The following is a 72,089-nucleotide window of genomic DNA, read 5'->3' on the forward strand; positions in this document are numbered from 1 at the left end:
AACAGTTGTCTCGAAGGGCGTTCATGTTTTGGTTGATGGGGGAAACCGGAGTACCCGGAGGAAACCCATCCAGACACGGGGAGAAACATGCAAAACTCCACACAGAAAGGCCTGGGCGACCCGGGGATCGAACCAAACCCTCTTGCTGTGAGGCACGAGTGTTGCCACTCAGCCACCGTGCTGCCTACACACAAAAACAACATCATCAACAATTACATGGTAAAAGCCGAAGTTAAATCTGTCAACTGGACAAAAAGTTCGTCCAAGCCACTTCTTTAGTTGAAGAAGTGGCTTGGATGTGCAGTGAATCGTCTTCACTCCTACAACTTTTTGTCCAGTTGACAGATTTAACTTTGGCTTTTTCTATGGATCAGACCTGGATGACTGAGGGATTACACAGACATATACAATTACAATTACGTACTCCTCCTGCTTGAAAAGTTACATGGTGTATCTTTAAATGTCCTGGTTTTCTTCTTTCTTCATCAGATCATTCTGGAGACATTGCATAAATGGACAGTTTCTAGTGTGTCCTTTGTGTCTTTTGACTAATGCACCCTTCACTGTGTTTCACAGTAAAATGTGCACTGGATACAACCAAAACCCACACAGATGATTGAATGCAGATTACAAGTAGATCATTTCAAAAATTATGATGGACCAATCACCAACAGCTCAGCACTACTCTGCAGAATCTGGCACCTACAGCTTTTGCCCACAACTAAATAATATTCATGGATACTATTTTGTTGTGGTAACCATGGATACCAGTAAAGAAGCAAATTCTCCGAACTGTTGTAGAAGCATGTAGAGCTGAAATAAATAAGTCTTAAAATCTTAATCTTAGTACTTACCTGTCACAGCTCACATCTGTTCAAATTTGTCCAAAATCACACGTCATTTTGAACTAAATCACGTGTGATTTTGTGTGACTTTGTTCACATCTGTTCAAAATCACATCATTCTAAACTGATGTGAACAAAGAGAAAATATTAATTAATTAAATGAGATTAATGTGGGTTTAACCATGGATGGTTCCTCAAGTCTTCCAGCGATAGACGAGAATTTGGGTTTGTCACTAGAGATCTCCTCAGTATGTCTTGACAATCTGCAAAAAGACCAAAAAAAAAAAAAAGTTAGAAATGTGCAATGTACATGCTTTATGATGATTTGACCTAGAGTTCTCTGAAATACTAGATTGGATTTGCTTTGCCTGTACTTGATTTTGAACTGGGAATAATAGTTTCAGCTTTAAGCCTTTTTTGCCCCACCCACTTGTTGATTGTCTCATTAAGTTGTTCCCTAATGGTTCTCACCAGTCCCCACCCACTGAAAGTTGTTCTCACCCAGCAACTCTGATTTGACTTTTACAATAATAGGCATGAAATAAAAAGGATTTATCTAAACTAGAATAACTGCATGCCCTTTAATCGTGATGGGCACATTATATATTGGTATCGATATCACTATTAAATGCACTGGTATCAAAAGTACCAACTCTCTGGTATTGATTCATGCATTCACACCTCTTAATCAACCATACTTTTTGCAAGGCAAATCTTTTCAATGATTAAAATGTTTCATCCTAAAATATCATATTCTGGGATGTCACAGCATTATAATTACTAATTGTTGTGTCAAGTTTATATGGTCAAATTTGAACTTTCTACCATCAAAACCTGATTCTTACCTTTTGAAACTGTGCAGGGGATTGGAACATGGTGCATGGATCCGATTGTGCCGCCATTGACCGGGGGCAGTTCTCTGAACAGCATGACAAACAGTGACATGCCCAGCTGCCAAACTGTGGTAGGGCCTGAAGAGTACGGGCTCTTACTGAACGACTCTGGAGAAGCGTAAAACGTAGTACCTACAACACAAACAACCACTAAATATAAGACATGATTCAACTGCGTATCTAATAGACCCCTTAAAATGCATTAGTATAAGGATTTATAACAAAAATCTGTTCAGAATTTCCAGGATAAAAATGCCAGTTAGTTAGCTTCTCTGTTGTATAGGATGTAAAATACTTTTTTCGAGCCTTACATTTGTATTTTGAGTTTCACAAAAACTATATTTTGTGGTGACAGATGTAAAAAAAATCTTTAGATACAAAGAAACATTGTAGTGGGTTGAGCATTTCAAGTTAATGTCTAGTAAAACCTTAAATAGGGCCAATCATATATCTTAATGAATTTACAAATTGTGTAAAATACATTTGGTAATGTCTTCTGGTACCAATTACAAGACAAATCGTGGTTAAGATTTACCAAAGCCACCTTGACTTTTCATACTTTTCATATTTTGATGTTAGTCCCAATTTCTCCATTGAAATTACATTATGTTCCACATTTGCCTCCAGTTGCCTCCACTCCAGAATTTATGATGTATTTGTTTACAAACTTTTAAAGGGTCTATTAGGTTTTTACCAAGGCGTTGCTGTTAGATATATTTCTGTAGGTCCAAACACTTTACCTTGTGGTTCATCAAATGTCTGTCCAGGAGTGCAGGTGGTCCCACAGCCGAAGTCGATGAACCTGGCTCTGGGAACATCTCCTCCAGTCTCGATCAGGATGTTCTCAGGCTTAATGTCTCGGTGGAACACTCCCTTTTCTTCCATTTCGATGGCGGCCTCCACCAACTGACGGAAAATTCCCTAGAACAAGAAAAAAATATTACGGCCCGTCTACCAGAGGTCCATTACCTGTGTTCATATTTTTAAAGTAAACTTAAATCTTTTCAGCTTTAATTCAAACTTTAACCTGCCTATTTTATGTGTATACTACCAGTAAGAAAAATGACCTCTTATTTTAATTGTGAAAAAATAGAATTGAATGAGAATAAACTACAAACCATTTAAACCTGTCACATGTACAAAAGTCATGATGTTACGCGAGTGTAGAACATATTAGCTTCAGCACTTACCTCAGCCACTGTCTCCTCCAGACCTTTTTCCTTTGTGTAATCCAGTAGATCCTCGCAGGGTGTTGGTCTCTCCATGACCAGTACGATGCGTTTGCCCTGGTCATACCAGTCCAGGAGCTGAGGAGCCACACTGGAGGAGGAGGAGTCAGGACCAGCTCCGACTCGCATCAGCAGAGACACCTCCAGGGGTATTGAGCACATCTTTCCATCCACCTCCTGTAAGTAACACACAAATGAACAGACTTCATAACTGATACCTTTCAGCTGAGGACATCAACATTCCCTAGATGGTGAAGCTAACTCGAGGCACTGCTGTGTCTGAATGTTGTTATTGAAGTTAGACTTTAATCTGAGCTTTGTTTTATCACAATCTGCCCAGACAAAACACTGTTTACAAAATCCTGTCATTATTCTGGCATTTAGCAAATAGAATAAAGTTTAGTCTAATTTCATGTCAGACTGTGAGAAAAAAAAGCATATGTGTCTTTTTGTATAGTGTATGTAAACTTTCACTTCCAACTGTATATGTCCTGACAAATTTTTACTTTACTAAGTAGAAAAATTGGGTACAGCTACTTTAAGTGGAATGTGTCCTCAACTTGCCACATATTTTATAAAACCAAGTATTAAATTAAGAAATAAGATGTTTGTGTAATCCCTCAGTCGTCCAGGTATGATTCATAGTAAAAGAAAAATATAAAATCTGTCAACTGGACAAAAAGTTGTAGAAGTGAAGATAATTCACTGCTCATCCAAGCCGCTTCTTCACTTCTGGTCAGATTACTGGTGGACACTGCCTTTTATCGATCTGAAAGGCGGAGCTAACTCCCCTGGAACTAAAAACACTTACTGTTTACAGTTTCTGTTTGGAGACTAGCTCTGCTAATGTCTTCACTCCTACAACTTTTTATCCAGTTGAGTTTATATTTTTCATTTACAGAAATAAGTTATAGCACCCAATCCAACTGGACACCCCATAGCAGCAGTCATTGTAACTCAAGCAACAATGATAACACAAAGAGATAATGATAAATCTCCTTATCATAGTCCTTAAATATACTCACCATTTCAGTGTAAGGCACTATTTTCTTTGGAATTGACTTGAGAACCACCTGTAATCACAGAAAAATCAAAAAACATTAACTTAATTTAAAATACATTCAATTGTGTGGTGTATATTTTGAAAAATTAGAGCAGAACTTACAGGTAAATCGTCTTCAATTCGGACACCTCCAAAAACGGCGCCATATCCTCCACTCACAATATGGTCACCCATCGTATACTTGTCACGCAGTTCTGGAAACAGAAATATCAATATGATAGATTTATACAAACAAAAACATTTTAGACAGTGCAAAAATAATGAAGTATAGAATGTACTTACCATTTGAAAGTCCTCTTGGATTTCTCATCAGGCGGGATACCTGCAAGAGAAGAAGACATGTTTGTTTGCATATTTCTTTTGTTTGAACAGTTAAACAGGGGTTTTTGCACTAAAGGGTATTCTTTTCTAACATATAACATATTTAGATCACCATTTTACCTTTTACTGTTTTGAAAATGCTATATTTGCAGAAAACAACATATAAAAATGTTTAATAAGTTTCAGTTTCGTCCCTACTCAATTTGCCCGCTAATGAAACTACTGCACATCATTTCAGGTTTGTGAAGTTGTAGTGAATTGTTTTGTATCATGCTTTTATATTTATGGAAAATTGCCATGCCATGGAGGCTTGTGGGCTGAGCATTGGGCAGAATCGTAATACTGAAACATGCATGGATGAAATCTAAAACGCCTTTAAGCATGTTTTTGATGATCACTACTCATTTGTACTTACCAGGAGTCACTTTTCTCTTGCTTTTCTGCTTGCTCCGGCTACTTCTCCGGCTTTTTCCTCGTCTGGGACTGTTGGACCTGGATTTTTTTCGAGGCAGCTCCTCCTCCACCTCGTCCACGTCCTCTCGTCCTCTCTTTGAGCTCTGTCTATTGGGCTCTATAGCTTGCTGGGGGATGTTGGAGAGGCCACTGGGTCCAGGGATCGGGTCTGACTCCGTGGAGCAAGTCTCAGGACTCCTCCTGGATCTTGTCTTCAGGAGTTTAGGAGACCAGAGCTTCTCCTGAACCAGGACACTTAAAGTCGAACATGACCTCGAGGCTGAAACATACATAGGTAATGTTTTAAATAAGACATATTGTGCTTGAGCTTGATATACAGTTATATTCTATGACATAGTCCCTACTCAATTTGCCCGCTAATGAAACTACTGCACATCATTTCAGATTTGTGAAGTTGTAGTGAATTGTTTTGTATCATGCTTTTATATTTATGGAAAACTGCCATGCCATGGAGGCTTGTGGGCTGAGCATTGGGCAGAATCGTAATACTGAAACATGCATGGATGAAATCCATGCATGTTTCAGTATTACCTATGTATTATCTTTATCTTCCATGAGTGGAAGATAAAGATAATACAATAGAGTGTAGTAATAGTAGTAGCAGCAACAATAGTAGTAGTTGGCAGTAGCAGTAACAATAGTAGTGGTACCAGCTTTTAAACTGTAAGTTGCTTTGCAGTGGTACCATATCTTGAATATTTCGTGGAAACGGGTAGATGTTCTTGGATATAGGGCCAAATTCAGAAAAAAAATGCTGGCAAGGGGTCGTAGTTGTGCTCCTCAAGAGCTCCTTACACAATATATATGTAAAAGGTTTTCTCCAGTACAGGGGAAAAAATGGGTACAGGGTCTTTAAAAGGGACACTATGCTAGAGAAGAGATTCATTTGTACTTACCAGGAGTCACTTTTCTCTTGCTTTTCTGCTTGCTCCGGCTACTTCTCCGGCTTTTTCCTCGTCTGGGACTGTTGGACCTGGATTTTTTTCGAGGCAGCTCCTCCTCCACCTCGTCCACGTCCTCTCGTCCTCTCTTTGAGCTCTGTCTATTGGGCTCTATAGCTTGCTGGGGGATGTTGGAGAGGCCACTGGGTCCAGGGATCGGGTCTGACTCCGTGGAGCAAGTCTCAGGACTCCTCCTGGATCTTGCCTTCAGGAGTTTAGGAGACCAGAGCTTCTCCTGAACCAGGACACTTAAAGTCGAACATGACCTCGAGGCTGAAACATACATAGGTAATGTTTTAAATAAGACATATTGTGCTTGAGCTTGATATACAGTTATATTCTATGACATAGTCCCTACTCAATTTGCCCGCTAATGAAACTACTGCACATCATTTCAGATTTGTGAAGTTGTAGTGAATTGTTTTGTATCATGCTTTTATATTTATGGAAAACTGCCATGCCATGGAGGCTTGTGGGCTGAGCATTGGGCAGAATCGTAATACTGAAACATGCATGGATGAAATCCATGCATGTTTCAGTATTACCTATGTATTATCTTTATCTTCCATGAGTGGAAGATAAAGATAATACAATAGAGTGTAGTAATAGTAGTAGCAGCAACAATAGTAGTAGTTGGCAGTAGCAGTAACAATAGTAGTGGTACCAGCTTTTAAACTGTAAGTTGCTTTGCAGTGGTACCATATCTTGAATATTTCGTGGAAACGGGTAGATGTTCTTGGATATAGGGCCAAATTCAGAAAAAAAATGCTGGCAAGGGGTCGTAGTTGTGCTCCTCAAGAGCTCCTTACACAATATATATGTAAAAGGTTTTCTCCAGTACAGGGGAAAAAATGGGTACAGGGTCTTTAAAAGGGACACTATGCTAGAGAAGAGATTCATTTGTACTTACCAGGAGTCACTTTTCTCTTGCTTTTCTGCTTGCTCCGGCTACTTCTCCGGCTTTTTCCTCGTCTGGGACTGTTGGACCTGGATTTTTTTCGAGGCAGCTCCTCCTCCACCTCGTCCACGTCCTCTCGTCCTCTCTTTGAGCTCTGTCTATTGGGCTCTATAGCTTGCTGGGGGATGTTGGAGAGGCCACTGGGTCCAGGGATCGGGTCTGACTCCGTGGAGCAAGTCTCAGGACTCCTCCTGGATCTTGCCTTCAGGAGTTTAGGAGACCAGTGCTTCTCCTGAACCAGGACACTTAAAGTCGAACATGACCTCGAGGCTGAAACATACATAGGTAATGTTTTAAATAAGACATATTGTGCTTGAGCTTGATATACAGTTATATTCTATGACATATATGTTAAAATCTGCACATTTTAAATCACAATATTGATCTGAAACACCATAATAAAAGAAACAACTCCACTGACTTCCGCATTAGAAAACTGCGGTGCCCAATGGGAGCTGATGTTGTCAAATCCTACATGTATTGCTGATTACATTTTTTTTACTTAATTGGAGAAAGATTGTGCAAACATGCATAAATCACTCCACAATCAGAAAGCAGAACGATCACTCCCTAAACTCCAACACCTGCAGCCAGTCATTAATCCAATTAATGCTAGTGCAGCCTCTACAGCTCAGAGAGTGAATTCTGGATGTTCTGAGCTTATATACTGAGAAACACTTCTATATGTGCTCAATATTCAGGTTAAACCATTGGCAACCCAGGTAAATATTTGAAGTTTCTAAGCAATAATTTCTCTTACTTTTAATTCTCCGCGCTTTAGGAATGTGTGATGGCCAGGAATTGTACTTCATATTTGAGCTTTTCCTGTGAAGAAAAACAGAAAAAATGTTAACAAAACTGGTTTCAGCTGGTTTCAGCTGCCAGTTTCCAAAAGTTGCAGGCAACACAATTAATAAATAGCAAATAATTACAGCAAATCTTACTAAACTAAATCATAAAAACTTACTAGTAACTGGATTTACCAAAAAAATCTTCTTAATACAAGCAATTTACCAGAAACTTACCTAAAAATGTGTAACTTACTGGAGCAATCTGTAAATCAACCTGTTTTACGTGCAATCTGTAAATCAACCTGTCTGACCTGAGCCTCCAAACTGACTTACCACAGAACACGAGTGATGTCATAAACCCAACGCCATGACGACGATGACAAAGCGATGTCATAAACCCAACGCCATGACGACGATGACAAAGCGATGACATCACGCTTCACATGTAAAAATTTAAAAATAAACAACTGGGTCATAATGTACATAATGCATTTGAATACTATTGATGTTTTTATATAAATTGTATGTATTTAATAAATGTCTTAAAAATGTGAAAAACGACAAGTTCATTTTAAACTGTGCAGCGGTCCAAAATTACAAAATTAACTTTAATTCTGAGCATCCTAATTATTCACTGTAGTGAGTTTATAAGTGCTTTTCACAACTCCAGTGTAGAGTTTTTCCATGACAGTAAAGCTGACAACTAGCATGCTAATCCACACTTCCTGAATATCGGACAATAAAATGCTTTTTAATTAGATGCAGACTGCATGCAGCTTATATCTGAACAGGGGCAAGACAAACTTCACTGAGATACATGGGGAGAAATAGAGCACTGTGCCTTAAGTATAGATCTAAATATAGTCCTAGAATAGGCCGAGTTATTTATATTGGTTTTATATGAGATGGTATTTGTGCCCGTTTTTCCTTTTTGTGATTATTATTATCTATAATTATGATTATAAGTTTGTTTTTGCTAACGTGACATGGTTACTTTTTTGCTTTTTTCCAGAGACTATTCAGACTTGCAAAATCAACTACCCAAACAACCCCTGCACTAGATTGTTCCCATACTTGAGCAAAGTCTGTCTTACCTTCAGTACAGATATATTATATAAGGAGAACTTGAGGTGAAAATATGTCCACTGAGTGTTTGCATCTAATGTCTGCATCTAATTCTAAAGCAGTAAACTGCTTTGGCTAATAGATCAGGTTCAAGATCAGATTTTTTCAGAAGTGGTTTAACTGCATATTTGAAGGACTGGGGGATATAGCCATTTTCTAATGAGGTATTTATTAATTGATGTTTTTGAGGCCATGTTACGGACTAGTCCGTTTGTTTTTGGCCTTGCCTCCCACTTTTCCAGATCCACCCACCGGCTGAGCCGCACCTGGAGCAGGTCAGCAATCAGCGTTGGATATAATGGCCCGGAGCTGCGCACTCCACCAGTGACCAGTGGGTCCTCCGCTGCAGCATTTTTTCTGTGAACCATTTGTGTTTCTTTTGTATTATCTAGTTTTACTTTGTACACCTTTTTGAGCACTTTTGTAAGAATAAATTTATCTTATGATTGTTTTGACCACGTCTCCACGCTCTCACTTTTGTTCTACGCCCGGTTTTAACATCTACTTGTTGCGTGCCACTACCCCTGGACCAACTGGCACGTAACAGGCCATAAAGGCTGAAGTTATCTCCTCTTGGTTGACAGCAGTACACCTGTCTAGTATCACTGGTAAATTTATGTGGGACACTAGTTTTACAGCCTTGCGTTGCTCAGTACTAATTGTAGGAGTCATTTCATTTAAAGTATGTCTAATGGTAGTGATTTTGTTGCTAAAAATATTGAAGAAAGTCGTTGTAGCTGAGTGTAGCAGGGATTGAGGGTTTATCTGCGCTGTGGCAGTTTGTCAGCCTGGCTACAGTGCTGAACACAAACCTGCTGTTGTTTTTGTTTACTTCCATTACAATTGAATAATGCCTGGTTTGGGCCTTCTGCAGAGCCTTCTTGTAAGTCAATAGGCAGATTCTGCACGCCTTTAGGGATTGCTCAGGGTGGGAAAAGTGCCACGGCCTCTCAGATGTTTCTTGCTCCTCATTGTAGGTTCAATAACAATGGCTCCTTAAAATACCCACAATCCAATTCACCATGAAACATTTAAAACAGTCAAATTCATTCAGACTTATTCCCATAAACACAAAGTTTAAAAAATTAATATTTTTTTTTCTAAAAATACTCATAATTCATAATCAATATCCTCTAAAATGGACAATTATCAAGTTCATGAATATTATTATCCTTTAAAATACAAAGACAAGACAGTACAAGACAAATGTCATCAGTCAAATACAACACACCTACATCTGCACGATACAAACTCATCACGGTGAATAATTAGGCAAAGTGTGGAGCCACTGCAAAAACTTTAAGCCTGTGAAAAATCTGGCACAGTGTATTCTTAAAAAAGTTCTACAATTAGGTGTAGAGTTGGTGCGCTGTTTGCATGCTAATTATTGTTAGCATTAATGTAACGATCAGATTTTGCTTATCTGCCTGAAATCTGTGAAACACGCTTATAAAGTTCTTCTTGTGAACTATTAGGAGAGTGAGGAAAAATTGTGTTTAACATTTTAAAGTTTAGGTAAATAGCTAGAGCTAGTCTTTCACGGGTTGAAAGTGTGAAAAAAAACACATCACACAGCTACTTATCGCGGTTATTTTGTGAAGTTACAGGTTTAGCCATTGTTCAAAGTCTCCCTAAATGTACCTGATAAAACTGACCTGTAATTGAACCATTTATACTTTGGTTTTCTTGACCAATGTGTCCTTCACTCTGTTGACTTTCACAATAAAATGTGCCCTGGACTCACACAGATTACTAGAAAATAGAAGTAATACCAGAAGTAATAGGCCTCAATGTGGAAAGATGGCAATTTTCTTATTTTTTTTCCTTTTGTTTTTTGAATGGTGATAATGTGACTTCCTGTTTCATCATTGGTAGTTGAAATTTTGGTGAACCCATGAGACATAAGACGTATTAACGTAACGTATTAACGTTTATTTGGGTCATTAGTGTTTTGTTTATTACTTTGTACTTATTTTATTCACAATGAATATTATTTGTAATATGTTGGATACATTATTTACTTTCTTCATAATAATATTGGTTCCTACTTATTGTTGCGGTACAGTGCATTTGAGGAGCGCACCGATAAAAGTGTGACAAGAGTGAACGTGCACGGGGCGCGCAGGAGATGAGTTAAGTTGTTGAATAAAGACGAGCTGTAACTGTCCTGCTGTGTTGATCTACCGTAAATTTCGGACTATAGAGCACACCTCAATATAAGCCGCACCAGCTAAATTTGAAAAGAAAATCAATTTTGTACATATATGAGCCGCTCCTGAATATAAGCCGCAGGTTTTCATATTGTAACATGAGATATTTACACAGAAAGACGGTGCACCAACACTCTTTTTTAAAACTGTGCCTGAAAATTGGCACCAACACGACATCAACACGGGATGAACACATCTGCAGGTTTAGAAAATAAAGCTGCACCAACACGGAAAATCTGCTTTTATTTCCTCTGAAAACTTTTGTCGTCTTTTTACATTGACCAAGTTGGATTCATTGATGTCGAGCTCACGTGCAGTGGCTCTATTTCAGGGGTCGGCAACCTGCGGCTCCAGAGCCGCATGCGCCTCTTTCAGCCTTATACTGCGGCTCTGCGTGGCTTGGGAAAATACATTTTAAGTATTTAATTGAAGTGTGTTCCAATTACAGGGGGAATCACACTCCTCAGCCTACCCGGTAAGGTCTATTCCAGGGTACTGGAGAGGAGAATCCGACCGATAGTCGAACCTCGGATTCAGGAGGAGCAGTGTGGTTTTCGTCCTGGTCGTGGAACACTGGACCAGCTCTATACTCTTCATCAGATCCTCGAGGGCTCATGGGAGTATGCCCAACCAGTCCACATGTGTTTTGTGGATCTGGAGAAGGCATTCGACCGTGTCCCTCGTGGTGTCCTTTGGGGGGTGCTCTGGGAGTATGGGGTCCGGGGCTCTTTGCTAAGGGCTGTCCGGTCCCTGTATGACCGGAGCAGGAGCTGTGTTCGCATTGCCGGCAGTAAGTCAGACCTGTTCTCGGTGCATGTTGGACTCCGCCAGGGCTGCCCTTTGTCACCGGTTCTGTTCATTATATTTATGGACAGAATTTCTAGGCGCAGCCAGGGGCCGCAGGGGGTCTGGTTTGGGAACCACAGGATTTCATCTCTGCTCTTTGCAGATGATGTTGTCCTGATGGCTTCTTCGAGCCAGGACCTGCAGCAGGCACTGGGGCGGTTTGCAGCCGAGTGTGAAGCGGCTGGGATGAGAATCAGCTCCTCTAAATCTGAGGCCATGGTTCTCGACCAGAAAAAGGTGGTTTGCTCTCTCCGGGTGGGTGGTGAGTCTCTGCCCCAAGTGGAGGAGTTCAAGTATCTCGGGGTCTTGTTCACGAGTGAGGGAAGGATGGAGCGTGAGATTGACAGGCGGATCGGTGCAGCGTCTGCAGTGATGCGGTCGCTGTATCGGTCCGTTGTGGTAAAGAAGGAGCTGAGTCCAAAGGCAAAGCTCTCGATTTACCGGTCAATCTACGTTCCTACCCTCACCTATGGTCATGAGCTCTGGGTAATGACCGAAAGGACAAGATCGCGGATACAAGCGGCTGGAATGGGCTTCCTCCGCAGAGTGGCCGGGCGCACCCTTAGGGATAGGGTGAGGAGCTCGGTCACACGGGAGGAGCTCGGAGTAGAGCCGCTGCTCCTACACGTTGAGAGGAACCAGCTGAGGTGCCTCGGGCATCTGCTCAGGATGCCTCCTGGACGCCTCCCTAGGGAGGTGTTCTGGGCATGTCCCACCGGGAGGAGGCCTCGGGGAAGACCCAGGACACGCTGGAGAGACTATGTCTCTCGGCTGGCCTGGGAACACCTTGGGGTCCCACTGGAGGAGCTGGAGGACGTGTCCGGGGTGAGGGAAGTCTGGGAGTCCCTGCTTAGACTGCTGCCCCCGCGACCTGGCCCCGGATAAGCGGAAGAAAATGGATGGATGGATAGCTCTTTTTTATTGTAGTTTAAATTGGACGATTATTATGATCTATGATCTAAATTATATTTTCTTATTTTTCGTTGCTCAAAATAAGCGTCACACTCGCAGAACAATGTTCAAAACAAACACTGCTCACGTCTCACAGACACTGACACAGCTCACTGTCCTGCGTAAAGAGCCCTGATTTTCAGACGCTGTACGCACAGGGGTCAGGAGCAACTTTCGCCCGTCCCTAATGACACACTAATAAGCTCGTCCGTAGATGTCTCATGAAAATCCTGCTGGAAATCGCCACAGAAATCTATTTGATGTAGTAGCAAATATATTATCTGCTCTTGTCTCCACAACACATCAGACACGTCGCCCAAAAGTAGAGCCACAAACGAGTGAAAATGAGCCAAAACAAAAGTCTTTGGAGAGCTTTTAACAAAGGGGAAAAGGACAACTGAGGAGCCAGAAGAGGAGACTACGATCTCCAAGAAAAAGAAAGATAAATTTAACAGACAATGCCTACTTAAAATCTGGGTATAAAACCTACATTATTCCGTTACATTATTGTTATTATACACAGTGTTATCTTCATTTTAGATGTCAAAAAGTATTTGCGGTTCCCAGTGTTTTATTTTACGTGGAAAGTGGGTCCAAATGGCTCTTTGCGTGTTAAAGGCCGACCCCTGCTCTATTTCCTTCTTTATCTTAAAAACTGCATCATATCCATTTTATGATGCGCAAAATGATCGTTCAAAATCAAAACTAGTGAATTCTTCAGAGCAGAATCTTTCCCCACGTCTGTCTCACTTTTACGTTTACAGCTAGAGAGCGCCCCCCCAGGGGCCGTTATCCAGTAAAATTCTATAAATAAGCCGCACTGCTGTATAGGCCGCAGGGTTCAAAGCGTGGAAAAAAAGTCACTGCTTATAGTCCGAAATTTACGGTATTTAAGCAAGGACGACAGCAAGAAAATACATCAGTGGGCTGGCCTCCTGTGGATCCCCATTCTACTCTCTTCACCACACAGCACTGGACCAAAAGCTCAAATCCAGACACTTGAAAACAGGATCAGAACAATGTTTGCCGGTAAAGGTTTATAAAAGGTTGTTTACGTGCACTAGAATAATCTGATCATGCTATTTAATTTGAATGTTTTAATGTAAATCTCATCCACGTTATCGAGGAAATTGAATTTCTTTTTTTCCCCGTGTAGGCTAATAACGTCAAATTTGTCTTGTCCTTGTACAGATATATTGTATACGTAGCTCCTGAGTCCGTTGTTTACTGCCTACATCTAATTATAATGGCAACCCATTATAATTAGATGCCCCAGATGCTGCACAGAAAACATTCATTGGATATGGTAATATAGCAATACATGAACTATATAAAGAAGACAAACTAAAACATGGACAACAATGAAACAAAATCCATGACATTCAATTCAATTCATTTATTTTTGTAACGCCCAAAATCACAACAACAGTTGTCTCGAAGGGCGTTCATGTTTTGGTTGATGGGGGAAACCGGAGTACCCGGAGGAAACCCATCCAGACACGGGGAGAAACATGCAAAACTCCACACAGAAAGGCCTGGGCGACCCGGGGATCGAACCAAACCCTCTTGCTGTGAGGCATGAGTGTTGCCACTCAGCCACCGTGCTGCCTACACACAAAAACAACATCATCAACAATTACATGGTAAAAGCCGAAGTTAAATCTGTCAACTGGACAAAAAGTTCGTCCAAGCCACTTCTTTAGTTGAAGAAGTGGCTTGGATGTGCAGTGAATCGTCTTCACTCCTACAACTTTTTGTCCAGTTGACAGATTTAACTTTGGCTTTTTCTATGGATCAGACCTGGATGACTGAGGGATTACACAGACATATACAATTACAATTACGTACTCCTCCTGCTTGAAAAGTTACATGGTGTATCTTTAAATGTCCTGGTTTTCTTCTTTCTTCATCAGATCATTCTGGAGACATTGCATAAATGGACAGTTTCTAGTGTGTCCTTTGTGTCTTTTGACTAATGCACCCTTCACTGTGTTTCACAGTAAAATGTGCACTGGATACAACCAAAACCCACACAGATGATTGAATGCAGATTACAAGTAGATCATTTCAAAAATTATGATGGACCAATCACCAACAGCTCAGCACTACTCTGCAGAATCTGGCACCTACAGCTTTTGCCCACAACTAAATAATATTCATGGATACTATTTTGTTGTGGTAACCATGGATACCAGTAAAGAAGCAAATTCTCCGAACTGTTGTAGAAGCATGTAGAGCTGAAATAAATAAGTCTTAAAATCTTAATCTTAGTACTTACCTGTCACAGCTCACATCTGTTCAAATTTGTCCAAAATCACACGTCATTTTGAACTAAATCACGTGTGATTTTGTGTGACTTTGTTCACATCTGTTCAAAATCACATCATTCTAAACTGATGTGAACAAAGAGAAAATATTAATTAATTAAATGAGATTAATGTGGGTTTAACCATGGATGGTTCCTCAAGTCTTCCAGCGATAGACGAGAATTTGGGTTTGTCACTAGAGATCTCCTCAGTATGTCTTGACAATCTGCAAAAAGACCAAAAAAAAAAAAAAAAGTTAGAAATGTGCAATGTACATGCTTTATGATGATTTGACCTAGAGTTCTCTGAAATACTAGATTGGATTTGCTTTGCCTGTACTTGATTTTGAACTGGGAATAATAGTTTCAGCTTTAAGCCTTTTTTGCCCCACCCACTTGTTGATTGTCTCATTAAGTTGTTCCCTAATGGTTCTCACCAGTCCCCACCCACTGAAAGTTGTTCTCACCCAGCAACTCTGATTTGACTTTTACAATAATAGGCATGAAATAAAAAGGATTTATCTAAACTAGAATAACTGCATGCCCTTTAATCGTGATGGGCACATTATATATTGGTATCGATATCACTATTAAATGCACTGGTATCAAAAGTACCAACTCTCTGGTATTGATTCATGCATTCACACCTCTTAATCAACCATACTTTTTGCAAGGCAAATCTTTTCAATGATTAAAATGTTTCATCCTAAAATATCATATTCTGGGATGTCACAGCATTATAATTACTAATTGTTGTGTCAAGTTTATATGGTCAAATTTGAACTTTCTACCATCAAAACCTGATTCTTACCTTTTGAAACTGTGCAGGGGATTGGAACATGGTGCATGGATCCGATTGTGCCGCCATTGACCGGGGGCAGTTCTCTGAACAGCATGACAAACAGTGACATGCCCAGCTGCCAAACTGTGGTAGGGCCTGAAGAGTACGGGCTCTTACTGAACGACTCTGGAGAAGCGTAAAACGTAGTACCTACAACACAAACAACCACTAAATATAAGGCATGATTCAACTACGTATCTAATAGACCCCTTAAAATGCATTAGTATAAGGATTTATAACAAAAATCTGTTCAGAATTTCCAGGATAAAAATGCCAGTTAGTTAGCTTCTCTGTTGTATAGGATGTAAAATACTTTTTTCGAGCCTTACATTTGTATTTTGAGTTTCACAAAAACTATATTTTGTGGTGACAGATGTAAAAAAAATCTTTAGATACAAAGAAACATTGTAGTGGGTTGAGCATTTCAAGTTAATGTCTAGTAAAACCTTAAATAGGGCCAATCATATATCTTAATGAATTTACAAATTGTGTAAAATACATTTGGTAATGTCTTCTGGTACCAATTACAAGACAAATCGTGGTTAAGATTTACCAAAGCCACCTTGACTTTTCATACTTTTCATATTTTGATGTTAGTCCCAATTTCTCCATTGAAATTACATTATGTTCCACATTTGCCTCCAGTTGCCTCCACTCCAGAATTTATGATGTATTTGTTTACAAACTTTTAAAGGGTCTATTAGGTTTTTACCAAGGCGTTGCTGTTAGATATATTTCTGTAGGTCCAAACACTTTACCTTGTGGTTCATCAAATGTCTGTCCAGGAGTGCAGGTGGTCCCACAGCCGAAGTCGATGAACCTGGCTCTGGGAACATCTCCTCCAGTCTCGATCAGGATGTTCTCAGGCTTAATGTCTCGGTGGAACACTCCCTTTTCTTCCATTTCGATGGCGGCCTCCACCAACTGACGGAAAATTCCCTAGAACAAGAAAAAAATATTACGGCCCGTCTACCAGAGGTCCATTACCTGTGTTCATATTTTTAAAGTAAACTTAAATCTTTTCAGCTTTAATTCAAACTTTAACCTGCCTATTTTATGTGTATACTACCAGTAAGAAAAATGACCTCTTATTTTAATTGTGAAAAAATAGAATTGAATGAGAATAAACTACAAACCATTTAAACCTGTCACATGTACAAAAGTCATGATGTTACGCGAGTGTAGAACATATTAGCTTCAGCACTTACCTCAGCCACTGTCTCCTCCAGACCTTTTTCCTTTGTGTAATCCAGTAGATCCTCGCAGGGTGTTGGTCTCTCCATGACCAGTACGATGCGTTTGCCCTGGTCATACCAGTCCAGGAGCTGAGGAGCCACACTGGAGGAGGAGGAGTCAGGACCAGCTCCGACTCGCATCAGCAGAGACACCTCCAGGGGTATTGAGCACATCTTTCCATCCACCTCCTGTAAGTAACACACAAATGAACAGACTTCATAACTGATACCTTTCAGCTGAGGACATCAACATTCCCTAGATGGTGAAGCTAACTCGAGGCACTGCTGTGTCTGAATGTTGTTATTGAAGTTAGACTTTAATCTGAGCTTTGTTTTATCACAATCTGCCCAGACAAAACACTGTTTACAAAATCCTGTCATTATTCTGGCATTTAGCAAATAGAATAAAGTTTAGTCTAATTTCATGTCAGACTGTGAGAAAAAAAAGCATATGTGTCTTTTTGTATAGTGTATGTAAACTTTCACTTCCAACTGTATATGTCCTGACAAATTTTTACTTTACTAAGTAGAAAAATTGGGTACAGCTACTTTAAGTGGAATGTGTCCTCAACTTGCCACATATTTTATAAAACCAAGTATTAAATTAAGAAATAAGATGTTTGTGTAATCCCTCAGTCGTCCAGGTATGATTCATAGTAAAAGAAAAATATAAAATCTGTCAACTGGACAAAAAGTTGTAGAAGTGAAGATAATTCACTGCTCATCCAAGCCGCTTCTTCACTTCTGGTCAGATTACTGGTGGACACTGCCTTTTATCGATCTGAAAGGCGGAGCTAACTCCCCTGGAACTAAAAACACTTACTGTTTACAGTTTCTGTTTGGAGACTAGCTCTGCTAATGTCTTCACTCCTACAACTTTTTATCCAGTTGAGTTTATATTTTTCATTTACAGAAATAAGTTATAGCACCCAATCCAACTGGACACCCCCTAGCAGCAGTCATTGTAACTCAAGCAACAATGATAACACAAAGAGATAATGATAAATCTCCTTATCATAGTCCTTAAATATACTCACCATTTCAGTGTAAGGCACTATTTTCTTTGGAATTGACTTGAGAACCACCTGTAATCACAGAAAAATCAAAAAACATTAACTTAATTTAAAATACATTCAATTGTGTGGTGTATATTTTGAAAAATTAGAGCAGAACTTACAGGTAAATCGTCTTCAATTCGGACACCTCCAAAAACGGCGCCATATCCTCCACTCACAATATGGTCACCCATCGTATACTTGTCACGCAGTTCTGGAAACAGAAATATCAATATGATAGATTTATACAAACAAAAACATTTTAGACAGTGCAAAAATAATGAAGTATAGAATGTACTTACCATTTGAAGTCCTCTTGGATTTCTCATCAGGCGGGATACCTGCAAGAGAAGAAGACATGTTTGTTTGCATATTTCTTTTGTTTGAACAGTTAAACAGGGGTTTTTGCACTAAAGGGTATTCTTTTCTAACATATAACATATTTAGATCACCATTTTACCTTTTACTGTTTTGAAAATGCTATATTTGCAGAAAACAACATATAAAAATGTTTAATAAGTTTCAGTTTCGTCCCTACTCAATTTGCCCGCTAATGAAACTACTGCACATCATTTCAGGTTTGTGAAGTTGTAGTGAATTGTTTTGTATCATGCTTTTATATTTATGGAAAATTGCCATGCCATGGAGGCTTGTGGGCTGAGCATTGGGCAGAATCGTAATACTGAAACATGCATGGATGAAATCTAAAACGCCTTTAAGCATGTTTTTGATGATCACTACTCATTTGTACTTACCAGGAGTCACTTTTCTCTTGCTTTTCTGCTTGCTCCGGCTACTTCTCCGGCTTTTTCCTCGTCTGGGACTGTTGGACCTGGATTTTTTTCGAGGCAGCTCCTCCTCCACCTCGTCCACGTCCTCTCGTCCTCTCTTTGAGCTCTGTCTATTGGGCTCTATAGCTTGCTGGGGGATGTTGGAGAGGCCACTGGGTCCAGGGATCGGGTCTGACTCCATGGAGCAAGTCTCAGGACTCCTCCTGGATCTTGTCTTCAGGAGTTTAGGAGACCAGAGCTTCTCCTGAACCAGGACACTTAAAGTCGAACATGACCTCGAGGCTGAAACATACATAGGTAATGTTTTAAATAAGACATATTGTGCTTGAGCTTGATATACAGTTATATTCTATGACATAGTCCCTACTCAATTTGCCCGCTAATGAAACTACTGCACATCATTTCAGATTTGTGAAGTTGTAGTGAATTGTTTTGTATCATGCTTTTATATTTATGGAAAACTGCCATGCCATGGAGGCTTGTGGGCTGAGCATTGGGCAGAATCGTAATACTGAAACATGCATGGATGAAATCCATGCATGTTTCAGTATTACCTATGTATTATCTTTATCTTCCATGAGTGGAAGATAAAGATAATACAATAGAGTGTAGTAATAGTAGTAGCAGCAACAATAGTAGTAGTTGGCAGTAGCAGTAACAATAGTAGTGGTACCAGCTTTTAAACTGTAAGTTGCTTTGCAGTGGTACCATATCTTGAATATTTCGTGGAAACGGGTAGATGTTCTTGGATATAGGGCCAAATTCAGAAAAAAAATGCTGGCAAGGGGTCGTAGTTGTGCTCCTCAAGAGCTCCTTACACAATATATATGTAAAAGGTTTTCTCCAGTACAGGGGAAAAAATGGGTACAGGGTCTTTAAAAGGGACACTATGCTAGAGAAGAGATTCATTTGTACTTACCAGGAGTCACTTTTCTCTTGCTTTTCTGCTTGCTCCGGCTACTTCTCCGGCTTTTTCCTCGTCTGGGACTGTTGGACCTGGATTTTTTTCGAGGCAGCTCCTCCTCCACCTCGTCCACGTCCTCTCGTCCTCTCTTTGAGCTCTGTCTATTGGGCTCTATAGCTTGCTGGGGGATGTTGGAGAGGCCACTGGGTCCAGGGATCGGGTCTGACTCCGTGGAGCAAGTCTCAGGACTCCTCCTGGATCTTGCCTTCAGGAGTTTAGGAGACCAGTGCTTCTCCTGAACCAGGACACTTAAAGTCGAACATGACCTCGAGGCTGAAACATACATAGGTAATGTTTTAAATAAGACATATTGTGCTTGAGCTTGATATACAGTTATATTCTATGACATATATGTTAAAATCTGCACATTTTAAATCACAATATTGATCTGAAACACCATAATAAAAGAAACAACTCCACTGACTTCCGCATTAGAAAACTGCGGTGCCCAATGGGAGCTGATGTTGTCAAATCCTACATGTATTGCTGATTACATTTTTTTTACTTAATTGGAGAAAGATTGTGCAAACATGCATAAATCACTCCACAATCAGAAAGCAGAACGATCACTCCCTAAACTCCAACACCTGCAGCCAGTCATTAATCCAATTAATGCTAGTGCAGCCTCTACAGCTCAGAGAGTGAATTCTGGATGTTCTGAGCTTATATACTGAGAAACACTTCTATATGTGCTCAATATTCAGGTTAAACCATTGGCAACCCAGGTAAATATTTGAAGTTTCTAAGCAATAATTTCTCTTACTTTTAATTCTCCGCGCTTTAGGAATGTGTGATGGCCAGGAATTGTACTTCATATTTGAGCTTTTCCTGTGAAGAAAAACAGAAAAAATGTTAACAAAACTGGTTTCAGCTGCCAGTTTCCAAAAGTTGCAGGCAACACAATTAATAAATAGCAAATAATTACAGCAAATCTTACTAAACTAAATCATAAAAACTTACTAGTAACTGGATTTACCAAAAAAATCTTCTTAATACAAGCAATTTACCAGAAACTTACCTAAAAATGTGTAACTTACTGGAGCAATCTGTAAATCAACCTGTTTTACGTGCAATCTGTAAATCAACCTGTCTGACCTGAGCCTCCAAACTGACTTACCACAGAACACGAGTGATGTCATAAACCCAACGCCATGACGACGATGACAAAGCGATGTCATAAACCCAACGCCATGACGACGATGACAAAGCAATGACATCACGCTTCACATGTAAAAATTTAAAAATAAACAACTGGGTCATAATGTACATAATGCATTTGAATACTATTGATGTTTTTATATAAATTGTATGTATTTAATAAATGTCTTAAAAATATGAAAAACGACAAGTTCATTTTAAACTGTGCAGCGGTCCAAAATTACAAAATTAACTTTAATTCTGAGCATCCTAATTATTCACTGTAGTGAGTTTATAAGTGCTTTTCACAACTCCAGTGTAGAGTTTTTCCATGACAGTAAAGCTGACAACTAGCATGCTAATCCACACTTCCTGAATATCGGACAATAAAATGCTTTTTAATTAGATGCAGACTGCATGCAGCTTATATCTGAACAGGGGCAAGACAAACTTCACTGAGATACATGGGGAGAAATAGAGCACTGTGCCTTAAGTATAGATCTAAATATAGTCCTAGAATAGGCCGAGTTATTTATATTGGTTTTATATGAGATGGTATTTGTGCCCGTTTTTCCTTTTTGTGATTATTATTATCTATAATTATGATTATAAGTTTGTTTTTGCTAACGTGACATGGTTACTTTTTTGCTTTTTTCCAGAGACTATTCAGACTTGCAAAATCAACTACCCAAACAACCCCTGCACTAGATTGTTCCCATACTTGAGCAAAGTCTGTCTTACCTTCAGTACAGATATATTATATAAGGAGAACTTGAGGTGAAAATATGTCCACTGAGTGTTTGCATCTAATGTCTGCATCTAATTCTAAAGCAGTAAACTGCTTTGGCTAATAGATCAGGTTCAAGATCAGATTTTTTCAGAAGTGGTTTAACTGCATATTTGAAGGACTGGGGGATATAGCCATTTTCTAATGAGGTATTTATTAATTGATGTTTTTGAGGCCATGTTACGGACTAGTCCGTTTGTTTTTGGCCTTGCCTCCCACTTTTCCAGATCCACCCACCGGCTGAGCCGCACCTGGAGCAGGTCAGCAATCAGCGTTGGATATAATGGCCCGGAGCTGCGCACTCCACCAGTGACCAGTGGGTCCTCCGCTGCAGCATTTTTTCTGTGAACCATTTGTGTTTCTTTTGTATTATCTAGTTTTACTTTGTACACCTTTTTGAGCACTTTTGTAAGAATAAATTTATCTTATGATTGTTTTGACCACGTCTCCACGCTCTCACTTTTGTTCTACGCCCGGTTTTAACATCTACTTGTTGCGTGCCACTACCCCTGGACCAACTGGCACGTAACAGGCCATAAAGGCTGAAGTTATCTCCTCTTGGTTGACAGCAGTACACCTGTCTAGTATCACTGGTAAATTTATGTGGGACACTAGTTTTACAGCCTTGCGTTGCTCAGTACTAATTGTAGGAGTCATTTCATTTAAAGTATGTCTAATGGTAGTGATTTTGTTGCTAAAAATATTGAAGAAAGTCGTTGTAGCTGAGTGTAGCAGGGATTGAGGGTTTATCTGCGCTGTGGCAGTTTGTCAGCCTGGCTACAGTGCTGAACACAAACCTGCTGTTGTTTTTGTTTACTTCCATTACAATTGAATGATGCCTGGTTTGGGCCTTCTGCAGAGCCTTCTTGTAAGTCAATAGGCAGATTCTGCACGCCTTTAGGGATTGCTCAGGGTGGGAAAAGTGCCACGGCCTCTCAGATGTTTCTTGCTCCTCATTGTAGGTTCAATAACAATGGCTCCTTAAAATACCCACAATCCAATTCACCATGAAACATTTAAAACAGTCAAATCCATTCAGACTTATTCCCATAAACACAAAGTTTAAAAAATTAATATTTTTTTTTCTAAAAATACTCATAATTCATAATCAATATCCTCTAAAATGGACAATTATCAAGTTCATGAATATTATTATCCTTTAAAATACAAAGACAAGACAGTACAAGACAAATGTCATCAGTCAAATACAACACACCTACATCTGCACGATACAAACTCATCACGGTGAATAATTAGGCAAAGTGTGGAGCCACTGCAAAAACTTTAAGCCTGTGAAAAATCTGGCACAGTGTATTCTTAAAAAAGTTGTACAATTAGGTGTAGAGTCGGTGCGCTGTTTGCATGCTAATTATTGTTAGCATTAATGTAACGATCAGATTTTGCTTATCCGCCTGAAATCTGTGAAACACGCTTATAAAGTTCTTCTTGTGAACTATTAGGAGAGTGAGGAAAAATTGTGTTTAACATTTTAAAGTTTAGGTAAATAGCTAGAGCTAGTCTTTCACGGGTTGAAAGTGTGAAAAAAAAAACATCACACAGCTACTTATCGCGGTTATTTTGTGAAGTTACAGGTTTAGCCATTGTTCAAAGTCTCCCTAAATGTACCTGATAAAACTGACCTGTAATTGAACCATTTATACTTTGGTTTTCTTGACCAATGTGTCCTTCACTCTGTTGACTTTCACAATAAAATGTGCCCTGGACTCACACAGATTACTAGAAAATAGAAGTAATACCAGAAGTAATAGGCCTCAATGTGGAAAGATGGCAATTTTCTTATTTTTTTTCTTTTGTTTTTTGAATGGTGATAATGTGACTTCCTGTTTCATCATTGGTAGTTGAAATTTTGGTGAACCCATGAGACATAAGACGTATTAACGTAACGTATTAACGTTTATTTGGGTCATTAGTGTTTTGTTTATTATTTTGTACTTATTTTATTCATAATGAATATTATTTGTAATATGTTGGATACATTATTTACTTTCTTCATAATAATATTGGTTCCTACTTATTGTTGTGGTACAGTGCATTTGAGGAGCGCACCGATAAAAGTGTGACAAGAGTGAACGTGCACGGGGTGCGCAGGAGATGAGTTAAGTTGTTGAATAAAGACGAGCTGTAACTGTCCTGCTGTGTTGATCTACCGTAAATTTCGGACTATAGAGCACACCTCAATATAAGCCGCACCAGCTAAATTTGAAAAGAAAATCAATTTTGTACATATATGAGCCGCACCTGAATATAAGCTGCAGGTTTTCATATTGTAACATGAGATATTTACACAGAAAGACGGTGCACCAACACTCTTTTTTAAAACTGTGCCTGAAAATTGGCACCAACACGACATCAACACGGGATGAACACATCTGCAGGTTTAGAAAATAAAGCTGCACCAACACGGAAAATCTGCTTTTATTTCCTCTGAAAACTTTTGTCGTCTTTTTACATTGACCAAGTTGGATTCATTGATGTCGAGCTCACGTGCAGTGGCTCTATTTCAGGGGTCGGCAACCTGCGGCTCCAGAGCCGCATGCGCCTCTTTCAGCCTTATACTGCGGCTCTGCGTGGCTTGGGAAAATAAATTTTAAGTATTTAATTGAAGTGTGTTCCAATTACAGGGGGAATCACACTCCTCAGCCTACCCGGTAAGGTCTATTCCAGGGTACTGGAGAGGAGAATCCGACCGATAGTCGAACCTCGGATTCAGGAGGAGCAGTGTGGTTTTCGTCCTGGTCGTGGAACACTGGACCAGCTCTATACTCTTCATCGGGTCCTCGAGGGCTCATGGGAGTATGCCCAACCAGTCCACATGTGTTTTGTGGATCTGGAGAAGGCATTCGACCGTGTCCCTCGTGGTGTCCTTTGGGGGGTGCTCTGGGAGTATGGGGTCCGGGGCCCTTTGCTAAGGGCTGTCCGGTCCCTGTATGACCGGAGCAGGAGCTGTGTTCGCATTGACGGCAGTAAGTCAGACCTGTTCTCGGTGCATGTTGGACTCCGCCAGGGCTGCCCTTTGTCACCGGTTCTGTTCATTATATTTATGGACAGAATTTCTAGGCGCAGCCAGGGGCCGGAGGGGGTCTGGTTTGGGAACCACAGGATTTCATCTCTGCTCTTTGCAGATGATGTTGTCCTGATGGCTTCTTCGAGCCAGGACCTGCAGCAGGCACTGGGGCGGTTTGCAGCCGAGTGTGAAGCGGCTGGGATGAGAATCAGCTCCTCTAAATCCGAGGCCATGGTTCTCGACCGGAAAAAGGTGGTTTGCTCTCTCCGGGTGGGTGGTGAGTCTCTGCCCCAAGTGGAGGAGTTCAAGTATCTCGGGGTCTTGTTCACGAGTGAGGGAAGGATGGAGCGTGAGATTGACAGGCGGATCGGTGCAGCGTCTGCAGTGATGCGGTCGCTGTATCGGTCTGTTGTGGTAAAGAAGGAGCTGAGTCCAAAGGCAAAGCTCTCGATTTACCGGTCAATCTACGTTCCTACCCTCACCTATGGTCATGAGCTCTGGGTAATGACCGAAAGGACAAGATCGCGGATACAAGCGGCTGGAATGGGCTTCCTCCGCAGAGTGGCCGGGCGCACCCTTAGGGATAGGGTGAGGAGCTCGGTCACACGGGAGGAGCTCGGAGTAGAGCCGCTGCTCCTACACGTTGAGAGGAACCAGCTGAGGTGCCTCGGGCATCTGCTCAGGATGCCTCCTGGACGCCTCCCTAGGGAGGTGTTCTGGGCATGTCCCACCGGGAGGAGGCCTCGGGGAAGACCCAGGACACGCTGGAGAGACTATGTCTCTCGGCTGGCCTGGGAACACCTTGGGGTCCCACTGGAGGAGCTGGAGGACGTGTCCGGGGTGAGGGAAGTCTGGGAGTCCCTGCTTAGACTGCTGCCCCCGCGACCTGGCCCCGGATAAGCGGAAGAAAATGGATGGATGGATGGATAGCTCTTTTTTATTGTAGTTTAAATTGGACGATTATTATGATCTATGATCTAAATTATATTTTCTTATTTTTCGTTGCTCAAAATAAGCGTCACACTCGCAGAACAATGTTCAAAACAAACACTGCTCACGTCTCACAGACACTGACACAGCTCACTGTCCTGCGTAAAGAGCCCTGATTTTCAGACGCTGTACGCACAGGGGTCAGGAGCAACTTTCGCCCGTCCCTAATGACACACTAATAAGCTCGTCCGTAGATGTCTCATGAAAATCCTGCTGGAAATCGCCACAGAAATCTATTTGATGTAGTAGCAAATATATTATCTGCTCTTGTCTCCACAACACATCAGACACGTCGCCCAAAAGTAGAGCCACAAACGAGTGAAAATGAGCCAAAACAAAAGTCTTTGGAGAGCTTTTAACAAAGGGGAAAAGGACAACTGAGGAGCCAGAAGAGGAGACTACGATCTCCAAGAAAAAGAAAGATAAATTTAACAGACAATGCCTACTTAAAATCTGGGTTTGTCGCTACAGGTGACTCTCACGCACAGTCCGCTCTGCGTAATATGCGGGAAAAGCAAATGAGGCAATGAAACCTTCAAAACTGCTTTGGCACATGGAGACTAAGCACCTGGGATTAAATGATACGCTTTTAGAGTTGTTGTTGTTTTTTTTTTAAAGAAACTGCGGAGCAGAGTAGACATAATCACATAATCAGCGCAGAGCTCACACTGATGCAGCGGTTTGGTGAGTTGTATTTTTTTATGCACTTAAGTTATTTTTGCCATATTTATCTGCCACGTGTAGAAGGCTTGTCCGTGAAAATAAAACCTACATTATTCCGTTACATTATTGTTATTATACACAGTGTTATCTTCATTTTAGATGTCAAAAAGTATTTGCGGTTCCCAGTGTTTTATTTTACGTGGAAAGTGGGTCCAAATGGCTCTTTGCGTGTTAAAGGCCGACCCCTGCTCTATTTCCTTCTTTATCTTAAAAACTGCATCATATCCATTTTATAATGCGCAAAATGATCGTTCAAAATCAAAACTAGTGAATTCTTCAGAGCAGAATCTTTCCCCACGTCTGTCTCACTTTTACGTTTACAGCTAGAGAGCGCCCCCCCAGGGGCCGTTATCCAGTAAAATTCTATAAATAAGGCGCACTGCTGTATAGGCCGCAGGGTTCAAAGCGTGGAAAAAAGTCGCGGCTTATAGTCCGAAATTTACGGTATTTAAGCAAGGACGACAGCAAGAAAATACATCAGTGGGCTGGCCTCCTGTGGATCCCCATTCTACTCTCTTCACCACACAGCACTGGACCAAAAGCTCAAATCCAGACACTTGAAAACAGGATCAGAACAATGTTTGCCGGTAAAGGTTTATAAAAGGTTGTTTACGTGCACTAGAATAATCTGATCATGCTATTTAATTTGAATGTTTTAATGTAAATCTCATCCACGTTATCGAGGAAATTGAATTTCTTTTTTTTCCCGTGTAGGCTAATAACGTCAAATTTGTCTTGTCCTTGTACAGATATATTGTATACGTAGCTCCTGAGTCCGTTGTTTACTGCCTACATCTAATTATAATGGCAACCCATTATAATTAGATGCCCCAGATGCTGCACAGAAAACATTCATTGGATATGGTAATATAGCAATACATGAACTATATAAAGAAGACAAACTAAAACATGGACAACAATGAAACAAAATCCATGACATTCAATTCAATTCATTTATTTTTGTAACGCCCAAAATCACAACAACAGTTGTCTCGAAGGGCGTTCATGTTTTGGTTGATGGGGGAAACCGGAGTACCCGGAGGAAACCCATCCAGACACGGGGAGAAACATGCAAAACTCCACACAGAAAGGCCTGGGCGACCCGGGGATCGAACCAAACCCTCTTGCTGTGAGGCATGAGTGTTGCCACTCAGCCACCGTGCTGCCTACACACAAAAACAACATCATCAACAATTACATGGTAAAAGCCGAAGTTAAATCTGTCAACTGGACAAAAAGTTCGTCCAAGCCACTTCTTTAGTTGAAGAAGTGGCTTGGATGTGCAGTGAATCGTCTTCACTCCTACAACTTTTTGTCCAGTTGACAGATTTAACTTTGGCTTTTTCTATGGATCAGACCTGGATGACTGAGGGATTACACAGACATATACAATTACAATTACGTACTCCTCCTGCTTGAAAAGTTACATGGTGTATCTTTAAATGTCCTGGTTTTCTTCTTTCTTCATCAGATCATTCTGGAGACATTGCATAAATGGACAGTTTCTAGTGTGTCCTTTGTGTCTTTTGACTAATGCACCCTTCACTGTGTTTCACAGTAAAATGTGCACTGGATACAACCAAAACCCACACAGATGATTGGATGCAGATTACAAGTAGATCATTTCAAAAATTATGATGGACCAATCACCAACAGCTCAGCACTACTCTGCAGAATCTGGCACCTACAGCTTTTGCCCACAACTAAATAATATTCATGGATACTATTTTGTTGTGGTAACCATGGATACCAGTAAAGAAGCAAATTCTCCGAACTGTTGTAGAAGCATGTAGAGCTGAAATAAATAAGTCTTAAAATCTTAATCTTAGTACTTACCTGTCACAGCTCACATCTGTTCAAATTTGTCCAAAATCACACGTCATTTTGAACTAAATCACGTGTGATTTTGTGTGACTTTGTTCACATCTGTTCAAAATCACATCATTCTAAACTGATGTGAACAAAGAGAAAATATTAATTAATTAAATGAGATTAATGTGGGTTTAACCATGGATGGTTCCTCAAGTCTTCCAGCGATAGACGAGAATTTGGGTTTGTCACTAGAGATCTCCTCAGTATGTCTTGACAATCTGCAAAAAGACCAAAAAAAAAAAAAAAGTTAGAAATGTGCAATGTACATGCTTTATGATGATTTGACCTAGAGTTCTCTGAAATACTAGATTGGATTTGCTTTGCCTGTACTTGATTTTGAACTGGGAATAATAGTTTCAGCTTTAAGCCTTTTTTGCCCCACCCACTTGTTGATTGTCTCATTAAGTTGTTCCCTAATGGTTCTCACCAGTCCCCACCCACTGAAAGTTGTTCTCACCCAGCAACTCTGATTTGACTTTTACAATAATAGGCATGAAATAAAAAGGATTTATCTAAACTAGAATAACTGCATGCCCTTTAATCGTGATGGGCACATTATATATTGGTATCGATATCACTATTAAATGCACTGGTATCGAAAGTACCAACTCTCTGGTATTGATTCATGCATTCACACCTCTTAATCAACCATACTTTTTGCAAGGCAAATCTTTTCAATGATTAAAATGTTTCATCCTAAAATATCATATTCTGGGATGTCACAGCATTATAATTACTAATTGTTGTGTCAAGTTTATATGGTCAAATTTGAACTTTCTACCATCAAAACCTGATTCTTACCTTTTGAAACTGTGCAGGGGATTGGAACATGGTGCATGGATCCGATTGTGCCGCCATTGACCGGGGGCAGTTCTCTGAACAGCATGACAAACAGTGACATGCCCAGCTGCCAAACTGTGGTAGGGCCTGAAGAGTACGGGCTCTTACTGAACGACTCTGGAGAAGCGTAAAACGTAGTACCTACAACACAAACAACCACTAAATATAAGACATGATTCAACTGCGTATCTAATAGACCCCTTAAAATGCATTAGTATAAGGATTTATAACAAAAATCTGTTCAGAATTTCCAGGATAAAAATGCCAGTTAGTTAGCTTCTCTGTTGTATAGGATGTAAAATACTTTTTTCGAGCCTTACATTTGTATTTTGAGTTTCACAAAAACTATATTTTGTGGTGACAGATGTAAAAAAAATCTTTAGATACAAAGAAACATTGTAGTGGGTTGAGCATTTCAAGTTAATGTCTAGTAAAACCTTAAATAGGGCCAATCATATATCTTAATGAATTTACAAATTGTGTAAAATACATTTGGTAATGTCTTCTGGTACCAATTACAAGACAAATCGTGGTTAAGATTTACCAAAGCCACCTTGACTTTTCATACTTTTCATATTTTGATGTTAGTCCCAATTTCTCCATTGAAATTACATTATGTTCCACATTTGCCTCCAGTTGCCTCCACTCCAGAATTTATGATGTATTTGTTTACAAACTTTTAAAGGGTCTATTAGGTTTTTACCAAGGCGTTGCTGTTAGATATATTTCTGTAGGTCCAAACACTTTACCTTGTGGTTCATCAAATGTCTGTCCAGGAGTGCAGGTGGTCCCACAGCCGAAGTCGATGAACCTGGCTCTGGGAACATCTCCTCCAGTCTCGATCAGGATGTTCTCAGGCTTAATGTCTCGGTGGAACACTCCCTTTTCTTCCATTTCGATGGCGGCCTCCACCAACTGACGGAAAATTCCCTAGAACAAGAAAAAAATATTACGGCCCGTCTACCAGAGGTCCATTACCTGTGTTCATATTTTTAAAGTAAACTTAAATCTTTTCAGCTTTAATTCAAACTTTAACCTGCCTATTTAATTGTGAAAAAATAGAATTGAATGAGAATAAACTACAAACCATTTAAACCTGTCACATGTACAAAAGTCATGATGTTACGCGAGTGTAGAACATATTAGCTTCAGCACTTACCTCAGCCACTGTCTCCTCCAGACCTTTTTCCTTTGTGTAATCCAGTAGATCCTCGCAGGGTGTTGGTCTCTCCATGACCAGTACGATGCGTTTGCCCTGGTCATACCAGTCCAGGAGCTGAGGAGCCACACTGGAGGAGGAGGAGTCAGGACCAGCTCCGACTCGCATCAGCAGAGACACCTCCAGGGGTATTGAGCACATCTTTCCATCCACCTCCTGTAAGTAACACACAAATGAACAGACTTCATAACTGATACCTTTCAGCTGAGGACATCAACATTCCCTAGATGGTGAAGCTAACTCGAGGCACTGCTGTGTCTGAATGTTGTTATTGAAGTTAGACTTTAATCTGAGCTTTGTTTTATCACAATCTGCCCAGACAAAACACTGTTTACAAAATCCTGTCATTATTCTGGCATTTAGCAAATAGAATAAAGTTTAGTCTAATTTCATGTCCAGACTGTGAGAAAAAAAAGCATATGTGTCTTTTTGTATAGTGTATGTAAACTTTCACTTCCAACTGTATATGTCCTGACAAATTTTTACTTTACTAAGTAGAAAAATTGGGTACAGCTACTTTAAGTGGAATGTGTCCTCAACTTGCCACATATTTTATAAAACCAAGTATTAAATTAAGAAATAAGATGTTTGTGTAATCCCTCAGTCGTCCAGGTATGATTCATAGTAAAAGAAAAATATAAAATCTGTCAACTGGACAAAAAGTTGTAGAAGTGAAGATAATTCACTGCTCATCCAAGCCGCTTCTTCACTTCTGGTCAGATTACTGGTGGACACTGCCTTTTATCGATCTGAAAGGCGGAGCTAACTCCCCTGGAACTAAAAACACTTACTGTTTACAGTTTCTGTTTGGAGACTAGCTCTGCTAATGTCTTCACTCCTACAACTTTTTATCCAGTTGAGTTTATATTTTTCATTTACAGAAATAAGTTATAGCACCCAATCCAACTGGACACCCCATAGCAGCAGTCATTGTAACTCAAGCAACAATGATAACACAAAGAGATAATGATAAATCTCCTTATCATAGTCCTTAAATATACTCACCATTTCAGTGTAAGGCACTATTTTCTTTGGAATTGACTTGAGAACCACCTGTAATCACAGAAAAATCAAAAAACATTAACTTAATTTAAAATACATTCAATTGTGTGGTGTATATTTTGAAAAATTAGAGCAGAACTTACAGGTAAATCGTCTTCAATTCGGACACCTCCAAAAACGGCGCCATATCCTCCACTCACAATATGGTCACCCATCGTATACTTGTCACGCAGTTCTGGAAACAGAAATATCAATATGATAGATTTATACAAACAAAAACATTTTAGACAGTGCAAAAATAATGAAGTATAGAATGTACTTACCATTTGAAATCCTCTTGGATTTCTCATCAGGCGGGATACCTGCAAGAGAAGAAGACATGTTTGTTTGCATATTTCTTTTGTTTGAACAGTTAAACAGGGGTTTTTGCACTAAAGGGTATTCTTTTCTAACATATAACATATTTAGATCACCATTTTACCTTTTACTGTTTTGAAAATGCTATATTTGCAGAAAACAACATATAAAAATGTTTAATAAGTTTCAGTTTCGTCCCTACTCAATTTGCCCGCTAATGAAACTACTGCACATCATTTCAGGTTTGTGAAGTTGTAGTGAATTGTTTTGTATCATGCTTTTATATTTATGGAAAATTGCCATGCCATGGAGGCTTGTGGGCTGAGCATTGGGCAGAATCGTAATACTGAAACATGCATGGATGAAATCTAAAACGCCTTTAAGCATGTTTTTGATGATCACTACTCATTTGTACTTACCAGGAGTCACTTTTCTCTTGCTTTTCTGCTTGCTCCGGCTACTTCTCCGGCTTTTTCCTCGTCTGGGACTGTTGGACCTGGATTTTTTTCGAGGCAGCTCCTCCTCCACCTCGTCCACGTCCTCTCGTCCTCTCTTTGAGCTCTGTCTATTGGGCTCTATAGCTTGCTGGGGGATGTTGGAGAGGCCACTGGGTCCAGGGATCGGGTCTGACTCCATGGAGCAAGTCTCAGGACTCCTCCTGGATCTTGTCTTCAGGAGTTTAGGAGACCAGAGCTTCTCCTGAACCAGGACACTTAAAGTCGAACATGACCTCGAGGCTGAAACATACATAGGTAATGTTTTAAATAAGACATATTGTGCTTGAGCTTGATATACAGTTATATTCTATGACATAGTCCCTACTCAATTTGCCCGCTAATGAAACTACTGCACATCATTTCAGATTTGTGAAGTTGTAGTGAATTGTTTTGTATCATGCTTTTATATTTATGGAAAACTGCCATGCCATGGAGGCTTGTGGGCTGAGCATTGGGCAGAATCGTAATACTGAAACATGCATGGATGAAATCCATGCATGTTTCAGTATTACCTATGTATTATCTTTATCTTCCATGAGTGGAAGATAAAGATAATACAATAGAGTGTAGTAATAGTAGTAGCAGCAACAATAGTAGTAGTTGGCAGTAGCAGTAACAATAGTAGTGGTACCAGCTTTTAAACTGTAAGTTGCTTTGCAGTGGTACCATATCTTGAATATTTCGTGGAAACGGGTAGATGTTCTTGGATATAGGGCCAAATTCAGAAAAAAAATGCTGGCAAGGGGTCGTAGTTGTGCTCCTCAAGAGCTCCTTACACAATATATATGTAAAAGGTTTTCTCCAGTACAGGGGAAAAAATGGGTACAGGGTCTTTAAAAGGGACACTATGCTAGAGAAGAGATTCATTTGTACTTACCTGGAGTCACTTTTCTCTTGCTTTTCTGCTTGCTCCGGCTACTTCTCTGGCTTTTTCCTCGTCTGGGACTGTTGGACCTGGATTTTTTTCGAGGCAGCTCCTCCTCCACCTCGTCCACGTCCTCTCGTCCTCTCTTTGAGCTCTGTCTATTGGGCTCTATAGCTTGCTGGGGGATGTTGGAGAGGCCACTGGGTCCAGGGATCGGGTCTGACTCCGTGGAGCAAGTCTCAGGACTCCTCCTGGATCTTGCCTTCAGGAGTTTAGGAGACCAGAGCTTCTCCTGAACCAGGACACTTAAAGTCGAACATGACCTCGAGGCTGAAACATACATAGGTAATGTTTTAAATAAGACATATTGTGCTTGAGCTTGATATACAGTTATATTCTATGACATAGTCCCTACTCAATTTGCCCGCTAATGAACTACTGCACATCATTTCAGATTTGTGAAGTTGTAGTGAATTGTTTTGTATCATGCTTTTATATTTATGGAAAACTGCCATGCCATGGAGGCTTGTGGGCTGAGCATTGGGCAGAATCGTAATACTGAAACATGCATGGATGAAATCCATGCATGTTTCAGTATTACCTATGTATTATCTTTATCTTCCATGAGTGGAAGATAAAGATAATACAATAGAGTGTAGTAATAGTAGTAGCAGCAACAATAGTAGTAGTTGGCAAGTAGCAGTAACAATAGTAGTGGTACCAGCTTTTAAACTGTAAGTTGCTTTGCAGTGGTACCATTCTTGAATATTTCGTGGAAACGGGTAGATGTTCTTGGATATAGGGCCAAATTCAGAAAAAAAATGCTGGCAAGGGGTCGTAGTTGTGCTCCTCAAGAGCTCCTTACACAATATATATGTAAAAGGTTTTCTCAGTACAGGGGAAAAATGGGTACAGGGTCTTTAAAAGGGACACTATGCTAGAGAAGAGATTCATTTGTACTTACCAGGAGTCACTTTTCTCTTGCTTTTCTGCTTGCTCCGGCTACTTCTCCGGCTTTTTCCTCGTCTGGGACTGTTGGACCTGGATTTTTTTCGAGGCAGCTCCTCCTCCACCTCGTCCACGTCCTCTCGTCCTCTCTTTGAGCTCTGTCTATTGGGCTCTATAGCTTGCTGGGGGATGTTGGAGAGGCCACTGGGTCCAGGGATCGGGTCTGACTCCGTGGAGCAAGTCTCAGGACTCCTCCTGGATCTTGCCTTCAGGAGTTTAGGAGACCAGTGCTTCTCCTGAACCAGGACACTTAAAGTCGAACATGACCTCGAGGCTGAAACATACATAGGTAATGTTTTAAATAAGACATATTGTGCTTGAGCTTGATATACAGTTATATTCTATGACATATATGTTAAAATCTGCACATTTTAAATCACAATATTGATCTGAAACACCATAATAAAAGAAACAACTCCACTGACTTCCGCATTAGAAAACTGCGGTGCCCAATGGGAGCTGATGTTGTCAAATCCTACATGTATTGCTGATTACATTTTTTTTACTTAATTGGAGAAAGATTGTGCAAACATGCATAAATCACTCCACAATCAGAAAGCAGAACGATCACTCCCTAAACTCCAACACCTGCAGCCAGTCATTAATCCAATTAATGCTAGTGCAGCCTCTACAGCTCAGAGAGTGAATTCTGGATGTTCTGAGCTTATATACTGAGAAACACTTCTATATGTGCTCAATATTCAGGTTAAACCATTGGCAACCCAGGTAAATATTTGAAGTTTCTAAGCAATAATTTCTCTTACTTTTAATTCTCCGCGCTTTAGGAATGTGTGATGGCCAGGAATTGTACTTCATATTTGAGCTTTTCCTGTGAAGAAAAACAGAAAAAATGTTAACAAAACTGGTTTCAGCTGGTTTCAGCTGCCAGTTTCCAAAAGTTGCAGGCAACACAATTAATAAATAGCAAATAATTACAGCAAATCTTACTAAACTAAATCATAAAAACTTACTAGTAACTGGATTTACCAAAAAAATCTTCTTAATACAAGCAATTTACCAGAAACTTACCTAAAAATGTGTAACTTACTGGAGCAATCTGTAAATCAACCTGTTTTACGTGCAATCTGTAAATCAACCTGTCTGACCTGAGCCTCCAAACTGACTTACCACAGAACACGAGTGATGTCATAAACCCAACGCCATGACGACGATGACAAAGCGATGTCATAAACCCAACGCCATGACGACGATGACAAAGCGATGACATCACGCTTCACATGTAAAAATTTAAAAATAAACAACTGGGTCATAATGTACATAATGCATTTGAATACTATTGATGTTTTTATATAAATTGTATGTATTTAATAAATGTCTTAAAAATATGAAAAACGACAAGTTCATTTTAAACTGTGCAGCGGTCCAAAATTACAAAATTAACTTTAATTCTGAGCATCCTAATTATTCACTGTAGTGAGTTTATAAGTGCTTTTCACAACTCCAGTGTAGAGTTTTTCCATGACAGTAAAGCTGACAACTAGCATGCTAATCCACACTTCCTGAATATCGGACAATAAAATGCTTTTTAATTAGATGCAGACTGCATGCAGCTTATATCTGAACAGGGGCAAGACAAACTTCACTGAGATACATGGGGAGAAATAGAGCACTGTGCCTTAAGTATAGATCTAAATATAGTCCTAGAATAGGCCGAGTTATTTATATTGGTTTTATATGAGATGGTATTTGTGCCCGTTTTTCCTTTTTGTGATTATTATTATCTATAATTATGATTATAAGTTTGTTTTTGCTAACGTGACATGGTTACTTTTTTGCTTTTTTCCAGAGACTATTCAGACTTGCAAAATCAACTACCCAAACAACCCCTGCACTAGATTGTTCCCATACTTGAGCAAAGTCTGTCTTACCTTCAGTACAGATATATTATATAAGGAGAACTTGAGGTGAAAATATGTCCACTGAGTGTTTGCATCTAATGTCTGCATCTAATTCTAAAGCAGTAAACTGCTTTGGCTAATAGATCAGGTTCAAGATTTTTTTCAGAAGTGGTTTAACTGCATATTTGAAGGACTGGGGGATATAGCCATTTTCTAATGAGGTATTTATTAATTGATGTTTTTGAGGCCATAAAGGCTGAAGTTATCTCCTCTTGGTTGACAGCAGTACACCTGTCTAGTATCACTGGTAAATTTATGTGGGACACTAGTTTTACAGCCTTGCGTTGCTCAGTACTAATTGTAGGAGTCATTTCATTTAAAGTATGTCTAATGGTAGTGATTTTGTTGCTAAAAATATTGAAGAAAGTCGTTGTAGCTGAGTGTAGCAGGGATTGAGGGTTTATCTGCGCTGTGACAGTTTGTCAGCCTGGCTACAGTGCTGAACACAAACCTGCTGTTGTTTTTGTTTACTTCCATTACAATTGAATAATACCTGGTTTGGGCCTTCTGCAGAGCCTTCTTGTAAGTCAATAGGCAGATTCTGCACGCCTTTAGGGATTGCTCAGGGTGGGAAAAGTGCCACGGCCTCTCAGATGTTTCTTGCTCCTCATTGTAGGTTCAATAACAATGGCTCCTTAAAATACCCACAATCCAATTCACCATGAAACATTTAAAACAGTCAAATCCATTCAGACTTATTCCCATAAACACAAAGTTTAAGTTTTTTTTTTCTAAAAATACTCATAATTCATAATCAATATCCTCTAAAATGGACAATTATCAAGTTCATGAATATTATTATCCTTTAAAATACAAAGACAAGACAGTACAAGACAAATGTCATCAGTCAAATACAACACACCTACATCTGCACGATACAAACTCATCACGGTGAATAATTAGGCAAAGTGTGGAGCCACTGCAAAAACTTTAAGCCTGTGAAAAATCTGGCACAGTGTATTCTTAAAAAAGTTGTACAATTAGGTGTAGAGTTGGAGCGCTGTTTGCATGCTAATTGTTGTTAGCATTAATGTAACGATCAGATTTTGCTTATCTGCCTGAAATCTGTGAAACACGCTTATAAAGTTCTTCTTGTGAACTATTAGGAGAGTGAGGAAAAATTGTGTTTAACATTTTAAAGTTTAGGTAAATAGCTAGAGCTAGTCTTTCACGGGTTGAAAGTGTGAAAAAAAAACATCACACAGCTACTTATCGCGGTTATTTTGTGAAGTTACAGGTTTAGCCATTGTTCAAAGTCTCCCTAAATGTACCTGATAAAACTGACCTGTAATTGAACCATTTATACTTTGGTTTTCTTGACCAATGTGTCCTTCACTCTGTTGACTTTCACAATAAAATGTGCCCTGGACTCACACAGATTACTAGAAAATAGAAGTAATACTAGAAGTAATAGGCCTCAATGTGGAAAGATGGCAATTTTCTTATTTTTTTTCTTTTGTTTTTTGAATGGTGATAATGTGACTTCCTGTTTCATCATTGGTAGTTGAAATTTTGGTGCACCCATGAGACATAAGACCCTTTCAACTACCGTATTTTATGTGGTTATTGTGCAAGTGGCAACACTGGGTTTGTGATTTCAAACAAAGTTGAACAGCAGAACAGAGCCTGACCTGAGTTTGATGGGGCGTCGGGGTCAAAGTTAGTCTGGGCTTAACCATGGATGCTCCTTTATCTCCTCCAGCGAGAGACGCTTCCTCGGGTTCTTGGACAGACATCCCTTAAGTAAGTCTCGGCATTCTGCGCATCAGAGAAAGATAAAAGTAGAAGATGTGTTTTGTGTATTTAAATAAAGTTAGTATTTGAATTTAGAATCACAAATATTAACCAATTTTTTCTCTTAAGATTTTTGGAAAAGTAGGTCTCATTGCAATTTTTCTTACATAACATAGCATATCGATTGCAGTTGGATTTGGCATTTATGCTTTAATGGCAAATTCTGCTCAAAATTCTCATTTTAACACAACCAGTAAACAGTAAATATGTAGCAATTTGACAGAGCTACTAAACTAATACAAAAATTCCATTAATATTGGTAGAAATCTAAACTAAAGAATTAACAGTTGTTGTTTTTTTACAAAATAAAGGAGGAGTATTATTATTTTTTTGCTTGTAGACTCAATTATATGCCTTACATAGATGCAGTCTTTAAGATTTGCTTATTACAACAGCTAAAAATAGTGTTTTTCGATTTGATTACAACAAATGCCTAATGCTAATGTTAAAGTTCTCGTAATATTATTCTTACCTTCTTGATACAGAACAGGGAATGGCGAGTCTTGACATGGATCCAGTGGTGCGTTCGTTGATCAGGGACTTTATATTGAGCAGCATAACAAAGAGTATGAGGCCCAACTGCCAGACTGTGGTGGGGCTTGCGGTGTATGGGCTCTGTCTGAACCACTCCGGAGACGAGTACTTTGGAGTGTCTATAACACAAACAAATCAACAAAGACAAGTCAAAATCCAATTACAGACCGGATAAAGAAGTGGACGAAGGGAGTGTGAGGTCATCCATAGTGTTCGCCTCCAGCCAAATTAAGCCAATTGAGACTAGCAGAAATAGTGTCTAATTAGATCCATATTTGGAAATTTGATCACTTGTATCATGGTAACCAAACATACCTGAAGTACATCGAGTTATATTAATATGTTGGAGTAATCCTTTACTATTAGTGTGTACATGTCCAAAGCTCAAAACGCTCTGTGTTGCTATAATTTTCAAGTTAACAGCTCCTTTTACCTTTTGTTCAGTAAAGATTTGCAATTCCAGGACTGAAATTATCATATGTACGGAGTTTAAAAACACAGTGAATAATTTCCTGTATTACCTCATGACGTCACAAGGTGGAACAGGGTAGAACTCAGCCTAAATGTACAGAATTTGTGTGTTATACATGTGTGAATGAAATAAAACACAACTTTAGGTATGTCTTTGCCGCGAAAACATTATATCAGAAAGATTAACGTAATATAGGCCCTTTAAGGTCAGAATGACAAGTCTGACAGTTACAGAGAGAAGGGCGAATTTTTTTCAATAGAAAGTGAATTGAAGCCAGAGTCACTGTAATCGAAGTGATGGGAGAGTTATGGTTTGAAACTAATGGATTATCTCGACCTCCACTGAGCGCACAAAGTGGGTTAGTAAGGTGGGTTAAGTGTTTTTCCCAAAAACACAAAATACATATATAGTGGGAAGAATGGGTAACAAACTACTGACCTTCGGGTTAGTGGTTGAATGCTTTACTGACTACTGCCACCTCAACTGGTGTATAGATGCCTCTTTTTGTGTGTGAGACTTTTGGATGCCATTGGTGAATCAAAACAGAATATATTGGATTTTCTGTGTACACTTGAAATATCCAATTAAAGAGTGCCATTTCAACCAAGGTACCAAGGTATTAACCGAACAAAGAAATGCCTTGGTATTGAAAGTTCCAATTTGTACTTAAGAAATTCTCACAGAACAGAAAATTGGTGTTGAGAGCTTTTGTAACTCAACTGGACAATGAAAATGCTTTAAGGTGGGATCTTGAATAAGGACGCAACAGCAGTTTGCATTGGTATAAACTACGATGTAACCTCAAACCGAGCTACTGCCAATATATAAAGGATTAAAACTAAATTATACGTCCAATACTTTACCTTGTGGTTCATCAAATGTCTGTCCAGGAGTGCAGGTGGTCCCACAGCCGATGTCGATGAACCTGGCTCTGGGAACATCTCCTCCAGTCTCGATCAGGATGTTCTCAGGCTTAATGTCTCGGTGGGACACTCCCTTAGCTTCCATTTAGATGGCGGCCTCCACCAACTGACGGAAAACGATTTAGAATAAGAAAAATGTAAATATACCGACAAATGGTGTGTAACAATATTTAAATAGTTTGTGTGTTGGTGTTTTGTTCTTTGGATAGTGAGTATTTGTATAGAATTTTCAGAACACATGCATTTTAAAGGCTGGTACCACTTCAGTCGTTGGCTGACAATGTATTTTCAATGGAAGAATTAGCATGAGCCACAAAACATTGTAAACTGAAAAAAAAAGAAACAGGCCATTTTTGGTAACTTTGGTAAACGAGGTAAACGATGAAGATGATACTGTACATGGTATTTTTTTGTAACAGAATATAATTTTCATATACAAAACTATAATACTGAGCATGAGGTGTATATATAGTTTAACTGTTCTGGTCAAAATGATACTAAAGCTGTTGTTGTCCTGTTAATGTACTGCAGTTTTGATATTAGTTTTAGTATCGATTAATATCTGATTTCGGATACTTTTGACACCCATGCTAACTATAATCCCACTACACGATAGAAACAGCAAAGTCTAGAAAACACAATGTAGCAGCACTTAACCTAGTTTAGCTTAGTTTAATGATGTAGCATTAGTGCCAAAGTTAGCGTAGCCTAAACACTAACAACCGCTTTAAAAATATCTCTTGAAGCACTAAAATTATAGCTGACAGTGGAATTTTAGGTTTGTTTCATCAAGCACCACAAATTCTACCTACATTAGTGAACTCTATTGGAGCTAAACGTTCAGTATTGACTTTTCACACTTGATGGCAAATATATGGCCAATTTGTGACCCATTTGTTTGCACTGCCTTATTAAAATGAGTGGGATAGAATGTTTCTAAGAGCTGTGTGTGGAGTTATTCTCACATTACGTCAGCTATAGAAGGGCCTATTAAAAATTAGCACTATTGAAACTGCAAAAATAACTGTATAGATGTAACCATAACCATACAATTGTAATATGGCATTTCAAACATCTCAGAAAGGTGTAATAATAGTAAATAATTCCTTTTTTTTTTTTTGTTACCACTAGGCCTGTCAAGATAATTACTATATGTGAGGATGAGTGAGGAAAGGATGGAGCGTGAGAATGACAGGTGGATCGGTACAGCATCTACAGTGATGCGGTCGCTGTATCGGACTGTTGTGGTGAAGAAGGAGCTGAGTCCAAAGTAAAGCTCTCGATTTACCGGTCAATCTACGTTCCTGCCCTCACCTATGGTCATGAGCTCTGGGTAATGGCCGAAAGATCGATGATAAATAATATGAGGGAGTACACATTTTAGCATCTAAAAAAGTTGGTAATTTCCTGAATATTTATAGAATGATCTTAATCTATAGGTCTATCAGAACTAGGCCACATTATAATATTAAAATATATATATATATATATATATATATATATATATATATATATATATATATATATTATCATTTTATATCACTGAAATAATGTATTGTGAAAAAAAGTAAATTAATCATTAAGCTCCACTCTTCAGATATATATAAAACAGTGTCCAGCAGTGTCAGTTTTGCGTAATATACCTTTAAATAGAATTGTGTTATCTACGTTTTAATGTAACCTGTCATATGCACTTTACTTTCAGAGTAAAACTTTCAATGTACCAGCTTCAGCATCATGGTCCTTGCTAAATGTCGGCTCCTTATGAGAATGGGAATCTACAAAATGATCATAAAAAAGTAACTTATTTGGTCTATTTTGTTTAGTGAAACAGTGGATGTAGGTGTAACGAAAACATTCTTATCTTCATTTTCAGCATTTGCAGAGTCTGTAGATGTGTAGTCCAGTCCATGTAGTTTCCACTCTCCCTCTGGCTCCTCCTTCTGTTCAGATGAAGAGCAGGAAGGATCTGTAAATCGGCCAGTATTAAGTTAGTGATAATTATACAAAGTGATCTAGAAAATGTATCTTTAAAACAAACATATATAACTGTTTTTTATGTATGTGATGAGCAGAGCAACACTGACGCAAAAATGTCCTGTGAAATGTTTTCTTCTTAAACTTTCACTTGAGTTAACAACACTTTTTTCTTTCTATTCATATTTTATCGCATAGTTTATTTCTATTTCTCTGCTCAGATGTAATTGTTAGACAGGGACTTGTGCGATAGAAATAACTTTTTCTTCTCCACTTTCACTTCACAAAAGGTGTTGACGCAAACGATTATTCTGAGAACTAAAAAAGAAGTTAAAGTTTTTGTGACTTTTTCTTTCAAATTTTACAAGTTTACCTTTAGAATTATAATTAAACCAGCACAAAGAAATCCAGGCTGCATCAACTGCTTTGAAAGTAATCCACACAAAATGTTTGCAATTAAAGGGTTGAAAATTGAAGTTAATTAAAATTTGCATTAAGTATATGACATTATTTCACTTTTTTGTAATTGCTGGAGTGTGAAATGTATTGACTTTAAAACAGAAACGAGCTCGTGACATAAACATCATCGGTAGAGCGATCAGATCCACTGACCCACAGGTTGGCAGTGCGATTCCAGCTGCCATTGATGAATTCTGTTGTGTCCTTGGGCAAGACACTTAACCCACGTTGCCTCTAGTACCTTGAAAGCAGAAAAGTGCTGTATAAAAATGTGACTATTTACCAAATCAGTCATTTAGGGGTTAAAAATATTTGAAGTTTGCAAAAATATGAAGCCTCTGATATTTTTATAGCCAGATGAATTTCTGGTGTACGAAAATATGCTCAACTCCCACAATGTGAGTTTTCTGAATGTGTGATTGAGGATTAATGAACATCTGTAATGGCAGAGTAAATATGATTAAAACAAGGACTGTCATTTCTATCTGTTTAAGCAGGACTCACTTGGATGTGATCTTTGCGCTTTAAACTCCCTCTTTCCGCTTTTAGTTTTCCCTCGGGACTTTTGGACCTGGATCTTTTACTACAAGCGTCCTCCTCCACGTCCTCTCGTCTTCTCTTGGTGCTGTGTCCATCAGTGTCCAGAACTCTTTGGGGGATGTGAGAGAGACACTGGGGCCAGGGATAGAGTCTGAGTCTCTGGTCTCCTCATGGATGTTGTCTTCAGGACTTTAGGAGACCAGTGTTTCTCCTGGTCCAGGCGACTCAAAGCAGGACAAGGCTGAAATGTAACATGGGTTTGTTAGGCATCATTTAAGATAGAAGTAATTTAAATTAAACAGTGAACAACTGTAGTATGCAATAAAGCCAAAAGTTATTGCGTCTCTTTAAGTGTTTCAAAGTCATAAAGTTAATTTGGCTGCCGTTGTTTGCACTGTTTATTTTGAAGTGCTACAAATTATCTGTAGTCTCCTTGTAATATACTCATATTACTAGGACTGTAATTGTAGTCCAAACTTTGGCAAGGAAGTCAAAATGAAAACTGAGCGACTTGCAAACTTTGCCAAGATGGAAACAGCAAAATATTTTTACCTCGAATCCTCCTGTGATTGGTTGAAGTCAAGGGCCACGATTTTTACTTGGATGCAGAATAATGTCTGCTGAAATAAATTAAAAAATTTAGAAGAAAAACAACATCAACTTGTTAAAATACACAATTTTCAAGAGCAAACACAGAAACATCCACTCTCTGGTTAGTCTCAGGATCAAATGATCAACAAGAGATTCCAGTTCCACAGATATATATCTGCAGTCCTCCGGCAGCAAAAAGACCAACCTACAAACATTTGACAAAACACAGACAAGCGACAATGGGATGAAACACAAAAAGTATACATGCATTAAAAACTCCCAGACACACACACACACTTTCATGCACATAGAGCCAGAACCATTGGATCGTAGAACTTTAAGAGATGAATAGTTACAGTTTTGGGTGCTCTTTATGTGCTTTTTTAGTTCAATCTTAAAACCTTTGATTGTGACACATGACTTTATCGAGTCAGGCGGCATATTCCACTGTGTATCTGCCTTCATTGAAAACTCAATGTTAAAAGGTGGACAGTTAATAGAATTAATTACAGCAAATAATACACTGATTTTTATTTGTATTTATTTTTTTATTTTTTTATTTATGATTTACTTATTTTTATTTATTTATTTATTTTATTTTTGATTTAATCATTTATTTTATTTTTGTAATCCAAAAACACAAATAGCCTGCATATTGAGGAATAACTATGTATTTTTCAACTTTTAAGTAATTGGTCGTCATATAGGCTGTGCTTCACAACCTGACAAGTAACCAAGGCGATAAACAGCCACTCTTGACAATACGCTACACATTGTCTATTCGGCTTAAAGGTCCAGTACACAATTTTCCCTGTATTTGAGCAAAATCTGTTTGCCCCATACTGATAGCCTATTGTATAAGCAGCTCTTGAGGTCAAAATAAGTCTGCTCTGTGCTGTCTGAACCTAATTATAAAGTGTTATATTGTTGGTAAGTTGGTGTTAGCAAGTAGTGTTGTTAGCTTTACCATCAGGAAAACTGCATTGGTCTCTGAAAGTTGTGAAAAGCGCTTATAAACTCATCACTGTGACTAATTAGGATGTTCGGAATGCATAAGGTAAGTGAGGAATAACTTTGGACCAGTGCAAACTGTGAACTGAAATGAACTAATTCTAATTTTCAAGTTTTTAAGACAGTAAAAATCAGGTACAGTGTCTTTAATTCCCTCCGTTTCTCTGAGCAGCTGGATCGAGTTAGCGCGTCGGACTGCGTTATCAGGGGGACACGACACAGAGCAGACTCCTCGCTAACCGCCCCCTCTGCGTTTTAACACGGGCTTTGGCGTCTTAGCCCTGAACTGTGGAGCTGGAAGACCAAACACAGGCTGACAGACCCACAGGAAGAGCCCAGGTCCCAGTGTCGCTAACAGGACAGAACCTGGGATCCATCACTATGCTAGCCCGCCGCCGCGCTAAAACAGGAAATGAATGCCGGTGAATAGGAAGAGCCAGGGGTACGGGGAATCTATAGGGATGCAATAAAGGCTTCCTGATGAGGTTAAGGAAGTGACAACTGCCATAAGGGTGAAACTGGAATGTAATGAGGGATTAGCACAGCAGTGTTGGGAATTTGATATGAAAGTTTGAGAGTGATGTAACACATTTTGCAGTTGGCAATTTGGGATTTTTTTTACACATATTTTGCCATTTTTAGAGCATTCATTTGAAAAATAAATATATAATTACAGATGTAAAAATAACATGGACTCACAAGTGATAAAAACAGTAAAAACAGAACTAGCATATTATAATTCAAAGTTCAAATTTTCCATGATGTTTGAACCAGAGCATCTATTTTCATAGGTTAGTGTACACAAAATTATTACAAGAATACAGTTTTATGTGCAAGGTGTAAAATTCTTAATGTTTTGAATCTTAAGTGTTGAAAGTCAAATGGACCTAGAACACACCCTTGTGGTACTCCTGCAATGTTCATAAAAGATACAGTATGTAACTTTTTGGAGGTAGCATATCATGATTCCATAGAGATAGAAAGTGAAACCATACTTCAGAACATTCTCCAGAAAGATAAGTTTTAGGCCACATGTCTCTAGGTCAAATAAGAGTTTGGTTTGTAAAGATGCAAGCCTCCGCTCCCCCAAATTTTCAGTGCATTAAAAACTACAAAAATGAAAAAAAAAAAAAAGAAGCTTTACAGGTTTGATTGCAGTCAATTTTTTTGGCTAAAAGTTACATACTGTAGCTTTAGACAAAATCAGTCTTCTCTTGTCTTTGCAATTGATCATCACTCTGAAACACACAAGTAGCTCCACAGGTCCACAAATTCTTATAGTTACTGAATAATATAACACTAATTCAACTTTTTAAATAAAATAGATGTAACACACAATATTCCAACCAATTTAGTCATAAACTTCACCCAACTTTCCAAACTGTTGACCTTTAGCACTCTTGTATTTGTGGACAGGCCATTTATTTGCTCGTCTGCACTGCGGGTAAGAGGGGCCAGTGGAGCAACCGCATTAACGAACGCCTCTTAATTACTCAATAAACTCAGCTTTTACCTCCGCACACCCACCCATCCGCTTCAACAGAGCCCTCCACCCCTCCTCTCAAGCATACAAATGAAGACAATCTGCTCCCTCTCATCGTCCCGTGAATCCGCGAGGTGTAAATGCTAGCTAATGGTGTGTGTCAGAGCCGTGTAGCGGCCGATTAGCCACACAGCGCATTTAATCTCACCCCACCTCTCTCTCTTTCCCCCACTTTAGAAACTAGGGCTGAAACAATTAATGAACTCATCATGACTAGTCAACAATAAAAAAGGTAACTGTTATCTTTAAAATACAAGAGCAAAAACACATAAAAACACATTTTATAACAAAGACTGTGGTAAAATAAATAATCACATTTCATGAAAGCCACTGTACTTGATTTTTACTGTCTTTAAAAATAACAATAATAAAAGTAGTTCATTTTGAACGGTTTGCAGTGGTCCAAAGTTAGTGGTCACTTAACTTGCATTCAGAGCATCCTAAATGTTCACTGCTTGAGTTCATAAGCACTTTTTACCATAACTGTAACACTAACAACAACTAGCATGCTAATCATTCACTTCATGTTACTCGGACAAAACAATACTTTCTAATTAGATGTTGACTTATGTATTAGACAGTGCTTTAAGTGGACACAAAGAAGTGCCAGTACTCTAATTTTGCGTTGCCTGCTATGATCAGTAGATTAGTCAACGTGATGTGTTTTGAGACTTTAAGTGATCTTATAAAATGTTATGTCTGAATAAGATTAATAAACAACCATTTACTGTATGAAAAAACAGTGACTTCATTCTGAGGCCTAACTTTGGAGACTACTGCCCTAAACCACTGCACAGCATGCTCTTCACAATGATTTCAAGGCCCCAATGCTCACTCACAATACAGAGTGTGGAGAGGGTTACAAACTACACCTCTGTGGGACACAAAGAGGACAGGGTTTACAGCAGCAGGGGGCCTAGGCAGAGAAGTGACAGCTGAACTGTACTGTCACATATTACAATGACACTGTTCAGGACAAACAGCAATGCTGAACCTGCTCCTTTTCCTTAAAAGCAAATCCTTACAATGAGAAAAAATAATGAAATTTAGCTTCACCTTTAGGAAACATGTCTTTGTACATTACTCAAACTTTACTTTCTGTTTAACTTAAACAGATGAATGCATCTCCTCTGGACACTCACTCAGCCTGATTGAAATTTTTATTGAGAATATTCTCATTTAACGTTTGAACATTTCACTTGTGTTTTCTTACTGTTGTCACCATATAGACTCATGTTAACATAGACTTACAGGTGTAGTACTGCACATGTCCTATGAGTCTCCTCAGTGCCAGTGTGTAAGGTCCTGATCTGTCGAGAGTCCACTTCATCTCTGTGTCCAGAGCTTTATATAAAATGATGCCCGTTTACTTAGTTTTTATTTTCATCATATCCACGAGCCCATACAGGTGAATAAGAGCTGACGGTGTTTGCTCTCTTCTACTTTAAACCCTGTAAAAATATGGAAAAAGAGGATGTTTATTTTTAAAGGTTTGCAGTGGTCCAAAGTTATTCCTCACTTGCCTTATGAATTCCAAGCATCTTAAAGCTAATAATGACTAGTGTGCTAAGAGTGCACTTCCTGATGATCAGACAATAAAATACAGACAAAATAAAGCCTTAGAGAAAATATAGTCTTTGACCTCAAGAGCTGTTTATACAAAATATCTGTACTAGGGCAAGACCAATTTTACCCAAATACATGGGGAAAAATGGGTACAGGCTCTTTAATTGCTCATTATTTGACTGCTAAAAACTTGAACTTTAACAGCCACATCAAATCAATAACATCTGCAGCTTTTTACCATCTAAAAACATTGAAAAAATAAAAGGTATACTGTCAAAACCAGACTTGGAGATACTTATCCATTCTGCACTCTTCTCTTTCAATGTTAATTTTATGATGATCATTTATGTTTTGATTTGTTGTATTGTGATTGTAATGCCTTTCTTATTCTGTAGAACACTTTGAATTACTTTGTGTACGAATTGTGCTGTACAAATAAAGTCTTAGTTGCGAGCTCTACTGGAACCCCATCGGACGACTCCTGGCTGTTGTTCCAAGTTGATAGTGAAGGAAAAAGAAATGGTTCATCCTCAAAAGAATCCCGTTGAAACGTAGCTTTAACGGGGGTGTAAAGCTTTTCCATATGTCCCGGTTCTGGCTAGTGTCAGTGGCGCTTGTCTTCCTATGGGACTGTGCACTGTAAGGAGTAATTTAAGCTATTAGTCATGATAACTTAATAATGCGTAGTTGAGAGGGGAATTAAGAAATCAGGAACATGACTGGGCCCGACTGTCCTCCTTTGGCTTTTATGAATCATGACTGAAGTGGAGGCTAAGTAAACAGAAACTGGGATGTCACTGAGCAAGAGATACTTTGGAAAATACATACTTTGAAAATAAAAACTAACTTTATAAAGAAGTTGGGGGAGCACTTCATGGATGTGGAAGTATATTAAAAGTAGAGCCGGCCAGGTGCTTTTTGGAGATTGCGGGAAACTTCTTATATTGCAATAATAAAGAAATACTGCCAAAACCAAGGCGGTCCGACGGGTTACGGTTAAAAAGATGTTATTTAAACATGGTTGATTTAATTAAAAAAATACCCCAACGAGTTTCACCTCTGCCAAGTGTTCTTCCGGGTGCATGGAGATGAACTTATGAGACTATTATGGACATTGGACTGAAATGTAAAGTCTAAAAAATCACTTTCTAAACCAAACCAGAATATTCTATGATGACGTCAGTGGTGGATGAAGTACTCAGTTTTGTTACTTAAGTAAAAGTACAGATATAAAGGTAAAAAGTGACTCAAAAAAAAGTATCACATGAAAAAATCTAGTAAGTAAATAAGAAAAAGTATTTAAGTACCTGTATAAAAATGTACTTTGACAGTAAATAGTAAAAGTATTTCACACAAGAAAGAAAAAAAAGACATATTTTGGTCAGCAATAGGGATACATTTCTTAATATTTTTTAAGAATTTTGTGTATTGTTTGTTTGTTCAAAGCTTGAACTTGAAAACTTTAGTCAGGATATTAACACGAACATGGGAAAAATATTCCCTCAAATCATGTGAAAAGTACTTTTTACTTTTCAGTCCTGTTCAAAAATGTAGTGGAGAAGAAAGTACAGATACTGCTCTCAAATGTAGTGAAGTAAAAGTAAAAAGTATCCACTGTAAAATGTACAGATAGCTAAAATTTCTACATAAGTACAGCACTTTACTACTTTTACTTTGTTACCTTCCACTACTGGATGATGTAACTGCAGTTTTCCCCCAGAACTCAGACTTTTATTTAGCTGTATTAGATCTATAATGCAATTTAAATGTTCAAAATGATATAACTATTCATAAGTATTTATCTGGCAATAGTATGATATGTCTTGTATCACGTTTTTTTTTTTTTTTTTTTTCAATTTTCTGGGGGGCCATTCCAGATTTTTTAGTTTTATTTAATATTTTTGTGCTTTCAACTACATTAACTTAAAATTGTGGATCAGATGCTACGTCCAGATAGTGACAGTGACAATTATTCTTATTTGAGTAATAATTTAACCAAAAAAGTATCCAATGAAAAAAAAAAAAAAATGATGAAACGCTATTCACATGCTAATGCTAAAATCACATAGTTCAAGGCCGTCTGGTCACCATCTGAGGTTAAACAAACATCGTCCAGATAATCGCGGTCTCTTTTTATACCTCCACGACACACACAACCCGTCACGGCAATTTGGTGAATGCGGCACTATTTTACGGAGGATGAATCGCGCTTTGAGGGGGTTCTTCAGCGTGATTGTAGGGGACACATGACGAGGCCGTATCCTGCCCCGCGCACACAGAACGGCCTTCATGTGGCACTACCGCTCCCCCCCCCCGCCGCCCGGTCCTGTCCCGTACAGGGTTAAGTGCTTTCAGGCTTGGATTGGGTTTCATCACAGAGACGTGTATATTTTTGAAAGGGGCCAACTTCTGGACACACAGCAGAGGAGCGCTTCGGAATGCGTGCCTGAAAATAAAAGAGTAATTACCTTTATTATAGCGTTGGTTGTTGGTCTGGATGAAAAACAAAATGGAAACACTGCTAAAAAATTAGATAAAAATGAATATGAATGATTTGAGCAAGTATTAACTATCTCAGATGGCTTTAGTTTGTAGGTCAGATTAAACTATGACTACAACCGGAACAAATCCTGGACTTGACCCTGACTAAACAAGGGCCAAAATACAACCAAAGTCAACGTCAGAACTGAGCAGGCAGGACCAAACCAGGGCAAGTGTGTAACATTTTGTATTTTGTAGATATTTTTCTCAATTCAAGCTAAAATATGTATCCACAAAGTAAAATATTTTGACTTTAAACAAAAAGTTGCACTATGTAACTTTTTTAGTGAAAGGTCTGCCACCTGGTTTGTCTCCATGGAGATGTTGAAGATGGCATTAAATGTATCTGTCTCCATAAAGGCAAGCGGGTGATGCCAATAAGTTACATATCAGCTCTTTGGAGAGGTGAACAAGTCCACAGTCAGAATGCAGAAATATTAGATGATACATTAAAAGCCATACTGTGGAAATTTCCAGGTAAAGCAGTAACATCTCCATGGAAACAAGAAGAAGGGGGCAATGTCTTTTTTCTTTTTCTGAAATTAATAAAACTAAATTGAAGAAAACGTGCTTGTCAGAAGAAAAACAATCTACTCCAAACTAAATCGTTCTCAATAAGTCAAAACTTCTCAGATCGTTATAAATGGACGTAACTGTATCTTAAATGTTCAGTTTTTGCAGTGAACGTCTTGAGATTTGGGGAGCACAATGTGAGGTTGATTAGTTCCCAGTGAAGCGGACATGTGTTGTTGGTGTGAAAATCAACAGTGTTATCTTGTGCAGTGTTAAGTGAATCTACATCTGGGACCAGTCAGGAGCCCCCACACGAAAGAGGGATGTTTAAAGCAGGTTCACATTGTGTTTTGGCAGGCAGGCGCTGGGAGAAATGGTCTGCGGTGAGGTTTCGGGGCAGCCGATTTTAGCTTACGTGTTTGTCGTAATGCAAGAAGAAATGGGGAACCAGACTACAAAGGAAAGATGTTATTTTTAAGAATGTTATGATGACTCAAAAGTGAATTAGTCCAACTGATGCAAACCAGAAAGTGCGACGTACATGTGCTTGAATCGGTCACGGATCTAAACTTTGTTCACACCAAATAAGGCCTGTCAGACTGGAGACAGTTGTTTCGTGTTGGGCATCGTTTTCACAAAAAAGTTCATGTAATTATCTTTATTATGTGCTAATTAACGACCATTTGGTTGTGTATATTACAGGGGTGAACTGCATATGAGACGTTAGACCACTCATTTCACTAAAACATAGGCAGTATAATAAGGTACATATTCAAGGTTTTATTAAAATGATTGCTTAGTTTGTTACAAGTTTTTACATTTTGGTTTATAATGTACAAATGAACAAACTGGTTGGACATGTATGCCACATCTCCCACTGGAAGTAATTCTTTGACTTACCTAGCAACCATAATGTTGACTAAAAATATATCTAATTTATTATTCTTAGCAACAGTAGCTAACATTACTGTGGCATCCCAAGCTACACGAGAACTTCATGTCCGGACCTGACTATTTAATACTAACCAGGCAATTTTCTAGCTTTATTCTCACATGGGGCTTCTCTGTATATTCCCATTTACTTGGGAAATTGGCAGATCCAAAATGCAGGGAAATCAGTTCTATCTTTGTTCATTCATGACCCGTGAAAATGCAGGTAAATTCCCGGGTCAGGCTGCATGTGTGAATGAGGCTTTTGGGCGTCTTGAAAAACCCTATATACGTATTGAATGTATTTTAATAATTGTGTATATGATGCAGAGGTCGCAGATATCTAAACATCACCATTTTAGATTTTTTTATTGCTTCAACAAGTTTTACATTTATGCTATGAGACCTCAAAAGTAAAGATTTAATTTTCATAATGTTGCATTAGCTGATAACACATATTGCCTCACACATAGGCATTATGGGGTAGGTTACACAGTTAAACCTTCACCTAGAATATAAATTCTGACCGATAATTATTTCTTTGTTTGTACCTTGCCTCAGTGCAATAAAAAACATTAGAAATTCACCTCCACACTATTTCACAAAAATCATATGCAACACATAAAAGATGAAACAAAAATGAGCTATTCTCAACTCTCATGACATAGCTTTAAAACTCCCATCATTATGAGCCAGTCCCGGCGATACAAACCTCGCCAATTACACCATTTCTTGCTTTGTGCTTTGCTCCACTGCTGCAAACCACATTCTCTTACTGCACCTATATTCACTCACCCATTCATTATTAACCAGACTGTTTATTTGCCAGGCTGCTAGTTTTGGCGTGGGCGTCCGCACTGCAAATGAGGCTAATGCGATTCCCTGAGCAATGATGTGGCCGCGCAGAGTACAATGTCTTGGCACACAGATCCCGACGGGCTGGATTTGAATTGTTTCGGAGGCATTTTGGAAAAGTCGCGGTAATTGCTTCCAGATCTCCCCGAGGAGTAATTGCTCTTCCTCCACCCAAAAGTCTGTACCTCCCTGCTCATGTCCGCTGCCCGCTCTCCACATACTCTCCGGCCAAAATGAGCTTCTCTGGGGAGAGGAGAGGGAGGCCGGGGTGCTGTGGTTTGAGTGCAGAGGCTGATTGTGATGGTAAAAGTTTGGCTTTGTTTCCACCTGCATTGTTAAGTTCTCATTGTGGTCATATATGCTCTTTAATATACAATAAATCATATGTTCTGTGTTTATGTACATTGTGCATTGCATTGTTTTTTGATGAATGCACCGTCTATCGTCCAGAGATGGACAATGGAACTCATTACGTTTCATTTTATTTTATAGAAATGATGCTTAGTAACTACAAGTATCTTAAAGTGTAGTACAATTGTACGTCATATAATCATAAGTGTAAAGTAATTGTTAAGCAGCAACAGAGACATTAAATTAGATTATGGTCAATGCAAAATCTTTTTTTTTTATTTAAAATACTGTACTATTTCAACAAAAGCGATGGAATTTATGGATTAAAACGCATCAATCTCCAGATCAAGTTAGTCTAGGCTTGGTCAGGACTATCATAGTTGGCATGGTTTTAGGTTAATAGGGTAAACTGGAAGAAAACCCATCAAGATACAGGTAGCGGAATCTCCACACACTCTAAAGCAATTGATTAACTGAATCAAACTCGCAGCCCGGGGGCCAATTGCGGCCCGCGAGACAATATTTTGTGGCCCACAGGACAATATGAAAGTTTAATGTTAGTGTGGTATTAACATGATGCGTGTAGAAGGTTCTGCAAAATCGGTAAACCCCAAACACACGTGTCACTCGCGCTGTGTACTCCTGTCACAAACGATTCAACAAATAGTGGTGTATATCAATAAAATCCACAAGAACTGGCATATTTCCTCATTTATGTTGAAAACAGTGATGACGTTTGAGAAGATTTTGACAAAGCTTATTTTGCGGAATACTTGATACGGCCCAGCTTCACCCAGACTCTGCCTCCTGTGGCCCCCAGATAATTTGAGTTTGAGACCCCTGCTCTAACATGAGAATAAAACACAGAACCTTCTCGCTCTGTGGAGTTCTAGCCACTGTGCTGCTTCTCACCATCAATACAAAGTACCTTCCTCATTAAGTACAATGTAACAAGTACTTACATCTATATTCTGGCATATCTATATAGTTATGTTATTTTCTTCCCCAAAAGTTCCTTCTTTTGTGTTAATAAGTTAGACATTTGAAACCCCTTAACCACATAAAGAGCACTTTGGGGCCAATCCAGTTAGATGCCTTGAAGTTGCTAATAAACACAGTCTTAATAATCTCCACTCTGTTTGACATTTCCTTTGGCCAAAATGACTTAGTACCCCAGCGAAGTGAGTTGGTCTGTGGTGTGGTCCCAGAAGTGACTGATTATAAGTGTGCGAGTGTGTCTAGACAAATGCTTATGGCTTTGTGTCCACCTGCTTTGTGTATAGCTCTCACAGTTCAGATTAATTCCCAGGCTCCGAAAAAGCACTTGAAGTGATTGGAAGGAAATTGCCCTCAGCTGTGCGTTCTGACTAACATTGTCTCCCCAAAAATCCAAGACAAAAGTAAATCTGCAGCCCCAAAGCCTGCACTCTCAGGACCGTCCCTTCTTCTTGGCATGCACACTGAAGCTTTGTGTGTCTTTTTGTGTGTCTTTTTATAGGTAAAGTTGTACAATAAAACAGTATGGGAACTTGGAATATCATTTCAAACACATTGTATCAATATAACAGTGAGACAGTTGAGACTGATTTTGTCTACTTCATCCTTAGCACCCTCCAGGCTCTGTTTTGGACCCCTCAAATGGGGCGGTATGGTTCATGTTAGACAATAGAGACACTTGCGGCCTGTATCGATCCACTCCAAAGCAAACCAGTGGAAATAAGTTTAGCATAGCCATCAAAACAAAGCATAGTACATCAATCTGAAGTGTTATAACATAGAGCAGACAGTTTCATTTCTCCTACCATACTTCTGATATTTGATTATTAGTATAAAGAGGTCAGATCATAATGTAGAATGACCAGACTTCCTCTTTTTTCCAGACATCTCCTCCTTTTGGGACCCAAATTTCTCCAAAATGTCTGGGATTTTGACTCTCTATCCGTCGACAGCTTTGGGTGGGAACAATCTTTGGCAACAATCTTTACTCATCTGATCAGATACCATCACTGATACTTCTCATGGAGCATGTGTCTAAGCTTCACCTTAAGCGTATTACTAAAGCGTATTAGCTACTGTGAAGAGGTTCGATGTCATAACGGAGAACATCATGTCTCAAACTTGACAACACTTTTTATTTGGCCGAGATACGTTCATAAATCCCAGCTGAAAAAGTTTGCAGTAATGCAAACACATAACCGCGGTGCGTGTATGTGTATCAGATTAGTCGCATCTTGTCTGCAGTATCTTTTGATAAATACAGGTAAAAACATGTGCTCAGATGTCCTGATAAAGACTTAAGCCTGTAGTGTTTGTTTGGACATGGACTAGACACTGTCAGGGAAATAAACTCATGAAAAAATATAGGCCACACTTGCTTATATAATTGCGATTTAAACCTCATCAAATGCAATTAAACACAGCAAATTACATACAGTTTATCCAAAATTCCCCTGGGGAGGACCCCTGACCCACATATTATCACACATTTGCAATATTAAATTCAAACAGGGCATCGCTGGTTGTAAAGTACAAACATCCCCAATTTTTTCGCCCCCGAACCAGGTGTCCTCCTTTTTGTTAAACCCAATCTGGCCACCCTAACGACTAAATAATAATTCTTTTAAAATATGAAAAAATGAACATTTTACCATTTACTACTATTTACATATTACTGTTTCCTAGCTCTCACAAAGCTTGAGCACATTTTTGCCTGCACATACACGACTTTAGTGCCGTTAATCCTCGTGCTGTTTATGGCTGTTGCTTCCTAATTTGTGCTACAGTTTATATTTTTATTTATATATAGTTAAAAAGCAGTAGTCTCATTTTGTCACAAAGTGTGTTTACAATACATTCTTTGGGATAAAACACAAATTTAATCATTTATAAGAATACATTTAGTTTGGAACAGCATGTTTAAAGTGAAGTACTGCTAAGGAATCACAAAGCTATAGAAATATATCTTCTGTAGTTTATGAACGCTGCAAACTGCTGAGCTCTGGCGACATTTTTTTGCAACATTTTATTGAAAACACTATAAATCACTGTACGAACTCATCAACATGACAAACGCAAGACACAATTTTACAAAGTCCTGTCTGCATTTGGATGGACATCAAGCCAATCCAACGCACAAACACAGAACATCGCCGGTTACAAAGTACAAACATCGCCAATTTTTTCGCCCGGAACCAGGTGTCCTCCTTTTTGTTAACCCCAACCTGATCACCCTACATAATCACTGAATAATATTTAATTTAAAATATTTGTGTGTCTTAATAAAATTCACCTTGTAGCAGTGTGAAAAAAGTGAAAAAAAAAGACATCTGAGAGCAGTCCTTAGAGAGATTTATGCTATTGAAATCCAACGCAGAGGGCTGAGATTTGCATTCCTGGCGTCCACTTCAAACCACATTCTGAGAAAAGAGCAGATCTGTCGGACTAGACCAAGGACCATGACCTGAAATGATGGCTTACCAGGAATATACCATCCAGGATCCGGCCTCCGGGGAGTTGTGCGGCAGGCGCGAGTTTTACACAAGTTGTTGCCGTATGTAAGGTTCAACAAGTCAACCGACCCGAACGGACAATTATGGCTGGGCCCAGGTCTGGTTATATGACCCCAAAGCAGTTAGAGGATTTAATGCCTCCACAAGCAGCAGGGAAACACGTAAATTAGGTCTAAATGTGCAGGGTCTGAGCGCTAAAGCTTCAACAGCAGGGTTTAACTTGCGTAAGAATGGAGGTGTGTTAGTGCTGACTGAGATAGAAGACATTTCAGAATATATCAACGTGTCACATTTTGACAAGAAAACGCTTACAAGAAACATTCTGCTCACATTTTTACAGAATACTAATTATATGAAATTAACAACTTGATGTTTTTTGTCAGATGGTTTTAGGCATACTCTGTTGTGACGGAAAAATACATGGAAAGATCTCTTTAAACTTAAATTATCACGAAAAATGAGATATTGATTTTCAAATGACACTGGTCTGTTTTTCCTATGAAGTTTTTAATATAATGATAATATTACAAAACACAAGCTCGATTGTCTGGTAACAGCGTGGCAGCATTTTACAACAAAATCATAAGATTGTGCTATTTCCGTTACTCAAAACATTTTCCAGTGAGGTAGACTGATGAATACAAGGCTCCCAGTTGGCACATTTAGCTCCTCTGACCACCACCAATCACTGACTCACACACAACATTTAAGGCTGGTTGGCCGCGGTGTCTTGCTTGAGGCACAATGGCAAAATAAACTTGGACAGAGCTGAGATCAAACTGCCAAGCTCCATGATGGTGGGCAAAGACTTTAACCACTGAGCCACCGTACATAAAATCTGTTGTGGATTAATTTTTTCTCCCTGAAAAGACTTTGAGAATCTGCACCGATGTTTAAAGTTGCATTACCCGATTTGCAAACCACAAAAGAAGGAACTTTTTACAATTTACTGCAATTTAAATGTTACTATTTCCTAGATCTCACAGACCCTTTGGGGATAGTTTCGCCTGTGTATGCAGGACTTTACTTACTAGTTTGCGTTTATATCGTTAAAATACTTAAATGCAGACAGTGTGCAGCAGTCTTGTTTTGTCGCAAAGTGTGTTTACAATAGATTCTTCGGGATAAAACTCAAAATTTAATCGTTTATAAGAATACATTTAGACTTTGGGACACCAGTTTCAAAGCGGAATACTGCTATTGAATCACAACGCTAAAGAAATATCTTCTGTGGTTTATGAACGCTGCAGACTGGTGAGCTTTAGAGACATTTTTTCTCAACATTTTATTGAAAATACAATAAATCACTGTACGAACTCATCAACATGACAAACGCAAGACAAAATTTTACAAAGTCCTGTCTGCATTTGGACAGACATCAAGCCAATCCGACGCGCAGACACTGACACCGGGGCCGCGACGTGATTGGCTGTCAACTCCAACCTCACAGATGTTCTTTGAATCAAGTACCAGACGTCTGAAAATCATTAGCACGTTTCCAGGGAGGGCCCGTAAACGTAAAGACGAGAGTTGCTGCCAAGAAGTTGAACTGCCGAGTTGTCCCGTGTCAGCTGAAAGCGATAGTGACTTTTAACACAACAAGGCGTAATGGAAATCAGGTTATGGAGCGGTTAATGCAGACTGGGAACACTTATGAGGAGGGTTTGAGCGGTTGTTTGCGCGTGTGGCTTGTTTGTTTGTTTAAGGGCTGTGGGTGGTACTGTTGTCACGAGCTGGGAAATCCATTTGGAAAAGCAGTAATGGAATTGAGATGAATAGATGAAATAAAAATAAAAAATGTGAACAAAGGTATGCAAACTGTGGTCAGATACAGTTTGAAGTTTTTTTTTAGTTTTTTTTTTTACTTTGTTATTATCATTTCATGAAATCTGTCCTTTGTAGTGACTTTGCCATAAAAACTTAACTTCCAAATAGGACATGATCATGGTCACGCTTCCGGCTCCATCAACTCTGGCTCCAAGTCACTTAACATCCAAAAATTGTCATCCTTCTCTCAGTAACTGCTGCTGTCAGACTCGTCATTTTGATCTTTAAATGTTCGTATTAACCCGCTCTACATGATTCTTTTATTTTTATTTCACTATTGTGTCCATAAATGAAGATATGAACATTAATAACAAACAAATCAGGTGCTTTCTTTCCCCGAGGTCGCTCCCACCATCGTTAGCAACAGGTTTGACTGACAGCATTGCTAAGCGCCCGCTCTATGCTAAACCGTAATAACTCCATGGTATTTTAATAAATCCATGCCTAAACCAGAGGTGTGAGCGAGGGGCGTTACGTTCAACAGCCTCACTCCGGATTGGCTCTTTGGTTGCTATGATACTCACGGTCAGAATTCCAAATATGGAACTCGACTCCAAATTCGCCGCTATAACTGCTAGCCTCAATGAGCACTACGAGTGACAGTCCCTTAGTCCACTTCTTTACACAGTCTATGTTCAATGTTAGTGAAATAAAATGTCACCCCCATTGCTTCTGGAATTTATTTTTAGGTATTTATCCATTTTTATTCTTTTGATAACGGGTGAAGAATAAGACTGCAGGTTGTAATGTGGTTTTAATATTACTGATACTGAAATAGCACTGTGATGTACCAAAGTGCTTACTGCCAGCTCACACCTAGTCATGTTGGCTTACTTCATCAGAGGTATAATACTCCCTACAACAGAAGCATAGCCAGGCTTGACTTGAAGGGACAACAGTATCACACAACAACAGTCTCTGGCAAATAAGTTTCTCCCTTAAATCCTACAAAAGTTCAGGCAAGGGAAGTTTGTTTGAATAACACAGCTATACAAAATGCTCTACAGAAAAAGAAAGACATTAAAATCACAATACAAGCAAATACAAACATAAATACTTCTTAGCCAATCTTTTGCACAATTGTTTTTAAGTTTTAGTTAATACATATTTACGAAAAAGAAATTATAAGTAATGAGAATCTAGGAGGTGCTTTCTACAACTTGAGACCAACCGAATCGATCTATTTATACATTCACCGCTGTCTCTGACCATGTCCTTGGAAAACCTCATCGTCTGTGGAGGACAAAGAACATTTTGCTTTGTGCTTTCTCATATGAGCTAAACTGGATGTGAGCAATAGTTGGATCAGACTCTGGCCTGGAGGAATGATGCAACGCGGCGCTAAAAATAACCCGTAAAAGAAGCTGATGAAGCAAGGGAGGAAAAATGTGGACATGATTTGTAGTTTCTTACATATGTGCCCTCTGTAATAAAGTGCATTCATTAGCAGTGGGGTGTTGTCAGTGAGTACACGTATACATAAGGCAGTGCATGTTTTATTTAAGTTTGAGTGTATTAAGTTAATAGTTTACCATTTGGAACACTACTTATTACGCTGCGCCCCAGTTGCTAGTTTTTTAAAAGTACTCTTAATGAATGCAAAAGCTCAGGGGGACAATCATAGACTGTATAAAGAAGTGGACTAAGTGAGTGTGACGTCATCCATAGCATTTGGCGCCACTCAAATTAAGCTCACCGAGGTTATTTGGAATTTCGATCGCGAGTATCATAGCAACCAAAGAGCCAATCCAGAGTGAGGATGTTGAATGTAACACCCCCTTAGCAAGGAACGAGCGCTTAGCAATGCCGTCTGACTAAAACCTGCTGCTAATGCTAACGGGAGCGATCTTGGGAAAGAAGGCGCCTGATTTGCCTCTTATTAATGTTCATATCTTGAGTTACGGACTCAATACTGAAATAAAAATACCAGGATCAGGTCAATACGAACATTTTCAGACCAAAATGACAAGTCTGACAGCAGCAGTTACTGAGAGAGGGGTGACGGTTTTTCCAATATAAAGTGAATTGGAGCCAGAAGTGCGTACATGTTCACAACAAACTAAAATAAACACACAAAATTCATAAGAAAAATTCATAAGTTCTTATTGCAACTGTTGACCAAAATATGTATGTTTGTTTTAATGAATATCACCACATTTATAAACCCTTGTGTGATACTTTTACTTTTCCTTGAGTATTTTTTTGCCTCTGTATCTGTCCTTTTACTTAAATAACAAAACTGAGTACTACACCCACCACTGCTTACTCGACGCTACAGTTTTCAATTGCCATTTTATTTAAACATTTTTAAGAACAGTGTGTGATGAGTTATATAATTTGACCCCACTGACAATAAACATGCAGCATCTTATGGAGAGAAAACAGCCTCCTGCAACTGATAGGGGCAACATCATCAGTTAAAATATACGTTATCTTTTTAAACATTGAAACAAACTTGAAGAAAAGTGATTAGACTAGTGGTCAAAGGCGATACCTGATTTTTACTGTGTTAAAAAAAACAAACAACTAATTTATTTTAAACATTTTGTAGCGGTCTAAAGTTATTCCTCACTTATCTTACGCATTCTGAGCCTCCTAATTATTCCCCATGAGTTTCTAAGCATTATTCACAACTATCAGAGGCTAAAGCGGACACCTAGCATGCTAAAATGCACTTTCTGATTATCGAACAATGAAAAAACGCTTTGGAATTAGATGCAGACTGACACAGCTGATTATTTTGACCACATTATATCTGCGCTGGGGCAAGACAACTGTGTGAGTGTCTACACAGATCGAGCCAAATAAAACACAACCTAAACATTCATGATTTAGATGTGAATTCATTTTGGTGATCTCATGGTAGTGATGTGACGTTTGTGAATGAGTCGGCTCTTTTGAACGATTCCTTAACATGAACGGTTAGAACTGTATCTCAATTTAGATTCTTTTGGAAATTTTTAATGTTAACGCTCAACCAACACAAGAATCAGCTCAGAAGCAGAGTAGGCAACACAAAGGAGAGCACAAAAAACATATTCGGCATCATAAGTTATTTTTTAAATGATTGTTATTGTAGATAAAGATGTTATTGAGATTTTGAGTAATTGTAAAGGGTAAACACACTCCCACTCTCAGTTTGAATCATTTTAAACAAATCTAAGCCTTGGTCATTTCTCTCTGTGGTTAGTTTAGTTTAGTTAGATGAAATGAATTCTCACTTTGGCTTCTGTCATGTAAATAAACAGTAAAAGCCAGTCTCTTCAACGGCTCTTTGACATGGGCGGATCCAAAACATTCGGATCCATAAATGAGCCAAAGTCCCATCACTATCTCATGCAGTACTCGTGTCTATCAGTACACCTCTGGGTTATTACACCTACATTATGAGCTTCTTGAATGTCATATTTCAAATTATGGTGGTTGCCAAGAAAGTGCTCTCTGAATAATTCTTGTGTGACTTTCTCTAAATCCATCCGATTTGAGGATAATACCTGCGCAGGGGTTTAATGTGGCTCCACTTTGGCATTTGACTTTCCCAAAGCGTTCGACTTGATTATTAGGAGCGCTGACATTTCACCGCAGATTAGGCAGCGCTGCTTCCTCTCGTTTTACTAAAGGCAAAATCTGCACTGCTTTTTCACACATAACCTTTTCCTGCTGAGAACTGAGATCCTGTCTTTTATCATTACCAACATTTACATATGCACTCAAAGGCTAAACTTTTAAGTTGAGATAAAACAGTAGAGTACTTGATGTTACTACTGTTATTCATTTATTTTTGGACTATTTATTATTTGTCAGATATAGTGTCTACATCTCCTAAGCTCAAAATGTTCTGCTCCACCTTGTGATGTCATGTAGTGGTAATTTTCAAGTTAAGCTACTTTGTACCTTTAGTTTAGTTGAGACTGGTGTACCTAGATATCGATGTGATATAAAACATTTTGCTGATATTTCTACACTGCCCCTGTGTGTGCCCATGTGTCATGTCAAATAATAAGACTTTAAGCAATCAGGCCACAGATGATTTTATATCCCAGATAAACAGTAAAAGAAAGCACTCATTAAAGGCCTGAAAGATTATGCAAAATATGACTCAGACACAGTTCACACTTTGTGTAGCTCAACAGACCTAGCCAACAAACAGAAACTGTTTACAAACAGGTGTTAGGTCGTTTTCACACTGGCACTAGTTAGGTCGGCATAAAAGAGCATTTGCTCTGAGAGCAGAGCGCTTAGGCCAGTGTGAACACGACAGTCGCACTCTGGACCGATCTGAGAGCACTTTAAACAGGAGGTCTCAGAGCGGCTCCACTTGCACTCTGGAGCGGGCGAGAGCGTTGTAAATGTGGCCGACCAATGTAGTCTGCGGTGCTTGTAAAAGTGTTCAGAATTGGGCTAAAAATGGCTCAAATCACATATATTTGTATGAACAGGCCCTGCATAACTGCTGTTTGACAGGTTTGTCTGACGAGGCAATTTGGATCAACTTAATATCAGCCTGCGCAGGTGAGCTCAGGTGTGTTTGCACAGGTAAGCCCAGGTCTGTCTATGTGTCGTTCAAAAAGCTTTTTCTCCTCCATGACCAGCACATACAGTTCTCAGTGTATTTAGCCAAAGGTGAAAAAAGACCACCGCCTATAGGCAACGCGAGTGTACGCCTGTGTGGGGTGAATGATGCATGGTGTATGTGAACAAGACCAACCCAAAAGTAAAGTACCACAGAGCCACTAAAATGTGTGAAAATGACCTTAGTTTCAGTGTAGCCAGCTCCTTCCTTCAGATAGATCGAAGTCAGTGTTCACCAGTAATCTGACCAGAACTGAAGAAGTGGCTTGGATGAGCAAAACGTCTTCACTCAAAAAATGGTTGACAGAATTAAATTTTTCTTTTACTATGGATCATACCTGGACAACTAAGGGATTACACAAACACCCCAGATAAATGCATGTTACAAAAGCAAAATGTTAATTTGTGAAGTTTACTACAATTTAACACAAATGTCTGTCCATTGATATGGATTTTAAAAGCTTAAAATCTGTATTGGTAAATATCAGCATCATAGCTTTATTTAGTCTATAAGTGAATTTGGCTTTTTGAGTTAAATTGTAAATAATTTGCAAATCATTCATACATAAGTCATGACATTGCAATAGATATGAAATTGCATCAGACTCGAACAATTTCACACCCCTGGCTGTTTCTGCTTCTGTACCAATATGGGCCCTGGAGCGGATTGACCTAAACACGACCTTTTTGTGCTCACGGGCTCTCCTGCAGTACCAATGCAATACCACATTAATACATAGGTACATATTACATATGCAGCTCTTCAGAAATCAATCCACTGTGTACTGTCTGCAGCTAATTATTTAAGACAGTAAAAATACTCGTATATACTAATACAGGTATATGTGTGTGTTTGCAAGATTAAAGCATCCAACAACGATAGAACCAGACAAAAAGTGCTCACAAATGCCTTAACATTGCCTCCATAATCCACAATCCCTCCTGTGATAGTTCTTTTTGGATGGAGTGAATGAAAACTAAACTTTCAGAAACTTTCAGTTGCTCATCACTGTGCATCCTATTATTTTGATATTAGGTCATTTTGAAAAGTATGCATCGAAAAATGTGAAAAGGCTGTGTATTCATTCCCACAACTCTGAACCGTGAGGCGTTCATTACTGGAGCGACCGCTGAGACGGAAATGTCATCTGTAAGAGCAGCCGTCATGTGTGATGACATAATTATTCCTTTCTTCTCTGCAGCACCGCGCACAAAGAACTTATAATCACAAAGTTGTCCTGCCCCCTGTCTGTCATAACTTCCATATAGGACTAATGCAAACTTCTCCAAGTCAAGTCAAGACGTACGCGCTCAGTGTGGTGTGAGTGGGCTGGATGTGACCACTTCAGGTAAGTTCCAGCGGAGTTCAACAGTGATCATCCACCCCCCCAGGTCCGGAAGTAAATTTCCCATGCATTTTTCACTTTCCGAAGAAAAAGAAATAAAAATGCACATGGCTAATCAGCTATGTAACTAATGACCACAAGGTAAGACTCCGTGATGCCTATTAAAGAACACATATTATGCTCCATTGACTTTTTTGAGCTCTTAATCATGTTAGAAAGCTCTTCACTCATTAAAAACATATCTGGAGTTGTATGTTGCTTCATTCACACTAGTTTCAGTAATCCTATGTAAAAAATTCTTTGCCTCTGAGCCTCACCAAACAGTTTGAAATTTCCCGGGATTGTGATGTCATAGATAGAAGCTGTGTGCAGTTATTAAGTCCATAAATCATCGCTAGACTCGTTTTAAGCATTTCCGCTGTCAAAACTTGTTTCTTACTCTTATGTACTTAAATTAACATGTTTCTGATTTCCTAGTTTAATTGATTTCACTGCGGTAATTCCCTCTGCTGCTAAGAGATAGCGAGCTGCACTAGATCACAGCATATTGAGCACTGTTTGTATTTTTACTTAGGCATTATTTTAAGTTCCAAGTCATGACATTCTAAAGCCAAAGTACACAAGACCATGTTTAAAGGCCAATAACAAATAAAACATAATATTCTACAAAGATGTGACAAAAAAAAAAAAAGAACATGCAAGACATTTATGCAAACATTCTGCAAACTTCATAAAACTGAAAACGCCATTGTTGCCAGATGTACAATAATTATTATATATGTACAGTGTTTTTGATTTGTTTGTTTTAGACATTGCAAACACATTTCAGGTCATTATGATAAATTCTTTGTTATTTTTAAATAAGTTGTGCCAAAATGCAATCATTTTCAATTTCCTGTCCGATAAAATAGATTTGAATCTGGCAACACTATTAAGCAACACAAAAGCTTGGATGGACAATGATCCACATGACTGTTCTGTGAACTATTGAGGAATATATAATATACAATTTAAATGTATTTTATCACAAAAAATATTAAAGGTGCAAAATGTAACTTTTTTGATAGAAGGTCTGCCAAATGCTTGACTCCATGCTTGTTAATGCTTTACCTGAAATGTTCCATCGTCAAAGGCATCAAGTTTGTCTATCTCCATGGAGACAAGCATGTGGTGCCACCTGTGCATGTTACAGGTCAGATCTGTGGAGAGGCTAGACAGCTCATAGTAAGTTCTTTTTCAGCAATCTAAAACCAGAATAGAGGCAAGAGAGAACTTCATGGAGGCAGTTGGTCGACTTCCAGAATAGTTACATTCCTGATCAGCCAGAACCACACTCTGACAAAACTTTACAAAGACCAGTGGATCAGGAGCTGAATCCCGTTTCCTCATTTTCAGAGGCTGTGATTGACAGGCAGATTAACCAATCAGAGAGACACATGCTCCGATTACATTGAAATCAAACATGGCTGCTTACATGTAAAAAAGTTACATATTTTGTCCTAATGATACGTGGATTTTTGAGTAGATGTCTTCCGCATTTGAGAAACACATGATACAAATTAGAAGCTATTCTCGGTTAGGTGCCACATTTTTTGTTGTTGTTTTATAAATGTTAATTCATGACAGTTAAAGTAAAACTAAACACTAAATCAATCTGTTTTGCTACTCAACTGTGTAAATTATGTTTGAAAATCACTGTCGACTGTTTGTAGCTCTTTTTGGCAATTTTCATGTAAACTAGATATATTTGCAGCTTTGTGGTCAAATATAAAAATAAAAAAAAACTTCACTGAAACTTCAAGTACTTGGTGACATCACACAGGACTGATTAGAACCACCTGAGTGTAAAGGAGTTTTAAGTGTGGATCCCTGTTTAGACCAATCACACTGTTGTCATTTCTCCAGACTGCTCCCTCCTCCTTCTCTTCTTTAGCCCTCCAATTTCGCAGCTGTATTTGAAACATGGTTGTGGGCGGAGCTTAGGTGTCTAGTCCCGCTTGAACTTTTTATGGCATCTCTACCCACGAGGCAGTAGCTTACAATTTGATACATTTGTTCATATCATCAAACAGAAAAGAGAATCACATTATCACTCATTGGCAATATCGCTGCCTTGCTAACCAATTCACAAACCCACCATTACATAGAGCTAACTCGTAGACACTGCTGTTATCGTCTCTAATGTAGCTGCCAGGCCCCGTTAACCCTCTTCCAAATCATTCCCTGGTGCCATCTCTCATAACCAAACATGAGTCCCCATGCTAACTGACGGTAACCCTGTTTGACATGTACCGGCATCCTTCTGACAGTAAAACAACTTGGAAAATCGCAGCTCATTCACACAATCACATCGCTATCTGTCTCTCCGCCTCTATCTCTGGAGCACTAACTGTCTTTCATTATTACCTCCCAAATGAACTTATCCTTTCTCATTATTTTGCCTGGAGGGGAATGGGAGATGTCAGCGGAAAGTAAAAATATCTCCGTCGGGCATGTGCTATGACAGATTAATTGGATTACAGCGGCGTTTAGCCCAGATTAGGTTTTGCATCGGGACCTACGTGGTGACACAAGATGGATTAGCTTAGCAAGCGTAATGCTACTTTTAATTGCATTGGTAAAACGCAAGGGTGGCATCAAACTCTACCCATTTCCGGTCCCGTGATAGTTCTCTTCGTCTTGTTCCGTTGGGTGTTTTTACCATCAATCTGTCTTGCTTTGACGTTATTTTACGTAAGGATGGTTTTAAAAAAATTAGCAGTCATTCTGAGCTAAAATTTTAAATTATTTCAAGGGCCTCTACTTGACTTTTTCCAAAAATGTGTCTTGCCCCATACATATATTTTGTATAAGCAGCTCAAAGGTTAAAATATGTGTGAAAATCAGCCGTTGTAGAATGCAGAAACTTTGGACCACTGCAAACTATTCAAAATTAACTCGTTTTGTTTTCCACATTTTAGGACCGTAACAATCAGGTACAGCGCCTTTAATCAGTCTGAAGGAGGTTATAAACTATTCTTTTCCATTTCATGATTCTGTGAAGATCATATTGTTCTCATCAAGCTGCCACATGGGATCAAAGTCACCGCGACCAAAATGTGATTAGGTAATTTTCAACTTGATTAGATTGAAAGAGATTAAATTGTCAAATTCAGAGCGGAAGAGGCAGGTAACTGGCAATGGCACTAATCTGGTAATGGAGATGAGGTAAATAAAAGTGATATTCAACAGGTAATACTATATAATATTACAATAATCAAGCTAACGAATGCATTTTACATAAAAAACAGGTGCTGTAGGTGAATTTTTCTTTGAACCAAAGGAGCTCACGTCTTGTTCTCTGAAGCTGTTTAAGTGAAAAGGCAGAAGAAAAGCAGTTTCTTAGTTGAATACTTCATGTAAAGAAAACTGCAGAACATCACATTGTCATAAAACTGAGCTACAGGCTTACCAGATGTAGAATAATTACAATTTCTCATGTTTGTTTGTTATAGACATTGCAAACACATTCCAGACCATGTTATTGTGAAATCATTTGAGCCAAAATGCAATCAGTTTGAACTGTCTGTACTGTAAGATCTGGCAACACTATAGAAATGAACAATATGTTGGGTGAAACAAGACCCAAATGACCTAGTATAAATAGTTGATATTTGATAATAATCCACTCATTGCTAAAATTATGAAAAAGAAATAAATTACCCGTAGATATATAATTAGTAGATGTAGCATTCAAAGCTAATGCTGTCGTCCACTTAGCAATTTCTGACAGCTGTTAGCGTTAGCCCGAAAAGAAATCGTGAGCTGGTATCAACCCACCAAACACAATGACCTGACGTCAAAGGCTCATTTCAGTTGAGATTTCCGAACTTGTCTACTCCTGGTAAGTATCTAGTGAAAAAAAAAAAACTCAAGTAAAAATAAAAGCATCACATGAAAAATCTACTTAAGTAAAGTATTAAAATACCGGTTTAAAACCATACTTAAAGAGTAAAAAGTAGAAGTATCCAGCACAGATTTTTAGATCTAGTAAGGCTTCAAATGTAGTGATTTTGATAAAGATTTTTGCTGAATTTTCTTCATCAGAAACAACTGAATCATTAGTAAGAAAAGCTTACTGTTGATGTTTTTGTTTTTTTTGTGTGTTTTTTTTTTAGCATTTAGCAATTAGTATTGGATTAAAGTTTTTGTTTTATTGTAGCACTCTGAGATTCTATGGAATGAAGAGTGCATTATACATACAAATTATTATTATTATTATTATTATTATTATTATTATTATTTTATTTTTATTATTTTATTATTTTATTTATTTATTTATATATATATATATTTTTTTTTCCCTAGCTGTTTTTATTTGTATATTTTTGTTAGGAACATGTTAAAAATAAACCCTCAGATCTTTTCAGCCGGTCTCAGACAATAATAAAAAATACTTCTACTTTTCAGTCCTGTTCAAAAATGTAGTGGAGTAGAAAGTACAGATACCTTCTCTCAAATGTAGTGAAGTAAAATTAAAGTATCCATTTTAAAACTGACTTAAGTATTGTGCTTTACTGCTTTTACTTTGTTAGGAGACAAGGTAAAGTACATAAATATCATGAAATAAACAGTGTATATACTCGGGGATTGGCTTCACCGTTCATTTGTATTTGATGGAGTTTGAGGAACAGGCGGTGGAGGAGAGTCTATGAATGTCTACGTAAAATACCGATGAGTGTGAAACCTCCCAACAACTTTATGCATGAGACAGTAAAATTCACGAGTCCATCCACTCTTCACCCTCCCATGCCCCCTTCTTCAAACCTCCCCGCAGCTGTTACCTGGCCCCCCTCCTCTCCACCTCCGCTGACGACCCCATAACTCAGCTCGCATGGGTAACGAAAGATGCCATTTCACGCTGTCTGCCAGATGTCCGCACTAAAGCCCTAAAAAGAGACATATCACTCTTTTTGACTCCAGCCAGTAGCCGTAGTCGGTGCTCCGCAGATGTTGTTCGTTCGATCAAACCTTCAAACGTTCCCGTCGGACTCTGAGATCAGGACTGGGGTTTGCGCACAGCGGGAGGCGATGGAGCGGCTATTCGATATCGACAGAGCTGGAGAAAACACATGTAGAAATGCCTGCACATATGTTTGATGTTTAGACCATCAAAGAGATCGCAATCAGTAGGAATTAGGTAGATCGCCATTACAACGACCCATGGACCGACGCAATTCAGATAACACGTATTTGACCTCTCCTATCGGGAAAGGGTCACCAACTTGACTAGAGATTACAATGGAAAAAACGTTAGTGGAATTGCGCTTAATGCGTTTTGTGATTAGTTCTCTTCTTTCGATTGGCGTCGTTAACTTGCATTGTGGTTCTAAGCAGCGATGATTGTAGATTATAGAGGGTCCAGTAATGCATTTCCATGGGTCGTTCCAAATCTGGCCATAGCACGTTTTCTCGTAAAGATGTCTGCAATCTTAGAAAATGGCCTTCTTGGAATAATAAGCTGGATAAGTTACATGGGTCATTAGGAAAGCTGATAAGAGATGTCTAGGGAATGTCAAACCATACAAGTCCATGTCTGCAACTAAATATTCACTGATTATCTGCCGGTATTGTCATGTTAGCTAAGCAAAGTCGCCCCTCGTAGCTTTGGGAAATGCAGAATTGTCTCTAGGCCTGTCTCAAAAATTACTATATCGACTTAGCGTTCAGGAAATGATGGATGGAACAAGAATTTTTTGGAGTCAATACTTATCGTGGGTGTTTTTCTTTGTATTAGTCTAGAAATTTGAGGTATTTTTCTGTACTGCGATAAGATTTGAGCTGAAGAAGGTTGAGTAAAGAAATAACTATGAGTCATTATAGATACAAGCTAACTAAATAAGCGTTTCATTTCTGCTATTTATCTATTGCAGCTCATGTTTTTACCGATATTGTACTGAGATTTTCCTGCTTTAGAGTGGTTGTGTCAGTAGCAAAAGTAGTTTCAATATTATCGTTTATAGACTATATTTGACACTTCCAAGTTTGTTATTGTGACGGGCCCAGTTGTCTCTTGCGCAACTTGCAGTAAATTTATGCTCCTACATGTGACATCCAACCAAGCACAGCTGTCTATCTGCAGTGTCTCATTCTATTCACCCTCAAATATCTCAGTTACATTCAGCGTGAACTTACATTCCCTCACCAACTCAAGTCAAATGCCGTTTCTCAGTCCTTTATGTGTCGTTTATGTTACTTTTTATTGGTTAATCCGTCAATACCACCAATCAACCCATAATCTTTTGACTCTTTATATAAAATAGAAAATGTTTGGCCAGGCTGTGTCAACTGGAAGTAAACAGTAGCTAGATGTAATAGTATGGTATAGTATAGTATGGTAATTATAAGTAAATGGCCATACAATCTTAAAACTACTTAATAAAAAAGGCTTGTTCAAACCATGGCCAAGTGCCAAATGTGGCCCTCAGACCAAATTTTACTGGCCCTTAGGAGTCCTGGTAAATTTGCACAAATAGACATAGTTAGAATGTGTTGAACATTGTAGCCACCATGCTAATCACCCATCTACGGTCCTCGACCTTGTAGTTTAGTTTAATTTAGTTGTTTATTTACTAGGGACAACGTACATAAAAATACTAAACGTTGACCTACACAAAGAGGTAATACGTTTGTCCCAGGTTACAGCAAGATTGCTAATTTCCACCATCAGTCCTTGGACAGGTTGAGGTCATAAACCCAATCCACAGTCATCCACCACATCCATATACTATTTACATATATAGAGTTCATGCTGCTGTATTGAGGAAAATGCACAGGTTTAATATGTACAAGTTTGTTAAAAGCCATTGTTTGGTCACATTTCATAATTTGTACGTGACATGCTTTCGTGTAGGAAGGTGTTCCAGAGGCTTATGGCTCTGTACGAGAATGACGACTGACCAAAAGAGGTTCTACATCTTGAAATACTCCACAGACCTCTGGTTGTCGATCGTGTGGCTCGGCATGTCTTTTCTGAAGTGAGCAGCACAAACTTTCTTAACGGAGAAGCATCTGAATTATATATGTTTTAAAATGTGTCCCTAAATGAAACACCCCTGACTTAAAAGCAAGCGACCCTAATCTGATAGTCAAAGAACGATCGGACGAGGATGAATTGTCTTGACCCTGCAAAGTTGGCCGAGATTGAACTAAAGTTCCTTGTTTACGAAGAATTCCTGTGACATTCTCTATTATATAATACGTAATTACAACCCTCTATACGTACTATTTATAGAGTTGTTTCTGCGGCCCTGTCAATCACCCTCGCATATTCCAACTTCAGACTTTCATTACCCCACATAACATTACATCAAAGCCGGTCAACTTTCTTCCTTGAAAACCCAACCATATGCAATTTCAGTGTCCTATTTTACATTAAATCCTCTCTAACTTCAGCCCATGCCACTGCGTTGTACTAGTTCGCCACCCCAACATTTCCAAAACAGAAGGCATGAAAGAGACGGCTTCATAAATTATTAAGTGTACATCGGGCTAGCATACGTTCCGACGGAGGGCTAGAGCCAGATGAAGGCGAGAGCACTGGAGCCTGCCTGATTCGCGCATGGTGAGATGAGGAGAAGGGAATTAAAGCTAGCACGCTACGCTAGCTGATGTTGGCTTGTCAGATCTGTGCAGAAGAAAGAAAGTACGCTCTGGCAGCCTTACGAGGTTGAATCTGCAGCGGCGTGTGGTAGCGTTTTGACAGTACGGGGAATACAAATAGTATGTAAGAGGCTTATTAGATGTATGATGGTTTAAGTGAGTGCAAATGAGGAGACATTGTGGAAATTTGATCCCAGGGGTAAGCTTTCTGATGAAGACGCATTAAAAAGTTATGTAGAACGTGGGATGTTAAGCTAGGGATACGTTAGCATTTTGCATGATAGCACAGTTTGGTCTGTTTTTGTTGAATAACTGGAAATTAAGTTACAATCGTGGTAGCAGCATATTTTGGGTATTCTCGTAGTGGATGGTGATGTGACGGCTCTTTTGACCGGTTCCTTAACGTGAACGGCTGGAACTGGATCAATTTTTAAAAGAACCGAATGTTTTTCTTTCCAATTGTTTACAGATGTTATTCGAACAGAGAGAGAGTCAATATCAACTTATACGAACAG

Source organism: Periophthalmus magnuspinnatus, chromosome 21 (genome assembly GCF_009829125.3).
Source record: "Periophthalmus magnuspinnatus isolate fPerMag1 chromosome 21, fPerMag1.2.pri, whole genome shotgun sequence".
Classification (NCBI taxonomy): domain Eukaryota; kingdom Metazoa; phylum Chordata; class Actinopteri; order Gobiiformes; family Gobiidae; genus Periophthalmus; species Periophthalmus magnuspinnatus.